The 72,089-nt window shown below is 39.2% G+C and overlaps 2 long non-coding RNA genes across 2 annotated transcripts; both read left to right on the forward strand.

Moving 5' to 3' along the window:
* The first annotated feature begins 33,742 nt into the window (after nt 1-33,742).
* On the forward strand, nt 33,743-34,867 carry LOC110937983. Its single transcript, XR_002591143.2, has 3 exons — nt 33,743-33,878; nt 34,410-34,463; nt 34,767-34,867. It is a non-coding gene; the product is annotated as an uncharacterized LOC110937983 (long non-coding RNA).
* A 5,549-nt stretch (nt 34,868-40,416) lies between these two features.
* LOC110937975 lies at nt 40,417-41,507 on the forward strand. The gene is made up of 3 exons (XR_002591140.2): nt 40,417-40,552; nt 41,084-41,137; nt 41,441-41,507. It is a non-coding gene; the product is annotated as an uncharacterized LOC110937975 (long non-coding RNA).
* The last annotated feature ends 30,582 nt before the right edge of the window (nt 41,508-72,089 follow it).

Here is a 72,089-nt window from a genome sequence, read left to right on the forward strand (position 1 = left end):
CCTCATCTCGTTCCTCTCTCTCTCTTCGCCGTGAAACCACGCCGGATAAAGACGCCGACCGCCGGTCAATGGTGCCGACCGTCGGTCCGCCGCTCACCACCACCACCTCCGGTCCTCTCTCTTTGTCTCGCTTCCCTCTCTCGTCTTTCTCCCTGAGTTGCACCGTCGCACCACCACCGGACGGTGGTGGTGGCGGTTCGACCCGTCAGACAAGAAAGAAAACGGGGGAGTCATGGGGGCCTCACCGGCACCTCCTGACCAACCGGAGCTCCGCCGGTGGTCTCGCAGGTCGGGTGCTTGTTTTCACCGAGAAAGATCGAGAGGGAGGGGAGGGGTGTGGCTGGGTTGGGTTTTGTTTTGTGAGGAAATGATTTTTTTGGATATGTGTTATATTTGTGTGTGTGTGTAGAAAGAAATGAGAGGTGTGTGGTTTGTCTGATACATAACCGAGAGAGAAGGGAAGGATATGATAGGGAGGTGTTTTGTGAGAAAGTGAAGGGCAGGTGTGTGTATAAATAGAGCTCTAAGTTCTTTATTGCCTTTCATGTATATAATTTATATTCAGGTCACGTGTTATATCCATTAAAACAAAATTTTTTGTAGATTTTATGAATATTTTGTCAAGATTTTCAAGGGATTTTGTAAAGATTTCCTAAGATTTAGATGAGATCTTGTATAGATTATCAAGAAATAGATCTAGTATAATATGCGCAGGTTTAGGCTTGTGGGTTTTGGGCTTGGGCCCAGGGCCCACAAGCCCATCTTGTGTGTAAGTGGCCCGTAATTTCTATGCGACCCGATATCGCAATCCAAAATCCATAAACATAAAAATATTCGTGTAACATCCATTTTTGTCGGTGTCATCAGTTTTTCGTACGGTTTCAGTCAGTTGTCGCGTAATATCCAGCAGATTTTCCGTAAATCACCACACGCACACTGTATAGCTGAACAAGCGTTCCAGGGCACACCAAGGGCCTAAATTAAGTTTATTTGCGCTGTAATCACTATTTATTATCGCGTTAATCACCTGTTAATCACGTAATTAAGAGCCATAAATTACCGGTTGTCACACAATGGGACAAAACGGTAGCTAAGGGAAAAGAGTGCACTACACATTATACATAATTAACAACATGATTTATGATGATGTTAAATTAGTACTTCGGGACCTATAAGATAAACTGATACTGCTGGATCAGTTATGTTGTCTCGTTAAAAACCTTACCAAGAAAACCCAATGGGAAAAACTTAGTGAAGGCAAAAAAAGTGCAACATTTGAGATTAAAACTGTAATCTTACCAATACATCTAGCAAGAACGTACTATCAGATGTCGTCTTGTTTGCAAGATACGTCAATGCTCTGATCGCAATTAAGTATGGTACTTCTTGACTAAGTAGTTCAACATCCTTTTCTTGGGGTTGATAAGAATATTTTTTCTAAGTCAAGCGATCAGACAATCGTTCATGTACTCAACGAATGAACTTTTTCTATATAACATCTTCTAGATGTAGTCAGATTGTAAAGGTCATTCAAAATTATCCTCTTTAGTTTGAAAGTCCCCTCTCGATGATGTTTACATTATCACTGTAATAGTGAAATCTTGTTAAATAGATGTAGCTCATTTTATCAATATTATACCTCTCTTTTTAGAGTATAGTCGACTGTACCACATACGTGTAGTTTCCTTTAAGATTCATATATATAACACATATGGGGTTATTGTTTCATAATGCTTTGAGCATTTTTAATCCATCAGGGATTTTTATGCAGATGTCATTTGCAATTGTCTCGTACATGTATACGATGATGACATCCACAAGTTGTTTTATCTGAAGTCATCCTGAGTTGCGAGGCCGCTTAAACATCTAAAGATTATCGCGTCCACTACAGGGGTATACGTTTCCTCGTAATCAACTGCTGGGATTTGGGAAAAATTTTTATGTTAAAATGCGTGCCTTACATCGCAAAAACTCATTATTTACGTTTCCTTTTATTTAAAGACAACCATTTATAACCTACTGTTTTGACGTCTATGGGTGTTCGAACTGCTGGTTCGAAAATGTTTAGTTTGTCGAGCAAATTTAGTTCAACCTTAAGTCATGTAGCCATTTTGGCTATTTGTGCGCGTACACTCTTTCACACTTTCTATATACGTAATCTTTTTTTCGTCGATTACATCTATTGCTATAGTATAATTCATTACGGTTCCATATTGTACTTATTTTGTACATAATTCATCGCGATCTCATATGTTTGGTACTAGAGTTTCTTTTAGAACTCCATTAGCCTCTTTTGGGGTTTTGACAACAACCTTCTTTAAGGTTTAGTATGCAACCACTTCTGGGGTTTTGTATGCAACCACTTATGGTGTTTTATGTGCCACCTCTTTTGGGGTTACACCAACTGCGTTACTCTACTCTTTTTGTGTTTGTGGGTTTTATATTTTTGGAACCGATTTATCTTTCACAATTTATTAATATGATAATCATTTTGTGAGTACTTCCATTCGAGCAGATAAGTTTAAGCTGGTATATGTGACTTTGTCATCTTATTTGTGTTAGTGAATGCATCTTGTATTTCATTTGTTATTATTTGCAAATACGCGCTCTTTCTTTTAGACTTCAGATTTGTATTGACCACTTCAGGGGTCGACATATAATATGATGCATTTTTTTATGTTACCAGTCTTTCATTTTCTTGTCTCCCTCTAAGATTGGGAATACGATGTACATATCTCATTTTATATGTTATGGTGGTGCTATTAGTACATAGGCTACACAATAAAATATATAAAAAAATGGAAAGTTGGTTCTCTTCAGGAGACCAGTTGTAATGGGGCGTATTTGTGAAAATCAGTTGGTTTTGAATTGATATAATTAATCGACGAATTCCGTCTATACTATGTATGCCTCTCACTATATTTCACATTGTGCCCAATAATGGTCCCTACAATTGGGTTGTCAAAGAACAGTGTTAAACCATGTCAAAAAACAATGTTCCATAGTGTTGGGCATATGCTACATACGGGTAGCTAAAAACTCACATGTAACCATGTATGAATGCCACAATCCAAACAACTGTACATTTCAATGGTCCCATATAAGAGGGATTGTTTGTAGGAGTTTATTGTTTGGAAGGGCATAAAAATTTATTTGCCACAAAAAAAAATTAACTAGACATATGATAAGACATTTTGGGAGCAATGTTTTTAGATTACTTAGAGGTGCTAAGGTGCCGGTTAGCATGTTTGATTATTTAGCATATCATGATGCTATCTTGATGACCTATTTGGTCATGCCATGTGATGAACGTATAAATATTCTAGTAACTTCTGGTTACTCACCATATTTGATTTAATGGAATATTGTGGAAAATTAGTATCATTTCTAGTAACTTCTAATATAGTCTTCTGGCCATATTTTCTATATGATATATTTTAAATATTTAGTACATTTTCTTTTACACCATTCCAAGGTGATAACTTTTCATTCAAACATAGTGGAAACTTAATATATTTCTTTGGTATACATTAGAATATGATGCATTATGAATTACAAAATTCGATATCAGCGGGTAAACTATCGATACTCTTCTGGAGCATTTAATATGCTATCAACACGTGAAATAGTATCAATAACGTCTCTTCCAAGACAACTAAAAATTATATTACTTATGCTTGTGACAATGTTAGTTGTGATGTGTATCAGACATTTGCCACCTCAATTTGTGATCGCTCTACTGGAGCTTCTAGATTTTCATATGTTTGGGCCATAGATGTCAGTTTTTTTTCATGATCATCCACACGTAAGGCCTATACTGCGGCCGATAATCCATTGCTCCTCTGGTGACATCAACAAATTATAACATTTACATCCGAGCGTTTTGTGAAATCACATTCTCGGTATTGCTGCATCAGGAGCATGTCGAGAAGATTTTATAGCAAGCTTTTCAAAAGATGACTAACTTCTGGTGGTCAAACATGTCGATCGGGTATCTTCACACGTCTAGAATACGTCATGGAGGAGAAATATTATAGTTTTAGCCTTTGTTTAGAGGGAAAACATGTACTATTCATAAGGTTTTCCATCACTAGGCTATATGTTAGTCAAAAACGCCAAGTGCGATGAACTAAAGTTTGGGTTGAACTTGAAAAATCATTATTAAAACAAACGGGACTTTGTATACATTTGGGAGAACTTCGGGTTCTCAACATTGATTTAGGATTCATGTGAAATTCAGTATAAATGAGCATCAACACTAACTCAAATGAATTATTATCTATCAATTTAAGTAACTCACATCAGAGTAGTTTACTTAAACTAAAGTCCACTGATTATTTTCATAGCTATTTTTCATCATTTTCATGTGAGGGCACATTTCTAATGACTATATTAATGTCTATTAATATTTGTTTAGCAACAATGTCACACCCCCAAAATCCACCCGCGGATAACACCCGCTTCGAGGGCGTGACTGACCAGGATCCAGCCACCAATTATACTGACTAATTAAGTTGATAACAAAAGTAATACTTACTAACCATACGATTAGCAAGTGTTAAGTTTAGAGTTCAAAGTCTTAAGTTCAGAGTAAAATGTAGCGGAAGCATAATTAACAGTTTTAAACATTGATCATAAGGTAAACATGATAAATGCCCAACACACGGGCAGACGACCACTACACATCCCAAGCAGCTGCTCCAGTCACTGGCCACCTGCAAAGCATGCAGTAAGGGGTCAACAATAATGCTGAGTGAGTTCACTAGTTGTCCAGTTTTAATTACCAAAAACTTGTTTCACCAGTTAACTTATCCGTTTATACATGCCATGGGGAGCTACCCCAAAAGTTAGCGACTAAACTGTTTTTCCAATACCGAACACTAGGTAACCGAATGCGTTTCCGCAGGATGCCCCGATGTCAATGTTCTATCATCATTGACGGATGCCTGAGTACATTAGTTCACGACCGATCCCATACCATGGCACGGTGTGAGGCTGGTAAGACCTAAATAGCGCTATCAACTAATAACCCGTTCGCCTGGCACCGGCGACTAATCGGTATTATGTAGTAGGGACTTGAGTGATAGAGTTGCGTTTAGTGCCGTTAGTTGCAATCCGTATAAACAGTAATTAACCAAAGGTTTCCCAATGACAAGGGAAGGAAAAGTAAGTTTGTTCCCAGTAACTAGGGAAGGAATGTGAATGGTATCCCCTTTTACAAGGGGATAGGGTTGTTTTAGTCTCGTGTCCCAAACCACAGGGACGCATGCTTTTAAGTTGTGAACTCACCTTGGGTTGCTCGGTATGATACGTTACTTGGTTAAGTATGTTAGTCACCACGTCCTAGCATGGTTACCAAGTATGGGTCAAGTTGGGTACAAGTAAACACGTATAAAACACACTTAACTTAAATGCAAACAACCACAGTAGCAGGTATATATATGCAGCCCAGTCAACAGAAAGTCCAACATACAACAGTGGGGTTATTGGGCCTAAACAGTAACAGATACACAAGCAGTCCAGTTAGCGGATAATCCAACAAGCTCTTTGGCCCAATAACAGCCCAGTCGAGACAAGGGTGACTCGCAACCAAGGTTGCGACTCGCAACCGAGGTCTCGGTTCGTCATGCTTTGGTTACGACTCGCAATCAGAGATTCCGACTCGCAACCGGCGGTTCCGACAAAGCAGCTGTGGTTACGACTCGCAACCGGATCGATACGCGTTGATTACGACTCGCAACCGGGAGGTCTCGACAAATCCTGCTGTGGTTTCGAGTAGCAACCAAAGGTTGCGACTCGCAACCGTGATTACGTGCACATGAAACAGTTTCTAGAACCTGCAAAACAGTACTAGCCAATAGGATTTCATTTTCATGAGAATTATGTACTATACCCACTAAACATGTTTGTTTGTCTATAATGTGCACAAAACAGATCAAAAACCATAATATTTGAATGTTCATAACATCTTCATACATGTTCTTCATTTATTCAAACAATGTTCAAACAATATTCAAAACCACATTCATCATTTATAACCCAAAATCATGCCTAAAGTCCCCGACCCGAGCCCTTAATATCAATCGGACAATAAACAAAGGAGACCATTTAACCTAAACAATATAACATATCCTCTTATTAGTAACATGAATCACATAGCTAGCACTTAGTCCAAAACATATAACCAATCTAACCAAACATCATAACAACCGGAAAAGAAAAAAAAACACTCTATTTTGTCTAGCAAGAACAACAACAACAATAATCAAGCATCATTTAGTAACAAGCAATTATAAACAACATCATCATCACTAACCGGTTCAAGAGTGACACAAAGGTGTTCAAGTTGGTGATGTATTGAAGCCTTCGAGTGATGATTCCAAGCTAATCCAAAGGGTGCTCTTGTTGGTCGGATCCGAGAAGGAGAAGGAAAGGAGAGGAAGGTGATTCTTTGAGGGTTTTAGGGTTTTAGTGAGAGAGGTGAGAGGAGAGTGTTAGAGTGTAGTGAAATGAGTGTTGTAAAAATGGTTAAGGGAGGGGTGGGTTGGTTTATATAAGGTTCCGAATTGGGCTAGTGGGGATTCCGGCTTGGGTTTCTCGGTCACAAGGCCCAAACCGGCCCATTGCTACTGTTCACTCGAGACCGTGGTCTCGAGTCGGGTTCTCGGGTTTGGTTGTGGTTTCGGGTTCCGGTTCATCTCACATACACACCCACTCTCTTATATCTATTTATATATACATACGTATGACACACTAGCACAAAGATCACATAGAACATCAAAACAATACACAACTTTTTCATTTAATAGTATACGTACACGCATGTTACATCGAAAGATTGTCCGGGAAATTCCGAAGTGTCACATTATCCCCAAGTTTTAGGAACTTTCGTCCCGAAAGTTAAGGCAGCCACTGTCAAGCTAGTGTAAGTGAAAGCGTTTCAACGGGGTGTCACATCATCCCCCCGTTAGTTTGGAATTTCGTCCCGAAATTCGTTTGTAGCTTCAGTGCTGGGATTTTCGTTAGGGAACAGCTGGGGATACTTGTGCTTCATCTGATCTTCCCGCTCCCAAGTATACTCTGGGCCACGTCGCGAGTTCCAACGAACTCGTACAAGAGGTATCTGGCTACGTTTGAGGATTTTGATCTCTCGATCCGTGATCTCAATCGGTTCCTCAGTAAAGTGTAGCTGTTCATCAATCGTTAGTTCCTTAAAAGGAATCACAAGTGTTTCATCCGACAAACACTTCTTCAGGTTAGACACGTGAAAAACGTTGTGTACCGCACTCAGTTCTTCAGGCAGGTTCAATCTATAAGCGACCTTACCGATCTTCTCGGTAATTTCGAATGGTCCGATATATCGTGGATTAAGCTTGCCCCGTTTACCAAAGCGAACCACACCCTTCCAGGGTGAGACTTTAAGTAGAACCCGGTCACCGACCTGGAATTCCAATGGTTTCCTACGCTTATCAGCGTAGCTCTTCTGACGGTCACGAGCTGCCGCCATGCGTTGTCTGATCTGGGCAATCTTTTCCGTTGTGTCTACCACCATCTCTGGGCCCGTGATTTGACTATCACCGATTTCTGCCCAGCAGAGAGGTGACCGGCATTTACGACCGTACAATGCCTCAAAAGGTGCTGCCTGAATACTAGTGTGGTAGCTGTTGTTGTATGAGAACTCTACTAACGGTAGATGCTTCTCCCAGTTCTTGCCAAAATCGATCACACACGCTCTAAGCATGTCTTCTAGAGTCTGGATGGTACGTTCGGACTGTCCATCCGTTTGCGGGTGATAAGCAGTGCTCATGTCCAAACGTGAGCCAAAGCATTTGTGCATAGCTTGCCACAATTCCGAAGTAAATCGAGCGTCTCGGTCGGAAATAATTGAGGTTGGCACTCCGTGCCTCGAAACTACTTCCTTTAAGTAAATCTCCGCCAGGGTAGAAAACTTGTCTGTTTCCTTAATAGCCAGAAAGTGCGCGGACTTGGTCAGTCGATCCACTATTACCCAAATAGTATCATTTCCGCGTTGAGACCTAGGTAGCCCTGTAACAAAATCCATGGAAATTTGTTCCCATTTCCATTTCGGGATTTCTGGTTGTTGGAGTAGACCTGCTGGCTTCTGGTATTCTGTCTTGACTCTCGCGCAAGTCAAGCATTTGCTGACGTATGTTGCTATGTGGGCCTTCATACCAGGCCACCAATACGTAGTCTTCAAGTCGTGGTACATCTTGTCCGAACCAGGATGTACTGAGTAGCGGGACTTGTGGGCTTCGTCCATCACAAGTTCACGTAAATCTCTATAGAGTGGAACCCAGATATGCCCTGTTACATAGTAAGCACCGTCTTCTTTCTGTTCTAGTTGCGGTCTCGATCCTCGCAGAGACTCAGCCCTGATGTTTTCCGGCTTCAATGCTTCAACTTGAGCATTTCGAATCTGGGTAGGGAGGTTAGACTGGATGGTAAGTTGTAGTGCTCGCACGCGCTTTGGTATAGTGCCCTTTCGGCTGAGGGCGTCTGCCACGACATTGGCCTTGCCCGGATGGTATTTGATGGCGTATTCGTAGTCATTCAAGAGTTCGACCCATCGGCGTTGTCGCATGTTCAATTCCTTTTGCCTAAAGATATGCTCGAGACTTCTGTGATCGGTGTAAATAGTGCACTTGGTACCGTACAAGTAATGTCTCCATATCTTAAGAGCAAAGATCACTGCTCCCAGTTCCAAGTCATGCGTCGTGTAGTTCTTTTCATGCGTCTTGAGTTGTCGAGAGGCGTAGGCAATAACTTTCTCGCGTTGCATTAGCACGCAACCGAGCCCATGAATAGACGCATCGCAGTAAACCACAAAGTCGTCAGTGCCTTCAGGTAACGAGAGAATAGGAGCGCTACAGAGGTTATCCTTAAGTCTCTGAAAAGCAGATTCCTGCGCTTCATTCCACTTGTAGGCGACGCCTTTCTGAGTGAGTGTCGTGAGGGGTTGTGCAATCTTCGAGAATCCCTGAATGAATCTGCGGTAGTAGCCTGCCAAACCCAAAAATTGGCGAACTTCAGTGGGAGTCTTAGGCGTAGGCCAGTTCTTTATCGATTCGATCTTAGCGGGGTCGACGTGAATTCCGTTCTTATTAACTACATGGCCGAGGAAATGGACTTCTCGAAGCCAGAAGTCACATTTAGAGAATTTGGCGTACAGTTGCTCGTTGCGAAGGAGTTCCAGAATAAGGCGTAGGTGCTGTTCATGCTCTTCTTGACTTTTCGAATAAATCAGGATGTCGTCGATAAACACAATCACAAATTTGTCGAGGTAAGGCTTACATACGCGGTTCATAAGATCCATGAACACTGCCGGCGCGTTGGTCATTCCAAAAGGCATGACGAGGAACTCGTAATGACCGTAACGGGTCCTGAACGCAGTCTTGGAGATGTCTTCATTACGAACTCTCAGCTGATGATAGCCTGATCGCAGGTCAATCTTAGAATAGTAACTCGATCCTTGCAGTTGATCAAACAAATCGTCGATGCGCGGGAGAGGGTAACGATTCTTGATGGCAACCTTGTTCAACTCACGGTAGTCGATGCACATTCGGAATGTGCCATCCTTCTTCTTGACAAAGAGCACTGGTGCTCCCCAGGGTGATGAACTAGGACGGATAAATCCTTTATCCAATAACTCCTGCAGTTGCGTAGAGAGTTCTTTCAGTTCTGCAGGGGCTAAACGGTACGGTGCACGAGCTATGGGTGCTGCTCCGGGAGCTAGCTCGATTTGGAATTCGACCTGACGGTGAGGAGGAAGTCCAGGTAGTTCCTCAGGGAATACCTCGGGATAATCGCGTACTACAGGAAAATCTTCGATCCTCTTTTCCTTTTCGTGAGTATTGGTGACGAGTGCTAGGATGGCGGTGTGCCCTTTTTGCAGACACTTCTGAGCTTTTAGAAGCGAAATAATGCCTGTGACTTCTCCACCTTTGTTGCCTTGAACGATGAGGGGCTGACCAGAACGGCGAGGTATACGAACTGCTTTCTCTTGACAGAGGATTTCAGCGCGATGCTTGGATAACCAATCCATGCCAATGACGACGTCGAAGCTTCCAAGTTTGACAGGGAAAAGATCGATACTAAACGTGTGACCAGACAATTCTAGTGTGCAGTCGTGGATCATGTGCGTGGCCTCGATGTTCTTACCATTAGCTATCTCGACGATGTGCTTAGAACTTAATAATGCGGGCGAGTGCTTAAGTTTCTTACTAATGCGAAGGGATACATAACTGGCATCGGCACCGGAATCAAATAACACAGAAACATAACGATCATCAAGTAGGAACTTACCCGCCACGACGTTGGGATCGTTCCTTGCTTCGCCAGCTCCAATCACGAAAGCTCTTCCCCTTGCGCCATTCCCAGCATTGTTGTTTTGCTCATTGTTCCCAGCTCCCTGGTTGTTGTTGCGGTTCTGATTCAGTTCAGGGCAATCCTTACGCATGTGTCCTGTTGCCCCACATTTAAAACATGCTCTGTTGTTTCCCTGTTGCTGTTGCTGTTGGGGTTGCTGCTGATTCTGTCTTGCCGGGAACTGACTTCTACAATCCTTTGCTTCGTGCCCCATCTTGTGGCATCGCTGACACTGACCCTTGTTGCATGCCCCATTGTGGTGCCTGTTACACTTGTTGCACTTAGGGTAGTTTCCCCGGTAGCCACCCTGTTGCTGAGCGCCTTTGTTGTTGTCAGTTTTCCTTTGCTGTGTTGGGGCTTGAGTAGGGTTAGCATCTTTGCCCTGATTTCCTTCCCACTTTCGTTTGCCATCACTAGAACTTCCTTCCGCGGCACTGATCCTTTTGGGCAACCTGCCCTCTTCCACAGCCTGATCAGTGAGTTTGTGAGCAAGTCGAACGATCGGCTGAATGGTAGTGTGGTTGGCTGAAGTTACATGGCTTCGAATTTCTGGAGCCAGACCCTTGATGTACAGTTCGATTCTTCGATACATAGGTCGAGACATGTTTGGACAAAGAGCAGCATAGTCGTTGGACAGCTTGGTGTAGGTCTCAATCTCTGACCCAACCATCTTGAGTTCATAGTACTCATTTTCCAGCTTGTGGATGTGATCCCTGTGACAGTACTCTTCTTTGATCATATCCTTGAAATCTTCCCACGCAGTAGCATTTGCAGTCTCCAAACCAAGCATTTGAATTTGCGCCTTCCACCATGAAAGTGCGCTTCCCTCAAGAGTACCAGTAGCAAACTTCAGACATTTGCCACCTCAATTTGTGATCGCTCTACTGGAGCTTCTAGATTTTCATATGTTTGGGCCATAGATGTCAGTTTTTTTTCATGATCATCCACACGTAAGGCCTATACTGCGGCCGATAATCCATTGCTCCTCTGGTGACATCAACAAATTATAACATTTACATCCGAGCGTTTTGTGAAATCACATTCTCGGTATTGCTGCATCAGGAGCATGTCGAGAAGATTTTATAGCAAGCTTTTCAAAAGATGACTAACTTCTGGTGGTCAAACATGTCGATCGGGTATCTTCACACGTCTAGAATACGTCATGGAGGAGAAATATTATAGTTTTAGCCTTTGTTTAGAGGGAAAACATGTACTATTCATAAGGTTTTCCATCACTAGGCTATATGTTAGTCAAAAACGCCAAGTGCGATGAACTAAAGTTTGGGTTGAACTTGAAAAATCATTATTAAAACAAACGGGACTTTGTATACATTTGGGAGAACTTCGGGTTCTCAACATTGATTTAGGATTCATGTGAAATTCAGTATAAATGAGCATCAACACTAACTCAAATGAATTATTATCTATCAATTTAAGTAACTCACATCAGAGTAGTTTACTTAAACTAAAGTCCACTGATTATTTTCATAGCTATTTTTCATCATTTTCATGTGAGGGCACATTTCTAATGACTATATTAATGTCTATTAATATTTGTTTAGCAACAATGTCACACCCCCAAAATCCACCCGCGGATAACACCCGCTTCGAGGGCGTGACTGACCAGGATCCAGCCACCAATTATACTGACTAATTAAGTTGATAACAAAAGTAATACTTACTAACCATACGATTAGCAAGTGTTAAGTTTAGAGTTCAAAGTCTTAAGTTCAGAGTAAAATGTAGCGGAAGCATAATTAACAGTTTTAAACATTGATCATAAGGTAAACATGATAAATGCCCAACACACGGGCAGACGACCACTACACATCCCAAGCAGCTGCTCCAGTCACTGGCCACCTGCAAAGCATGCAGTAAGGGGTCAACAATAATGCTGAGTGAGTTCACTAGTTGTCCAGTTTTAATTACCAAAAACTTGTTTCACCAGTTAACTTATCCGTTTATACATGCCATGGGGAGCTACCCCAAAAGTTAGCGACTAAACTGTTTTTCCAATACCGAACACTAGGTAACCGAATGCGTTTCCGCAGGATGCCCCGATGTCAATGTTCTATCATCATTGACGGATGCCTGAGTACATTAGTTCACGACCGATCCCATACCATGGCACGGTGTGAGGCTGGTAAGACCTAAATAGCGCTATCAACTAATAACCCGTTCGCCTGGCACCGGCGACTAATCGGTATTATGTAGTAGGGACTTGAGTGATAGAGTTGCGTTTAGTGCCGTTAGTTGCAATCCGTATAAACAGTAATTAACCAAAGGTTTCCCAATGACAAGGGAAGGAAAAGTAAGTTTGTTCCCAGTAACTAGGGAAGGAATGTGAATGGTATCCCCTTTTACAAGGGGATAGGGTTGTTTTAGTCTCGTGTCCCAAACCACCGGGACGCATGCTTTTAAGTTGTGAACTTACCTTGGGTTGCTCGGTATGATACGTTACTTGGTTAAGTATGTTAGTCACCACGTCCTAGCATGGTTACCAAGTATGGGTCAAGTTGGGTACAAGTAAACACGTATAAAACACACTTAACTTAAATGCAAACAACCACAGTAGCAGGTATATATATGCAGCCCAGTCAACAGAAAGTCCAACATACAACAGTGGGGTTATTGGGCCTAAACAGTAACAGATATACAAGCAGTCCAGTTAGCGGATAATCCAACAAGCTCTTTGGCCCAATAACAGCCCAGTCGAGACAAGGGTGACTCGCAACCAAGGTTGCGACTCGCAACCGAGGTCTCGGTTCGTCATGCTTTGGTTACGACTCGCAATCAGAGATTCCGACTCGCAACCGGCGGTTCCGACAAAGCAGCTGTGGTTACGACTCGCAACCGGATCGATACGCGTTGATTACGACTCGCAACCGGGAGGTCTCGACAAATCCTGCTGTGGTTTCGAGTAGCAACCAAAGGTTGCGACTCGCAACCGTGATTACGTGCACATGAAACAGTTTCTAGAACCTGCAAAACAGTACTAGCCAATAGGATTTCATTTTCATGAGAATTATGTACTATACCCACTAAACATGTTTGTTTGTCTATAATGTGCACAAAACAGATCAAAAACCATAATATTTGAATGTTCATAACATCTTCATACATGTTCTTCATTTATTCAAACAATGTTCAAACAATATTCAAAACCACATTCATCATTTATAACCCAAAATCATGCCTAAAGTCCCCGACCCGAGCCCTTAATATCAATCGGACAATAAACAAAGGAGACCATTTAACCTAAACAATATAACATATCCTCTTATTAGTAACATGAATCACATAGCTAGCACTTAGTCCAAAACATATAACCAATCTAACCAAACATCATAACAACCGGAAAAGAAAAAAAAAACACTCTATTTTGTCTAGCAAGAACAACAACAACAATAATCAAGCATCATTTAGTAACAAGCAATTATAAACAACATCATCATCACTAACCGGTTCAAGAGTGACACAAAGGTGTTCAAGTTGGTGATGTATTGAAGCCTTCGAGTGATGATTCCAAGCTAATCCAAAGGGTGCTCTTGTTGGTCGGATCCGAGAAAGAGAAGGAAAGGAGAGGAAGGTGATTCTTTGAGGGTTTTAGGGTTTTAGTGAGAGAGGTGAGAGGAGAGTGTTAGAGTGTAGTGAAATGAGTGTTGTAAAAATGGTTAAGGGAGGGGTGGGTTGGTTTATATAAGGTTCCGAATTGGGCTAGTGGGGATTCCGGCTTGGGTTTCTCGGTCACAAGGCCCAAACCGGCCCATTGCTACTGTTCACTCGAGACCGTGGTCTCGAGTCGGGTTCTCGGGTTTGGTTGTGGTTTCGGGTTCCGGTTCATCTCACATACACACCCACTCTCTTATATCTATTTATATATACATACGTATGACACACTAGCACAAAGATCACATAGAACATCAAAACAATACACAACTTTTTCATTTAATAGTATACGTACACGCATGTTACATCGAAAGATTGTCCGGGAAATTCCGAAGTGTCACAAACAACAAGCAATTAGAAGAATAACCATACAATTAATTATGTTGACTATGCATAGTATTGTAACAAGCTGAAATATCAAATCACTAAAGCATAACAATGTTTATCTCAGCGTAGTTGTTGGTAACCAACTACCAATGAAATTTGTATTAATTTGTTTAGCACATTTAACTTGTCAAAAGGCAGTACATATAACATATATGCAATCTAAAACAATGAGACCAATAGAAATATTGCTAAACAAATGAAATCCGTAGTATCTACCCATAAGCAAGTTATATGCATGTTAATTATTCACAATTTATATTCATATCAATTACATATATAAATCACACACAATCCTAGGACATTATACGTATACATATATGTGTGTGTGGGTGTTAAAGAGATTAAGCTCATATTAATTTGCTTGTCATGTCAAGAAAAAAAAACAATTGAATTTCCGAGGATTGAAGAAAGTGTTGGTAATTTTAGTGATTATCAACATTTGGATTAACTTGTTGAATAGGTATTCTCGTTATATATTAACCAAGTTAGGTGATGCAGGAAAGGCGGACTTGGTTGTTATAACGGGCTGGTGTGTTATCGGTTTTGGGTCAACTACCTTTATTAAATGGATTAATAAATTAATTGATTAATTAATTAATTAATTGTGTATAGTTACATTGTTTTATGAAATTAACTTATTAACAAAGGTGTCATTTAATTGATTAATTAATTAATTAATTAATTAATTAATTAATTGTGTATAGTTACATTGTTTTATGAAATTAACTTATTAATAAAGGTGTCATTTAATTAATTAATTAATTGTGTATAGTTACATTGTTGGTCTCATCAAATCCAACCAAAAGAAAGTAACGTTTGTAAAAAAAACCGTCATGAATATCATTGGGTTTTATATCATTTTTAGTTAAGTTACGTGAGAGAATTAATTTATTCAACTCCCCATGTTAATGTATAACTCATGTAATGAAAAAAAATATAATGTATTAAGTTTAAAGTAATAGTCTCAGTTGCTAAAAAGTTGCGCCAACAGTTATTTCATTTTTTTTCATTATCATCAGGGAAAAATTAAAGAAAAACCGTTCGAAGGAAAATCAAGAAAAGATGAAAAATTTGCCGGCTGTTACGGTTACAGGCCACTCCATTTTCTTGAGCCCTCACGAACAACCGACCGTATTACCGTAAAAAAAATTTGGATGTTACATCACATGATCGAATTCACAATGGAAGGTAACATACCAATTGATTGAGTAGGTTTTAATCGAGATCTATAACAGATCTCCGACCACCATTGAAATTTACGGTCAGAAACCCAACATTATATTTTCATTTAAAACTTAGCTACTACCTAGCTTGTGCTATGATCAGAATATATATTATTAAAAGAGAATTAGTTGTTACCTGGTTGTCGACTAAAAAGGAAAAAATGGAAGAATTCGGTGTCTATCACTGTAGGCACATGCCATAGTTTCTGGAGATTGTGAGTTGTGACTGCAACGTAGCCATTACAACCATCACCTATCCTAGTAACTCTCCTTCGGTTTTTATCTACGGTGCTCGCTTGATTTTTTTCAAAATGCTAGCAATAACCAAAAAGGATCTTCGAAAGATTGTCAAGGATCTCCCATGATAATTTTGTGAAAAAGAATGAGATAAAAAAACTGATGTAAGAGAGCAATCGTGCTGATAACGTGTTATAAACAGGAGAGCAAACATAAGAAAAAGATTTGATTTGGTAGTATTTCATGTACATATATCATATATATAGATCAATACAACAACAACCCTAAAGCCCATCAACATTAGGTCAGGCTTGGCCTATGGGCACGAATGTCTGCATTCATAACAGATTTGAATTTGATGAGATTTTAATAAAATAGAAACAATTTAGGTTTCCTGATTGAATTCTTTTGATTGTATAATTACACATATACCCTTTTGTATTTAATTAAATGGAAAAATTAACCAAATAATTACCGTCCTGCCACTCATTTAAATCTCAAGATCATATAAATCAAAGATCTAGATCAGTTCACACAGTGCACAAACAAAGATGCTGTTCACTCATGAACCCTATCATATATATATATATATAGGGGACTGCTAAAATGAGAACCACCTCGAGTTGTAAGAACTGTGAGAACTACACCGTACGGGGCGAGGTGGACCAAATTTTCTTTACAAACGTAGATGCGTGAATTATAAACACATTTGTAAAAAAAAATTCAAAAAAAAAAGTTTTTGAGCACCACAAATGTGTGTTTACGGGTATCGTAAATTTTCCGGTACCCGTAAACACAAACTTGTGGTGCTCAAAACTACACACACGACATTTTTTTTTGAATTTTTTTTTTTACAAATGTGTTTATAATACACGCATCTACGTTTATGAAAAAAATTGGTCTACCTTGCCCCGTACGGTGTAGTTCTCACGGTTCTTACAACTCGAGGTGGTTCTCATTTTAGTGGTCCCCTATATATATATATATATATATATATATATATATATATATATATATATATATATCTGTGTGTGTGTATGTGTGTTTGTGTGTGGAGGGTTCAAATGACAAGAAATTTTCTGTAAGAAGAAAAAAGAAAAACATTTAACCAATAAGAATGTTTCATTTTACCTCATTTAATATTTGCATTTAATTTTAATATAAAGGTATATTTGTAAACTTATAGATCATTAATTTCTAGTCTTCCTCTTTAATAGCTAACTACATTAAATTTGTAACTTATTTTCAAAATATATATTTTTTCAAAAAATAAAATAAAAATAATTTAGAGTGTAGGACAACTTACTAGGTATGTAAGATAAAATATGAGTTGTGTATGATAAATTTAAATATTTGTAGGACAAAGTTCTAAAGGTGTAGGGTAACTGTTTATGTGTATAGACAAAAAAAATTAAAGTAAAGAATGATAGTTTTTATTAGTAATTAATTACTTAAAGATAATAATAAATGAGATTAAATAAAAACTACTTAACATTTTACAATTGTACCCTTTGTTTTTTTCTTCTCAATTAAATTTTCTTCTCAAATGAACTTCCCGTTATATATATATATATATATATATATATATATAGAGAGAGAGAGAGAGAGAGAGAAAGGTTAACATACTTCACGGCTTATCATATTTCACGTAGGAGATAATGGTAACCGTTGGATCAGGGGTATAATCACGCATGGAACATATAATCACGCATGGGACCACATAATCACGCATGGGACCACATAATCACGCATGGGATCCAAAATCACGCACGTTATTTTGGTCAAAAAAATAATTACGCATGTTATATATTTCGTGAAGTACGTTAATGTACGTTAAGGCGTGAAGTACATTATACTTTCTATATATATATATATATATATATGTGGAGCCGCTAAAATAGAAGGTATGTATTCTTCCAACAAAAAAGGTAGTTTAGTCATTTACCCCAAATGTCAAATCTATCTCTCTCTTCATTTGAAACTCATATCTTTAAAAGCCATCTTTGTTTCTCTTTCTTCATTTTTGAAACTTATCTCTCCTGATGAAGATTTTTGATGAAGCTTTCTCCCTCTTTTTCATTTCAACAAAATCTGAGCTTTTGAAGGTTCCCCATCTTCTCTCTGTTATTCATCTGTGATGAAGATGAAGATGAAAATTTCCCCTCTCCATCGCACACCCGCTGATATCTCCTCCTTCTTCACCCCCATGTACTCGCCGCCGCCATCACCCACCCCTGTTTCTCTCTCTCATAATTGTTCACCACAGGCATCACCCACCCCTGTTGCAGCGGCGGCGGTGGCGTTGCAGCGGTGGCGGTGGCGTTGCAGCGGCGGCGTGGCGGTGGCGTTGCAGCGACGGCGGTGGCGTTGCAGCTCCAGCTGAGAAAGAGGACGATGGTGGTGGGATGCCAGCGGTGGGATGTCTTTGAAGATTGTTTCTCTCTCTAGTAAGATATGCTCTCTCTCTCATCTCTCTCTTACTGAGGAGAAAGAAAGACTATCTTGGATGTTTTTATTAGAGATGCTTTTTGGTAGATATGCTTGATGGATCTGAAGATTATGTTTGTTTGATTTTGTTTGCTTGATGGGTTTGAAGATTATGTTTGTTTGATTTTGTTTGCTGGGTTTTCCTTTGATTTTGGTATTCTATATGAAATGGGTGTTGGGTATTTTTATCAGAGATGCTTTTTGTGTGCTTCTGTTGCCCGGTTTCGATGTCGACTGTTTTTACAGGTGGCCATTTTTGCAAGCGGTGCCGATGGTGCCCGCTGGTGCCGGTGGTGCCCTGTTGTGCCGACTGAAACTTTTTTTGCCGACTATTGATATTGACGATGGCGTTCTTGGCAGTGATGATGCAAAAAAAAAAAAACCACATATTTTGATGACGATGGCGTGACAAGGATGGTGGAGGGTAGGTTTTTGAACGTGCAACCCCACTTTGCAGCCTCTGATTATCGGAAAATCTGAGCCAAACCCCGTTTTTTTTCGAGATACACATTATTTTGATGTTGTTGGTTTTTTATATTTTTTCCACCCAGTCGATGATGATAACAATCTATCTGAGACACCTACCGAGTTTGCGATTTATGGGTGCGTTTGATTTAACGTAAAACGTAAAAAACGTAAAACCTAAAACGTTTTACGTAAAACGTAAAGAGTTTTTTTGTAAAACGTAAAAAACCGGCGCGTAAAATGTAAAAACGTAAAAAATGTTAACGTAAAACACCGGCGCGTAAAACGTCAAAAAACGTTAACTTAAAAAACTGGTGCGTAAAACGTATTTAAACGTTAATGTAAAAAATCGGCGCGTAAAAACGTAAAAAAAAAACCGTGCGCGTAAAACGTAAAAAAACGTTAACGTAAAAAACGTCAACGTAAAAAAAACCGGGCGCGTAAAAAACCTGTGCGTAAAAAGTAAAAAAAGTTAACGTAAAAAACAGGCGTGTAAAACGTAAAAAAACGGCGCGTAAAACGTAAAAAAACGGCGCGTAAAACGTAAATAACGTTAACGTAAAAACCGGGCGTAAAAAAAACGGCTCTTCAAAACGTTTTTTTAAACAAATCTTAAAAAAAATTATCGTAAAAATCTGATTTTAAAAAATTATTTAACAAAAAAATCTGTTTCTTAATAAAAAATAAATTAAGACAAAAGGTAATTAATGAATAGAACAAAAAAAGACAATTAAAAATAATATATATAAAAAGACAAAAAAAAAACAATTTTACTTATATACCTTTTGGATTAAAATATTAAAGACATAATAAGACAAAATCTATTTAATATTAATTTTAACTACTTTTAATCTTGTTCATCCATCTTCTTGATCTAATGGCTAGAAAGTGGTTCTCGTGGTTCTTACAACTGGAGGTGGTTTTCATTTTAGTAGTCACCTATATATATATATATATATATATATATATATATATATATATATATATATATATATATATAGGGGAAGGTTCATTTGAGAAGAAATTTAATGTGAGAAGAAAAAGAAGAAAGGACATATTAGTAAAATGTTATTTCATTTATAACTCATATCATTAATTTTTTTCTCTTTAATTAATTAGTCAACTAATAATTAATTATCCTACATATAATCTACAAAACCTACACATATCAAAATTTTCCTACATATACCCTACACATTATAGAATTTTATCTTACACAGTCGAAATTTATCCTACACACCTCAAAATATATCCTACACAACTCATAATTTATCATACACAACTAGTAATTTATTCTACACTTTAAATTAAGTTGTTTTTTTAATTTGGAAAAAGTATATATTTTGAAACGGAGTTATAAATTTAATTTAGCTAGTTATTAAAGGGGAAGAATAGAAATTAATGATTTATGTAAGTTTACCAATATATCCTTACATTAAAATTAAACACAAATATTAAATGAAGTAAAATAAAGCATTCTTATTGGTTGAAACTTCTTTTTTTTCTTCTTAGAAAAAAATTCTTCTCATTTGAACCCTCCACTATATATATATATATAGGATGGTTCAATTAAAAACCAATAGTTATTGTGAAAACTTGAAAACTAACTAAAAAAGCCTAAAAACCATGCCATTTTTTTACAAATTTTCGCAACTTTTTATATGTAAAAAAAACTTTTAAAAAAAGAACTTGTACTACACATGTGCATTATATGTGTACGATACATGTGCATTATTGCACATGTGCGCTATAAATTTTTAAAATTTTTTTATATATAAAAAGTAGCGAAAATTTATAAACAAATTGTAAAAAAAAATTGGTATGTTTCATCCTTTTTCATTTAGTTTTCAAGTTTTCAAAATAAAGGGAGTTTTCGCTTAAACCTTCCTCTCTCTCTTTCTATATATATATATATATATATATATATATATATATATGGTAGGGTTCATGAGCGAACAATGATTTATTTATGAATAAAATGAACTTAGCATGACCATTGATTTTGTAGATCTAGATTTTTTTAGTGGCAAAATTGTAATTATCTTTTGTAACGTACATGTATTTAATAGACACAAGGGTATAATTGTATTTTTTATCTTCATTTAATTAATTGATTTTTTTTCTCTCTCACGATTTCTCTTTCCAATTAAAAGAATATTTAAATACATTCTCTATATTTTTTTTCTCTCACATATTACCTAACTTAATATTTGATAATTAAAAAAAAATACAAACATTATCAAATATTGTTCCATCTAGAACACGATTAAAAATATTTAATTACATTCTCTACACATATATGTATTAGATCAATGTTTGATGAAAAGATGTATAGTGGAAACAATATGTAGTAATACACAAGTGTATAAGTCTGGTATATATTGACATGTATACACTATGTACTTGACTAATACACAGGTGTATACGTCTGGTATATACCGACCTGTATACACATATTGTAACACCCTGAATGCGGGTTTGGTAATTAAACCCAGTTAATACTAAAGACGGGGAAAGTACCGTTAGTGGTAAAAGTAAACCGCAAATATTAGGAATTAAGTGAATAATCCTAATATTAATTAAAAGTGAATAAGAGCTTCCAAGAAAATAGAATGGATAAAAGGCCCGAGTTAACGGGACTTAAAGTAAAACGGGTTATGACTTCCCGAACCCATTAAATTAACTAGGAATAATTAAGCTAGTTAATAATATGTAATTAAGTGATAAATAATGAGTTATGGTTTCAATTGATCAAAATAAAACAAGAAGGGGTATTAGGGCCAAGTGGGCAAACTTGTTTTAATAAAACAAGATATAAAATACCTCACACACACTAAGTGTGTGTGTGTTCGTACGACCATGAAGGGAAAACAAGGGTTCCACCCTTTTTCAAGCTAAAAACCCCAAATTGAGGATCAATTCAAGACCAAATCAATGCATGAACGCGTATAAACAATCACCAAGTCAAGAGGATCGAAAGGTATGTCAAATTTTGTAATTTGGTGATACTTTGAGATTATGATGAACAATCATAATCGAAATTCTGGAATGAATGTTGATGTATATAAGTGTTATTATGATGAAATCTTGGTTTAGAAACAAACCCTAGTTGAAAGCTTGATGAATTGAGGCCAAAACTAGGGATTTGATAATTACCCAATCATGTGTTAAATGGGGTTTGTAGAAATATGATGAACACTTGAATTAAGGTGTGAAATAGATGAACATTGATGTTGTGATGCTAGTTCTAGGTGTAGTTCATGTGCACTAGACATAGAGGCATGATTTTGATACTAAAACTTGGTTAAAATGATGACCATAATTAGAGAAAATATGTGTACAAAATCTCGCCTACAAGATGTTTGTTAAAATGCCTGAATGAATATTAAAAAGAAGATTTTATGAGAGAAATGCGTAATTGGCTAGTTTGACTAATTACGTGAAATATGGGTTAAAACGGATTCTAATCATAACGATGATTTAACTTAATTATGCCTGCGGTATGATTAAAGGGAGTTGACTTCTAAAAGTCAAACTAACCAATGATGAAGTCGAATAGTAGTTTCGACATAAAACCCGTAAGATGGAAAAGTCGTAAATGATTATGACTAATCTAACCATCTCGTGAATTATAATGATAGTTTGAAGTTTGACGAGCTAGGTGAAAGCTTGGGAAGAAAACGGGTCAAACGAATCAAGAATGAAGAAAAAGCATGATCTGGGTGCAAGGTAAGTATATCTTACACTACTCTTGAATTATAGAATATTCTCTCATCGTATTAACTACGAATAAGATAAGTTAACAATCATGATATAATGTTCCGACGTGTAGTCGTACAGAACAAGATAACCAAAGATGATAATAAACCATGTTTAATGGTTAAAAGGGCTAATATGGTTACTTAGTCAATCAATGACTAATAAACATAGAATTCTTGATGGATACCTTATATGGTAAACCAAAACAAACGATAAGGGTAAAACGGAAATTTTGGTCATACGTTGACCGTAACCGTTAGTTACTGAAAGACACTTATGATGTAAGCCATAATAGGCCAAAAGTGTTAAGAAATGAGTTATAAGTAAAATGACCGCATGGTGTAAACCAGAGTGAGTCATATAGACGAGAAGGTAATAAATGTCATCTCATGATTATAATCGATCATTTAGACCATACGTGTCAAAGGGTGAAAATATCACTCATTGACAAAATCGACTAATGGCTTGTCGAGTGGTGTGATTTCACGGATAATTATCGAGTGAATATCTACATCGGTATTACTTAGAAACTGTTGAGGCAAGGTATTTAAATGGGTCAATATAATGATCCGAGCCAGGTACGCATGATAGAATAACTCTAATTTAAATGTAAGGTTTGATGAGAGTTAAACGGAGTCAAAAATAGATTTCTTGTTACTTTAATAGGTAAACCAAATGTTACGGACGATGGTCATTACATTTGAAAGGCATAATGACTTTTAAAAAAAAACCATAGTTAAAAAGAGGGCTTATGGGTCAACATGTTTACAATAATCTCTCATAGTTAATGAAGGGCCAAAATGGACCAAAACACCCTTATAAGTTAAACTGAGCAAACAACAGGGTTGTTTGGAAACAAGTTTCATGATTAGATAAATACTTAGAATAAGTATAGAAGCTGAAAGAGGTAATATGTTAGTCAAATGGCACTATTTGAGTCTTTGCCGTAAAATAATGATTCGAGAGGTAAAATTTGGTTTATATAGATCAACACATTAAACCCACCATAAATATAGTTGTGGTTGAAGATTATATGATGAGAAATGTGGTGATGGGATGCTAGAAGCAGTCGAAAGCGATTTTAGGCTTGAAAGTGCTTAAATACCCTTAACGGGTCAAAATAAGCACTTAAGCGTAAACGGGTTTTTATTATGTAAGAAACTAGTGATTTGAGATTAATATGACAGGAGATATTGAAGTTATGAGTTTCATGAGTTTAAAGATCAAATAAACATGTTTGTGTGATAAAATCATGAACGGGTCAAAATTTAGTAAAAAGGGTCGTAAGCCGAAGACTTATAAGTCTGAAATTTTGTTAATCCGGATGTCGGATTTTAACTTCATGAGATGGAGAATTAAATTACGGTCACGTAGGAAAAAGAATCGCATAAAACGGACTTGTATAGTGAAAGTTATGCAAGTTCTAAGTTAATATTTGGTGAATTTTCGTAGCTGGGCAAAGTGCAGCAACAATAAAGGAACTTGCTGTAAAAAAAGGGGCTAGGTGGGGCGTCTAGCCCCCCTACATCCCAAAATTGTTTAATTTTGTTTGTTTGACCCACATAACTTGTTTAAACTTGTTATTTAACTATCAAAACTAACTTTTAAGTTGGTTTTGATCATAGGTGGATGTCAAGAGTGCCCGGATGAAGATCAAACTCGATGAGGAACCGAACATGATAAAATACAAGCTTCCACGCGGCGTTTCATCATATCTTTTAAACGATGAATTCAATTACATTAAGTTGTATATTCTTTAAATTGTAAAAGTTTTAACTAACCTTATTTATCAAAATTACATGTTTGTTTTCGTAAACTATACGAAAACCCTAAAATAATAACAAGGGTGTAACAAGTTGGTAATCAGAGCCCAAGGTTAAAAGAATAAAGTGTTCAGTTCGAGGCTTGATAGCAAATCCGGTAAGTACATGTATGTTAATGATTTAGCATGCTAAAGTGTTGTAAACAACACATATGGTTATCGTGTAATACACGTTACACCAATAAAAACGATATAGAGTAGATATAGTCAACAAAATTACACGCGTTGATGCGTATATTAGAAAAGCCTTGTATTATAATACGGGCATCCATTAATGTCTAAGTTTCTAACTATTGTAAATGTTTTAGTTGAAGGACACTCGCATATGAAGATAGCGATAGTCTAACAAATTGCGGATTTGACAGAGGAACGGTCCAAAGAGTATGCTCATCAAGGACCTAAATCGCGTAGCGACCGCGAACAAGGCTAATGGCAAGAGAAGCCCGTTAGGGCAAGCATTACCTGGTGCACATTTTAAATTTAGTTGCACAAATATTAATATGCAACAAATACGTAGAGATTGAAAGTTGCATATGTAGATTAAAAACTTGGAAAAACCCGGATAGAAAATCTATCCGGGATATTGTTTCCAAGAGAAATAAACAGAGGTGTTACTTACATGGGCGTGATGTGAAAGTTATAAAAGGGTCATGTATGTCATGTGTTGATCGCCTACTCTGGCCAAGTAGGTAGTGAACACATGATACCATGAACTTTTTGTGATGGACACGCTTACACCCGATGTAGGAAGGGTGAGTGGGACAAATTAAAAAGTACCCAAATGAATCAGATAAGCAAAATATTTGATCATAATGTAAATGCACAGCCGAGTGACGGAAGCGTATTATATTAGGATAATGAGCCCGAGAGAAGGGACAAAGAAACATGTAAAATGATTAAGGTACGCATTGGGAGGGGGTGTACTTACACTCGAACCCAGAGAATGTGAACATGTAAAACGATTAAGGTACACATTGGGAGGGGGTGTACTTACACTCGAGCCCGGAGAATGCAAACATGTAAAACAATTAAGATATGCATTGGGAGGGGGTGTACTTACACTCGAACCCGGAAAATGCAAACATGTAAAATTAGGTAGACATGTATTGGGAGGGGGTGTACTTACACTCTAACCCAAAGAATATAAACATGTAGAATGATCAAGATATGCATTGGGAGGGAGTGTACTTACACTCGAACCCGGAAAATGCGAATATGTCTCTAAACGGGTCGTTTTTGTAAAACGTCAAACTCGAGGACAAAGTTGGAATATAAAAATGAAACGAGGTCTTAATGCATACCGGGAGTGTTGCAATAATAACGACTTCGGTAAAACACCCGGTTGATGGGTAAGAATTAAACACATGCGTAGACCGAGAAACGGGAACTCGGATGGAAAGTTAAAAGACTCGGGTTTTGGGTCATAACTAAAAGATGACAAGATCATGTAAATAGAAATTGTGAATAAATTATGTTCAACTATTTTAAAGTTGAACGGGTCGAATATAATATCATGCTGGACGGCATGAGTAAACACAAGCGGGATAATATTAGCGTTAAAAGCAAAAGAATAATGAGCCTGGTAATGGGACATAATCAAATACGAATGTATGTAAACTGGATAATGGTGAGCATAAGATAAACCGACGCATAAATGACGTGAGAAGTCATAAAGTCGGAAAAAATTTGTCCAAAAGGAAATGAATGTAGCCTTAGACTACGGTCAAGGTCAAAGAAAATACCAAGGCGAAAATAAATGATTTTAAACAAAAACAGGATGCCTTGACACCAAACATGTATTTTAAGGATGACATGAGTAAGGAATGATCTATAGGATCAACCTAACCTTTGGGGTTATAAACAATGGAAAGGTCTACGAGACTAAAACGACCCACGAGTCATGAATAGAAAGAAATAGATTATAAGGACCTCGCCTTAAAGAGGTGAAGGTCTAATAAAATAGCCCATAGACTAAGTGATAAAACCTATGGGTTAATAAGACAAAGCGAGGGAATAAATGGAGAATCCTCGCATAAGACAAAGACTGAAAAAGAATAAATTTTGGACTGCCAATATCCCGGTATGGATAATTGACAAATGTTAAAGAGAAGATGCTAAACTAAAACTTCAGTTTTGGTAAGAAATAACGTTTCTACAAAAAAATGAATTATGATAGATGTATAAACAGTAAACATGAAAGATATAAGTCTTGACACTGATAGGTGCAAGACGATATATTCAAAAAGTGATAATTTTGAAATAGAAAGTTGATGTAAAATTTGGCATGATGTGACATGATCACGGTCAAGAAGTGTAATGTGAAGTATAATCACATTACAGCCGAGTGACGAATATTAGAGCCAAGTGATGAATATTGCTAAGTTAATTAAACTAGTGGAAATAACGAGATTATGTTATTTCAAGATGCATTATGTCATATAAGATACGTAGATGATTAATAACTAAAAAGATATTACCATACTTTTCTGGTAATACTAACATCACTTAAAATATGAGCAATGCTCAATTGATTATCGAGAGCAAATGCATGGAGTTAAACTCGATAAATTATGTAAGAAAAGGTTTCGAGGACGAAACCTCTTTAAGGGGGGTAGATTTGTAACACCCCGAAAGCGGGTTTGGTAATTAAACCCAGTTAACAATAAAGACGGGGAAAGTACTGTTAGTGGTAAAAGTAAACCGGCAAATATTAGGAATTAAGTGAATAATCCTAATATTAATTAAAAGTGAATAAGAGCTTTCAAGAAAAAAGAATGGATAAAAGGCCTGATTTAACGGGACTTAAAGTAAAACGGGTTATGACTTCCCGAACCCATTAAATTAACTAGGAATAATTAACCTAGTTAATAATATGTAATTAAGTGATAAATAATGAGTTATGGTTTCAATTGATAAAAAATAAAACAAGAAGGGGTATTAGGGCCAAGTGGGCAAACTTGTTTTAATAAAACAAGAAATAAAATACCACACACATACTAAGTGTGTGTGTGTTCGTACGACCAGGAAGGGAAAACAAGGGTTCCACCCCTGTTCAAGCTAAAAACCCCAAATTGAGGATCAATTCAAGACCAAATCAATGCATGAACGCGTATAAACGATCACCAAGTCAAGAGGATCGAAAGGTATGTCAAATTTTGTAATTTGGTGATACTTTGAGATTATGATGAACAACCATAATCGAAATTCTGGAATGAATGTTGATGTATATAAGTGTTATTATGATGAAATCTTCGTTTAGAAACAAACCCTAGTTGAAAACTTGATGAATTGAGGCCAAAACTAGGGATTTGATAATTACCCTATCATGTGTTAAATGGGTTTTGTAGAAATATGATGAACAATTGAATTAAGCTGTTAAATGGATGAACATTAATGTTGTGATGCTAGTCCTAGGTGTAGTTCATGTGCACTAGACATAGAGGAATGATTTTGATACTAAAACTTGGTTAAAATGATGACCATAATTAAAGAAAATATGTGTACAAAATCTCGCCTACAAGATGTTTGTTAAAATGCCTAAATGAATATTAAAAAGAAGATTTTATGAGAGAAATGTGTAATTGGCTAGTTTGACTAATTACGTGAAATATGGGTTAAAATGGATTCTAATCATAACGATGATTTAACTTAATTATGCCTGCAGTATGATTAAAGGTAGTTGACTTCTAAAAGTCAAACTAACAAATGATGAAGTCGAATAGTAGTTTTGACATAAAACCCATAAGATGGAAAAGTCGAAAATGATTATGACTAATCTAACCATCTCGTGAACTATAATGATAGTTTGACGTTTAACGAGCTAGGTGAAAGCTTGGGAAGAAAACGGGTCAAACGAATCAAGAATGAAGAAAAAGCATGATCCGGGTGCAAGGTAAGTATATCTTACACTACTCTTGAATTATAGAATATTCTCTCATCGTATTAACTACGAATAAGATAAGTTAACAATCATGATATAATGTTCCGACGTGTAGTCGTACGGAACAAGATAACCGAAGATGATAATAAACCATGTTTAATGGTTAAAAAGGGCTAATATGGTTACTTAGTCAAGCAATGACTAATAAACATAGAATTCTTGATGGATACCTTATATGGTAAACCAAAACAAACGATTAGGGTAAAACGGAAATTTTGGTCATACGTTAACCGTAACCGATAGTTATTGAAAGACACTTATGATGTAAGCCATAATAGGCCAAAAGTGTTAAGAAATGAGTTATAAGTAAAATGACCGCACGGTGTAAACCGGAGCGAGTCATATAGACGAGAAGGTAATAAATGTCATCTCATGATTATAATCGGTCATTTAGACCAAACGGGTCAAAGGGTGAAAATATCACTTATTGAAAAAATCGACTAATGGCTTGTCGAGTGGTGTGATTACAGGGATAATTATCGAGTGAATATCTACATCGCTATTACTTAGCAACTGTTGAGGCAAGGTATTTAAATGGGTTAATATAATGATCCGAGCCAGGTACGCATGATAGAATAACTCTCATTTAAATGTAAGGTTTGATGAGAGTTAAACGGAGTCAAAAATAGATTTCTGGTTACTTTAATAGGTAAACCAAATGTTACGGACGATGGTCATTACATTTGAAAGGCATAATGACTTTTCAAATAAAACCGTAGTTAAAAAGAGGGCTTATGGGTCAACATGTTTTCAATAATCTCTAATAGTTAATGAAGGGCCAAAATGGACCAAAACGCCCTTATAAGTTAAACTGAGTAAACAACCCTTAAAGGTTGTTTGGAAACAAGTTTAATGATTAGATAAATACTTAGAATAAGTATAGAAGGTGAAAAAGGTAATAAGTTAGTCAAATGGCACTATTTGAGTCTTTGCTGTAAAATAATGATTCGAGAGTTAAAATTTGGTTTATATAGATCAACACATTAAACCCACCATAAATATAGTTGTGGTGGAAGATTATATGATGAGAAATGTGGTGATGGGATGCTAGAAGCAATCGAAATCGATTTTAGGCTTGAAAGTGCTTAAATACCCTTAACGTGTCAAAATAAGCACTTAAGCGTAAACGGGTTTTTATTATGTAAGAAACTCGTGATTTGAGATTAATATGATAGGAGATATTGAAGTTAAGAGTTTCATGAGTTTAAAGATCAAATAAACGTGTTTGTGTGATAAAATCATGAACATGTCAAAATTTAGTAAAAAGGGTCGTAAGTCGAAGACTTATAAGTCTGAAATTTTGTTAATCCGGATGTCAGATTTTAACTCCATGAGATGGAGAATTAAATTAGGGTCACGTAGGAAAAAGAATCGCGTAAAACGGACTTGTATAGTGAAAGTTATGCAAGTTCTAAGTTAATATTTGGTGAATTTTCGTAGCTGGGCAAAGTGCAGCAACAATAAAGGAACTTGCTGTCAAAAAAGGGGCTAGGTGGGGCGTCTAGCCCCCCCTGAATCCCAAAATTGTTTAATTTTGTTTGTTTGACCCACATAACTTGTTTAAACTTGTTATTTAACTATCAAAACTAACTTTTAAGTTGGTTTTGATCATAGGTGAATGTCAAGAGTGCCCGGATGAAGATCAAGCTCGATGAGGAACCGAACACGATAAAATACAAGCTTCCATGCGGCGTTTCGTCGTATCTTTTAAACGACGAGTTCAATTACATTAAGTTGTATATTCTTTTAAATTGTAAAACTTTTAACTAACCTTATTTATCAAAATTACATGTTTGTTTTCATAAACTATACGAAAACCCTAAAATAATAAGAGCCCAAGGTTAAAAGAATAAAGTGTTCGGTTCGAGGCTTGATCGCAAATCCGGTAAGTACATGTATGTTAATGATTTAGCATGCTAAAGTGTTGTAAACAACACATATGGTTATAGTGTAATACACGTTACACCAATAAAAACGATATAGAGTAGATATAGTCAACGAAATTACATGCGTTGATGCGTATAGTAGAAAAGCCTTGTATTATAATACGGGCATCCATTAATGTCGAAATTACTAACTGTTGTAAATGTTTTAGATGAAGGACACTCGCATATGAAGATAGCGAGAGTCTAACAAATTGCGGATTTGACAGAGGAACGGTCCAAAGAGTATGCTCATCAAGGACCTAAATCGTGTAGCGACCGCGAACAAGGCTAATGGCAAGAGAAGCCCGTTAGGGCAAGCATTACCAGGTGCATATTTTAAATTTAATTGCACAAATAGTAATATGCAACAAATACGTAGAGATTGAAAGTTGCATATGTAGATTAAAAACTTGGAAAAACCCGGATAGAAAATCTATCCGGGATATTGTTTCCAAGAGAAATAAACAGAGGTGTTACTTACATGGGCGTGATGTGAAATTTATAAAAGGGTCATGTATGTCATGTGTTGATCGCCTACTCTGGCCAAGTAGGTAGTGAACACATGATACCATGAACTTTTTGTGATGGACAAGCTTACACCCGATGTAGGAAGGACGGGGTGAGTGGGACAAATTAAAAAGTACCCAAATTAATCAGATAAGCAAAATATTTGATCATAATGTACATGCACAGCCGAGTGACGGAAGCGTATTATATTAGGATAATGAGCCCGAGAGAAGGGACAAAGAAACATGTAAAATGATTAAGGTACGCATTGGGAGGGGGTGTACTTACACTCGAACCCGGAGAATGTAAACATGTAAAACGATTAAGGTACGCATTGGGAGAGGGTGTACTTACACTCGAACCCGGAGAATGCAAACATGTAAAACGATTAAGATATGCACTGGGAGGGGGTGTACTTACACTCGAACCCGGAAAATGCAAACATGTAAAATGATGTAGGCATGTATTGGGAGGGGGTGTACTTACACTCGAACCCGAAGAATATAAACATGTAGAATGATCAAGATATGCATTGGGAGGGAGTGTACTTACACTCGAACCCGAAAAATGCGAATATGTCTCTAAACGGGTCGTTTTTGTAAAACGTCAAACTCGAGTAAAAAGTCGGAATATAAAAATGAAATGAGGTCTTAATGCATACCGGGAAGGTTGCAATAATAACGACTTCGGTAAAACACCCGGTTGGTGGGTAAGAATTAAACACATGCGTAGACCGAGAAACGGGAACTCGGATGGAAAGTTAAAAGACTCGGGATTTGGGTCATAACTAAAAGATGACAAGATAATGTAAATAGAAATTGTGAATAAATTAGGTTCAACTATTATATCATGCCGGACGACATGAGTAAACACAAGCAGGATAATAGTAGCGTTAAAAGCAAAAGAATAATGAGCCCGGTAATGGGACATAATCAAATACGAATGTATGTAAACTGGATAATGGTGAGCATAAGATAAACTGACGCATAAATGACGTCAGAAGTCATAAAGTCGGAAAAAACTTGTCCAAAAGGAAATGAATGTAGCCTTAGCCAAAAGGAAATGAAGGCGGAATTCAACAACTTACAACTTCCAGTTATGGATCTTATAAATGTGGCGCTGCAACCTGACGATCACGTGGCACAACTAAAGGAAATCTTTCCAGATGAGTGTGAAGATTTAGGATGGTTTTTCTTTTGAAATTGTTTTGAACAATTTTCTATAGTTTTTGGGATGTGCATCCCTTTTTGTTGATGCGCTGCTGCGCAAGTAACTAAAATACTGCCGTGTTTGATAGTTTTTGGGGCGTATTCGTACGCTGATAATAGTATGTCATGTTTTTTAGTTTACAATATATTGCATGAGTACAATTACTTTTATTGAGTAAGGCGAATGAAGTTGGTATTAAGCTCATGTGTGAACTTATGGTCGTTCGTGACGTAATCACTGACCGTTCATGAGACTTTGTTTTGTAATTACCATAATATTTTTGCGCTTACTAAAAGAAATTGCATGCACTTTGTAAGAAAAGACACAATGATGATAGCGAAACTTTGCTTTTTATTTCTGGATAGGGCACAGAGGCCATTACAAAGTTTGCTAATATAAATAGACGAAACTTAACTTACACTTTATTTTTCCCGCTGTATCTTGATAACCGTGCTCTCCCGCGGAGAAGTCATAGAGTTGCCTCTTAATTTTTCGCCCTCTTGCTTGGGCCCTCCTCACCCCGAGTTATTTGCTTTATTTCTTTGCGCACATTTTGAAATAAATGTGTGAGTTCACCGCTCTTAAGGGCTTTTTCGATTTCTGTGCGTAAAGAAATGCAATTGTTAGGGGTATAACCACTGTCCTTGTGATACTCACAATGTTGGGCAGGGTCTTGTCCACGCTTGTTTTTCATGGGGATCGGGGGTTTGAACTGATAATCTTCAGTACTCAAAACTTCTGCCGGGGTCTTAGTTAAGGGATTCCATTGTCTCTCCCTATTCTCCTGCTTGGTCTCCCTCTGTGTGACACTCTAGGTTTTTCCCGAGTAACCCTCTTGTATTAGTAGTGTGTACGTATGAATTATTAAATGAAAGTTGTGATTACCTTGTTATGCTATGTGTTGTATGTATGTATAAAATATGTATGCGTGTATATGCGTGAGCCGAGACACAAGGACCCGACTCGAGACCGCTTGGTCTCGAGTGGACAGTTGGGCCGCACTTCCTTTGAGCCCACTGGAAACCGTGAAAAACCCAATAGGGTGCACCAACCCAAAGCCAAGTATAAAAACCATGCCATCATCCACATTTCCACCCAAAGCTCTCTCACACACACTTCTACCTTCTCTCTCACTAAAACCCTAACAATCAAGCATCATCCTCTTCCCTTCTACTCGGGACCAACCGAAAAAAAGGGCCTTCGGATCGGCTTGTAATCATCACTCGAAGACTCCACTCTATCACCTTCTTGCACACCTTTGTGTCACACAACAATCGGTTAGTTGTTTCTTTTGAACAAGATAATATTCTATGTAAAAAGTGCTCATTTGTGTGAATAGTTTGATGGGTGATAATAATAATAGATGACAAAGGTGTGTGCTTGATGAACAATGTACATGCTTGGTTCCAAATGTCTAAGATGAACAATATTCTCTTTGGTGAAAAGTGTGAAATGTGGTAGGATAATATCTTGTTAAGATATTTTGAATGATAGTTAAGATTGTTCATCCGTGTAACACCCCAAAATATGCAATTTATTTATGTTATTTGTAATATCTAGATATGTTATATTTAACCTAGTATGTTAGTAACTTGTTAGAAGGAAAGTTAAATGGCAAAATAACTAATCTAAGGATTAGAGGGACTAGACTTGTTAAAAAGGGATGGAAGTTTTAGTAAAAAGAAATAAATAAAAACAAAAATTAAAAACACACACATCTCTGTGATGTGTGGATCGACCAGAGCAAAGAAGCAAGGGGACAAACCCTAACTTCATGAACTTCTCAAAATCAAAAGGGAATTAGGAGCCTAAATGGATGCATGAACTCAAATTTCGAATGATCTGAGCTTGTTTAACGATTGGTAAGTAATAATTTCTGTTTTGGATGGTTTGTAGAAAGTGGGTTTTAACCCAATCATGAAATTATGTGGAAATCTTGTGTAATCGTGAGTTAGGAGTTCACAATAGATGGAGGAATTGGTTTAATTTCGATTGTTTGAGTGATTAGGGTTCATACCCACTTGTTGTAGGAATAGGTTGAGCAAGGTGAATTATGATATCATGTTTAAGGAGGTAAATTGATACCTAATCTGAATGTGATAGGGAGAATTAGATAGGATGAAAGAAAAGATGTGAATTTGATTTCTTCTTGTTAGATTAGAAAGGGAACACGTAGAATTATGCTATGAACACTTGTACCTTGTGCTTTGTTGATATTGTGCACACCAAGTGTTTGACAAATTGCCTCAATGAAAATGTTAGTCTTGCAAGCCATAACTTTAAGTAAATTGAATGTGTTTATGAATGCGTGAAGTAAATTGCATGATGTTAATCGATTGTTATGCGAAACTTAGTATGAGACATAAACTAAAAGAATGGATGGCTACGTGTAGGAGTTAAGGAAGAAAGTTCGAGTCAAGTGAAGCAACAAGGGAATCAAGACCGAGGTACGCTACTTGTACAATTTTAGCTTTCACTATAGATATGTGTTGGTCAAATAATGTATTAATTCGAATCAAGTAGTGAGAAAATGTATGTTTGGACCCTTCTTTTGAATGGGTCGAATAATGTTATTGTAAATCTAGAAGGAATGGTAAGAAGTTCCGTTGGAATACATTACCGTGCAAGAATGAAAGAATGAGGTAAAGTGTATGTTGTAAATGTCACATTTGTTACAAGTCCGTAAGTTAGATTCTTGAGTTAAAGAAGGAAATTTTGTTCTAACAAGTTTTGATGTTGTGGTCATGTAGGTAAATCTCATGTCTAGCTATCAAGCTTCGCCCGGTTCGAACACGCCTCAAGCCCGTCAAGCGTTCCGCATTTTGTAAAAGTCAATGTTTAATACTTTGTCACTTATTCTTTCGTCTAGTACACAAACTTAGTTTTCATCATGTTGTCTTTTGGAAAACTTGTCGTAAGCGTGTACATAAACTAAATGGTTTTGTAAGTAAAACATGGTATGTTTTGACGTGTATGTTGTAATTTCGAATGATTTTGGATTATATAAAACAGGGGACCACTCGTTTTTCAAACGGGTCATGCCCAAATTTTGTTAGAAAAGTACATTGCTATTTAATAAATATTCAAAGGAAATTATGGACGCTACAAGTTGGTATCAGAGCGTAGGTTTGAGGGATTCAAGCATTAAATGCTTGAACTCAAACCGGAAGCTCATGTGAAGCGTGTGTTCGATCCGCGGCGCGAAGCAAGTAAGTACCTTTAAAGTTGATTTTGCATTATGAATGAATTAGCTAAGGAATGATAGGAAAAAATCATTATGGGGTGATGTGTAAAAGTTTGGGATGAAACGGACTGGTTCGGGATAAAACGGGTTGGAAAAATGGCTGCAAAATAGGAAATTTGTCATAGTATGCTGGGCGTCACCGTAAGCTACGGTGGCTACCGTAGCTTACGGTAGACACTGGGATGAAATTCCTCTGCCGTAAGGCAGTAGCTTTACATCGTAAGAGAAATAATGCCACCGTAAATTACGGTGACACCGTGATTTACGGTGGAGACTGTTTTCAGCCTATATCAATTGCGATGATTTGTTTAATGTTTTCTATCATACGTGAAGTATTGTGAGCGTTATAAGAAGACTCTAAAGAATGATAGTATGCATGAACATTAACTTTCAAAGGAAGTTATGTACTATTAGAATGATTATATGATGGAAAGGATGATTGAATGCTTGAAATAAAGAATGATGTTATGTATAGATGGCGGACACGAATGACAATGAAGTGACACAACAAGAGCAACTGAAAACTATGATCTCGGAAGAGGTCGGAAGGGCAATACAAGCAAGCGTCCCTCATTTAGCCCAAGAAGTGGAAGGTCATGTACTGGAAGTGGTGGAAACGATGATGGCAAGCAAGATAGATGAGTTGAAGGGAATGATTGTAGAAATGCAAGGAAAGAAAGGGGCTCGCAAATGTACTTATAAGGAATTCATGGCATGCAATCCATTACCCTTCAAGGGAGAGATTGATCCTATAGCATGTCAAAGATGGATTGCAAGTACAGAGGCGGTGTTTGTGAGAAGTCATTGTGAAAAAGAGGATCAAGTAATGTTTGCCACCGGGTTGTTACAATTCCAAGCTAAAGACTGGTGGGATGCCTATAGTAAAGAGATCGGGGAAGACAAGGTTCAAGCTTTAATGTGGCAAGAATTCAAGGAACCTTTCCAAAAATACCACAGCCCGCAGTCTGCCATTGACAGAATCCAAGAAGATTTCTTACATCTTCGTCAGAAAGATGAAACCATTGATGAAATCACCAACATCTTTCTCGATAAGCTGAAATTCTGTAAAGACATAGCGGGGACGGAAAGAATGAAGATAAACCGCTATTATGGTGTATTGAAGGCTGAGTATCGGGAATTCATCATTCCTGCTAAATGTGAAACCTTGAATGAACTCATCAATTTGGCCCGAGACAGGGAGATTGAATTAAGAAGGCAGGCAGAAAGAGGCGAAAAGAGAGTATCTGAGAATGTTTCCAGCTCGAGCCCTTCAAAGAAACCAAAATTTCAAGATCAAAACAAGAAAGATAAGACAAAGGGTAGTATTCCGAAATGCAAAACGTGCGGAAAGTTACACACAGGGGAGTGTTTGAAAGGGAAGAAGGGCTGTTACAATTGTGGTCAAGAGGGACACCCATACTATAGGTGTCCAAATCCTTCCAGAACATGTTACAACTGTTTCCAACCGGGTCATATTAAGGTTGAGTGTCCCAAGCTTCAACAGAAAACCGATAAGGAAGCAAGAAAGGAGGAAGCCCCAAGAGCTAAGGGGAGGATGTTTCAGATCACAACCGAAGAAGCGAAGGACCACCCGAATGTTGTATCAGGTATATTCTCGTTGAACTCGATGCCTACGTATGTGTTATTTGATACTGGAGCTAGTAGATCGTTTGTATCCAGTGAACTAGTGTCACACCCCTCTTTTAGAATCGAAAGAATGCATGTACCATTAGAAGTAGAGATAGCCGATAGTAAGAGTTATTTGTTGCACGAAGTTTGTAGAAATTGTGAAATAATCATTGAAGACGAGAAGTTTGCCATTGACCTTATTCCCATGATATTGGGGGAATTTAAGGTTATAGTTGGCATGGATTGGCTAGCTAAACATCAGGCCGAAATTCAATGTGAGAAGAAGGTGATTCATGTGTTAACATCGGGAGGAAAACGAGTAAGCATACAAGGGGAAAGGATTTGAAGCTTTGTTCTATAGTCCAAGTATACAAGTACGTACGAAATGGAAGCAAGGCATTTCTAACTTATGTGGTGGATACTAAGCAGAATACCCCTAAGATAGAAGAGGTTGAAGTCGTGAACGAGTTTCTCGATGTTTTTCCGGAAGATTTGCCGGGGCTTCCGCCGGAACGTGAAGTAGATTTTAAGATTGAATTGTATCCCGATGCCAAACCGGTAGCCAAGGCTCCTTATAGGTTGGCCCCAACTGAAATGCGGGAGTTAATGGTACAAATACAAGAATTGCTTGACAAGGGATTTATACGCCCGAGTGTGTCGCCATGGGGAGCGCCTGTACTTTTTGTCAAAAAGAAAGATGGTTCGATGCGCATGTGCATCGATTACCGCGAGTTGAACAAGCTGACTGTGAAAAACCGATACCCATTGCCCCGAATCGATGATCTCTTCGATCAGTTACAAGGGGCAAGTTGGTTTTCAAAAATAGATTTGCGGTCCGGGTACCATCAGTTAAGAGTGCGAGATGAGGATGTGGCGAAAACGGCTTTTAGAACGCGATACGGGCATTACGAGTTCTTAGTAATGTCCTTTGGATTAACGAACGCGCCTGCCGCGTTCATGGATCTTATGAATCGAGTTTGTCGGCCCATGTTAGACAGATTCGTTATAGTTTTTTTCGATGACATCCTGGTTTATTCCCGAAGTAAAGCCGATCATGCATGCCATTTACGTGAGGTTCTTGAAGTACTTCGCAAGGAGAAATTGTACGCGAAATTCTCCAAGTGTGCTTTTTGGCTTAGAGAGGTACAATTTCTCGGTCATGTGATTAATGCGGATGGTATCTTAGTAGACCCGTCAAAGGTGGAAGCCGTTATGAAATGGGTACCTCCCAAGAACCCAAGTGAAGTAAGAAGCTTTTTGGGTTTAGCAGGCTATTATAGGAGGTTTATCCAAGACTTTTCTAAATTGGCCTTGCCGTTGACCAAGTTAACCAAGAAGGATGAGAAGTTTTCATGGGGTGCAGATCAAGAGAGGGCGTTTCAAACCTTGAAAGAAAAGCTGTCGAGTTCCCCGGTACTAACTTACCTGATGGAACAGAAGACTTGGTGGTGTTTACGGATGCGTCACACCAAGGGTTGGGATGTGTTTTGATGCAAAAGGATAGAGTCATTGCCTATGCTTCTAGGCAATTGAAGACACACGAAAGTAATTATATAACCCATGATTTGGAGTTAGCTGCAGTAGTGTTTGCTTTGAAGATATGGAGGCACTATCTTTACGGTACGAAAAGCGTTATTTATTCTGACCACAAAAGCCTTAAATACTTTTTCGAGCAAAGGGAATTAAATATGAGGCAACGAAGGTGGTTAGAACTTCTTAAAGATTATGATTGTGAGATCCTTTATCATCCGGGTAAAGCTAACGTAGTAGCCGATGCCCCCGAAAGGATTACCCGCCTCCAATTCAAGTAAAGTCCATGAAGATGGTAATTACACCTCGATTTCTCGAAATGGTTAAAGAAGCCCAAATCAAGTCACTAAGCGGAATGGATTCTAAAAAGGAATGAACAAAGGGGTTTGTGGATAAATTCGAAGAAAGATCCGATGGAATTAAAACCATGTATGGTCGTATTTGGATACCTCGGTTTAGCGAAGCAAAGGGTGCATTACTCGGAGAAGCTCACAAATCCCGATTTTCGGTTCATCCAGGAGCTACAAAAATGTATTTAGACTTGAAGAAAGGTTATTGGTGGCCCGGTATGAAGCGTGATATCGTCAAGTATGTTGCAAAATGTTTGACATGTTTGCAGGTAAAGGCAGAACATCAGAAACCATATGGGAAGTTGCAACCGTTAGAGATTCCGGTATGGAAATGGGAAGAATTAATGATGGACCTAGTGACCAAGCTTCCTAAGACAAGGAAAGGTCACGATGCTATATGGGTGATCGTAGATCGCCTCACCAAGAGCGCGCACTTCTTACCCATTCGGGAAGCTTTCTCTTCCGAAAAGATGGCGGAGATCTATGTTAACGAGATAATATCACGACACGGAGTTCCTGTATCTATCGTGTCGGATCGAGATACCCGATTCACTTCTCGATATTGGCAAGGTTTTCATGAAAGTATGGGTACAAAATTACATTTCAGTACCGCCTACCACCCCCAAACGGATGGTCAGTCCGAGCGGACCATTCAAACACTTATCGACATGCTGCGAGCATGTGTGATAGACTTCGGGGGAAGCTGGGATGACCACTTGCCGTTGGTGGAATTTTCATACAACAATAGCTACCACAACGGCATTCGAATGGCACCGTATGAATTGTTGTATGGAAGAAAGTGTAGAACTCCAATTTGTTGGGGAGAGGTGGGGCAGAGAGAAATTGCACCCAATGAGGTAGTGGCTAAAACTAACGAGAAAATCGATCTTGTGCGAGCCCGTTTAAAAGCGGCTCAAGATCGACAAAAGGCCTATGCAGATCAAAGGAGGCGACCCATCGAATTTCAAATAGGCGATTATGTGTTATTAAAGGTTTCCCCATGGAAAGGTATAATCCGTTTCCGTAAGCAAGGAAAGTTAGGTCCACGCTACATAGGACCTTTCAAGATTGTAGCACGGGTTGGGGAGGTAGCTTATCGGTTGGAATTACCGCCAACTTTGGATGGAATACATGACACATTTCATGTGTCACAACTGAGAAGGTGTTTAGCGGATGAGACGGCATATGTGCCCCTTGACGATATTGAGCTGGATGAAAAATTGAATTATATCGAGAGACCGATAGCTATCAAGGATTCCAAGGTAACGCACCTACGGAACAAAACTATAAAGCAAGTCTTGGTGCAATGGCAACATCGGAAAGGATCAGACCTTACATGGGAGTTAGAAGATGAAATCAGGAAGCTCTACCCGACATTATTTGGTACGTATTAAGGTTTCGGGGACGAAACCTCTTTTAAGGGGGGTAGACTTGTAACACCCCAAAATATGCAATTTATTTATGTTATTTGTAATATCTAGATATGTTATATTTAACCTAGTATGTTAGTAACTTGTTAGAAGGAAAGTTAAATGGCAAAATAACCAATCTAAGGATTAGAGGGACTAGACTTGTTAAAAAGGGATGGAAGTTTTAGTAAAAAGAAATAAATAAAAACAAAAATTAAAAACACACACATCTCTGTGATGTGTGGATCGACCAGAGCAAAGAAGCAAGGGGACAAACCCTAACTTCATGAACTTCTCAAAATCAAAAGGGAATTAGGAGCCTAAATGGATGCATGAACTCAAATTTCGAATGATCTGAGCTTGTTTAACGATTGGTAAGCAATAATTTCTGTTTTGGATGGTTTGTAGAAAGTGGGTTTTAACCCAATCATGAAATTATGTGGAAATCTTGTGTAATCGTGAGTTAGGAGTTCACAATAGATGGAGGAATTGGTTTAATTTCGATTGTTTGAGTGATTAGGGTTCATATCCACTTGTTGTAGGAATAGGTTGAGCAAGGTGAATTATGATATCATGTTTAGGGAGGTAAATTGATACCTAATCTGAATGTGATAGGGAGAATTAGATAGGATGAAAGAAAAGATGTGAAATTGATTTCTTCTTGTTAGATTAGAAAGGGAACAAGTAGAATTATGCTATGAACACTTGTACCTTGTGCTTTGTTGATATTGTGCACACCAAGTGTTTGACAAATTGCCTCAATGAAAATGTTAGTCTTGCAAGCCATAACTTTAAGTAAATTGAATGTGTTTATGAATGCGTGAAGTAAATTGCATGATGTTAATCGATTGTTATGCGAAACTTAGTATGAGACATAAACTAAAAGAATGGATGGCTACGTGTAGGAGTTAAGGAAGAAAGTTCGAGTCAAGTGAAGCAACAAGGGAATCAAGACCGAGGTACGCTACTTGTACAATTTTAGCTTTCACTATAGATATGTGTTGGTCAAATAATGTATTAATTCGAATCAAGTAGTGAGAAAATGTATGTTTGGACCCTTCTTTTGAATGGGTCGAATAATGTTATTGTAAATCTAGAAGGAATGGTAAGAAGTTCCGTTGGAATACATTACCGTGCAAGAATGAAAGAATGAGGTAAAGTGTATGTTGTAAATGTCACATTTGTTACAAGTCCGTAAGTTAGATTCTTGAGTTAAAGAAGGAAATTTTGTTCTAACGAGTTTTGATGTTGTGGTCATGTAGGTAAATCTCATGTCTAGCTATCAAGCTTCGCCCGGTTCGAACACGCCTCAAGCCCGTCAAGCGTTCCACATTTTGTAAAAGTCAATGTTTAATACTTTGTCACTTATGTTTTCGTCTAGTACACAAACTTAGTTTTCATCATGTTGTCTTTTGGAAAACTTGTCGTAAGCGTGTACATAAACTAAATGGTTTTGTAAGTAAAACATGGTATGTTTTGACGTGTATGTTGTAATTTCGAATGATTTTGGATTATATAAAACAGGGGACCACTCATTTTTCAAACGGGTCATGCCCAAATTTTGTTAGAAAAGTACATTGCTATTTAATAAATATTCAAAGGAAATTATGGACGTTACAAGTTGGTATCAGAGCGTAGGTTTGAGGGATTCAAGCATTAAATGCTTGAACTCAAACCGGAAGCTCATGTGAAGCGTGTGTTCGATCCGCGGCGCGAAGCAAGTAAGTACCTTTAAAGTTGATTTTGCATTATGAATGAATTAGCTAAGGAATGATAGGAAAAAATCATTATGGGGTGATGTGTAAAAGTTTGGGATGAAACGGACTGGTTCGAGATAAAACGGGTTGGAAAAATGGCTGCAAAATAGGAAATTTATCATAGTATGCTGGGCGTCACCTGTCACACCCCAACCAATGGCGGAAACATCGGGATGAGACGAAGTGTGAAGATTGCTAGAGACATCATAACGCTATTTGTGACAATATTTAGAAAATCCAAATTTCATTTCATTTCATAACTTCAAATAGTCAACATTACAAGAAATTCAAATACGACAAGTTTAACAAAACAACATGATAACATAACAAAATTTTGATACAACATTTTAAACCCTAACGTCTATATGTGTATCTAGGCATCAACGCTACTTCATTTCATAGCATCATCGTCCTCAACCTGTAACATGTTTAAAATAAAGTTCAATGCAAAAGCAAAGGCGAGTATACAAGTTTGATACGTACATAGCAAAAGATAAGTTTGAACAATTCCTCATAGCATGCATGTGATTCAAGATAAACATTTAAACATGGCATGTGTCTAACATATCAAACCAAGAAAACGCAACTTGCTCATGACATAACCAAAGTTTCAGTGGAGGCGGGTCGTTAATCCTATAGCGCTACATATGTCAAGGTTTGGATCGTACGAAGTTAATGATAAGTTCAACACATAAGAATCACCCAAATTTAAAGTATCAAGCCATCACATATACAAGCATTGTTATAGGAATGTTCGTGTGTTTAGACAAAAGTTCATGTGTAAGTTTCAATAGGTAAACATGTTACACCCCAAAAGTGGTAAAAGTAAAAGGGGAAAAGTACAAGTATACTCACAAAGTTTGCATATGTTTTCCGATTATCCAATTGTTGACGAGTAGAGATTTAGAGTCCGAATGTATAAGGGTTAAGGTTCAAGTATGTTTATAGTCGAGATTCGGTGTTTAAAGCAACATAAAAATAAGACATGAGAATAACATGGAAAATAATCATTTAGTACATATGATGCTTGTTCTTGACACTAGGAAACTCAAAGGAGTTTAGGTGTTTTCATGGAACAAGGTTCCATTAGAATCGTGACAAGTTATCATAGTCTAGGATGATGTAATCTAGTACCCCGACATATGAACACTAGTTCATCATCAAAGATTCGATTATTCGAATAATATATTTAGGTTATATAATATATGTCCAATAGTTCAAGCATGAGGTAGAAGATTAAAATCTTCATTTTGGTACCTCTAAATGTCATAGAAGTCATGTAGGAGGTAGGAAGATCAAGTCTTCCATTTAGGCACCTCTATGTGTTCACCACTACACTTGATGTAAAAAAAACAACCAAGGAGGGTCATGAACATACAATAAAGAATAAGAAATATACACACTAACTAAGAGAAATCATCAAATCATGTGAGGATTGTATTTTTGGACAACCCAAGTTGTTCCATAATCACTCATGTATCAAAGACAAAGTTTGACATGACTTGTGGGTTAAAAACCCTAAACAAAACACCAAGTTTATGAGGTTTAATCCTCTGATTTTAAATGTCTCAACCTTGTTTTTAAGCTTAACCAACCATGGGATAAGTTGTAAGCATTAGGACATAGGTATGAGATGTGTTAGACACAAGTTGCATAGGTTTAAACAAGTTTTTGATGAACATAAAAACAAACAGAAAGTTTATGGACTATTTCGGGGCATTTCCAGGTCTGATTTCTCCAAGGAGAAGTCTAGGAATCGAACCCCATGATTATACAAGCAAGTAGGAAAAAGAATCGAGTGAATCGGATAAGAATTGAGTGAGTTATGCTCATTTTCGTGAAGGGGTGTCAATCTACTCGAACCCTTGCTTTCAGCTACGGTTTGGTGGATGTTTTGTGAGTTTTTAGGGTTGCAAAAGTGGTAGGGAGGCTGGTTATAAGTGGTATTTATAGGGGGAAGGATTAGGGTTTCAATGGGTTGGGCTTTGGAAGTGTTTAGAAGGGGTTACACCTTGAAACTAGCCCACAAAACCCAACTATATGGGGCTGAATTTTGCTGAATTGGGCTGCCATATTTCTTTATTTTTTTATTTTTTAAAACATTATAATGAGTAATTTTGTTAATTAAGTTGTGTAATAATATGCAACAATGTTTCCCCTAACTTGTAACAAGGTGAAATATGAAATAAAACATGATTTAACTAGGTAAAAAGTGTAATGTACAAGTTTTATTTACGAAGCAAGTTCCGTATTTTACAACGATTACAATGAAAGAATGGTTATAAGAACACAAGATTTCCAAAGTTAGAATTTCACGTAAGGTTTCTAAATGTAGGAAGTTTGAAAACGCAGGGCGTTACAGTCTCCCCTCCTTTAGGAAATTTCGTCCCGAAATTTATTCAAGAGGAAGGCTTGAAAGAGTTTTTGGCATAAAGGTGATCATTAAGAATTGAAACTTGGGAAGTTTGAAAGTTTTGAAAAGTACCAAATTTTGGAGAACGTCAAGGTAGATTTGCAAGGGGAAGTTTTTAAGGATAGTATAAAAAAAATCATACTTTCGTAAAACCTGTTTATTGAGAGGAACGAAAAGGTTTGTTACTTTAAATAAAGCAATAGAGGTATACTAAGTATAGTTTCACAAGAATCAAGAATAGGGAGGCTATTTTATAGGTAACGAGGTAAGTTAGGACTCAAATGTTTAAACAAGCCGGATTGCGAATGAGTTTTGTATAAAATAATACGAGTATAGAATGAACGAATGACTCTTAAAGAGTACAAGTATGTGAATAGCATAAGTGTTGGATAGATGAACGTAGTGTGTTAAGGATGAAGTCTCGTCATGAATAATCGGATATAATGCGTTTGTGAGTTGCGTGAAGTTGTATTAGGTCCAAAAGGTCTGCAACACACTGAATTTCTCATGGCACGTTTTACGAAAGTTTGGTAACATGGTGAAAACACTTATATATAGGAAGTACCAGCGGCGTATCCACCATGTTTTAACCACATTACGTCCGTTTCGTTACTTGGGGTCATGTTACGTTCCGTGTCTTACCATACACAGTAGTACACTCTATGGTTCTCATACGCCTATCACTATAATCCCGTGTGCACCCACGATTATACTGATTGTCGCATGATCCACATAGCTTGTACTAGTTATGTATGAATCAAGGTATACATGAATTTGAAAATAAGAATGTGTACGTAGAAGAATGTCGTATGTAAGCATGTTTATGTTTAAGCATGTATGGGACCCACGTAAGCGAATCCCTCGGATTACGCTCGCGTATAGGTACGAATGTACGAATCATGAGTAAGGATGAAAGTATGAGCATAAGTTTAAGTATGAATACACATGTATGTATGAGCATAAACATAAAACGTGTAAGTAGTATGTGTACAAGCAGAAGCGTAAAACGTATAAGTAGTATGTGTATGAGTACAAGCATAAAACGTATGAACATAGGTGTAGGTATGAAAAATAAATATTGCGTATATGGTGTACGTTGAGACATTGTAGAGAAAAAAAAAGGTTAAGTATGTAGGTACGAACGATATAAATGATGTTATCGCGAGATATCGACTAAAATGTGTATGATGATGTGCATGTATAGTTGTTTAAACAAAACGTTGAGTTTGTCGAATCAAAATTAGATTGAGCTTGGTTTGAAAGGTAGAATATAGTTTGTATATGTAAAGGAACATAAAGTACTCATTGGTCATGCTTAACGTATTTTGTAATGATTGAAATGCTACTTTTGTTTAAAAAAAAAGGAGTTCACGTATGTTGAAAAATTGTCGGTCCCCATGAAGTCTTCTAGCCCACGTGTTTTGAAATTTGGATGACGAGTTAAGCGTTGTAAAGAAGGTTTTTTTTTTTTTTTTTTTTTTTTTTTTAAATAACGGGTTTGTTTCATTTGCATCAATACATGAAAATTTTGGACTTTGAAAGTTCTTGTGAAAACGTCGACCCTTAGAAAAGAAATTTAGTAAAAGGGACTTAGTGATTGTTTAAAAAAATAAATTTAACAAATGATTTATTGATGTTGAAAAGAGTATTTGGTAAAACGATCATATAACATCCATGAGATCTTATAAGTAATTGAGAAAGGTTAGGTTGATTTCGATTAAGAATGGAAGTCTCTAGTATGATGATATAATGTGAGCGTATTTTAGTTAATAAGTCGGATATGAAGTTCATGGGCAAGAGATTCATTAGACCGATTAATTGATAGGTAGCATTTCATAAGGTTTTGAAATTCGTGAAATAAAATGTTTTAAGACCTGATTAAGAATCTCGTGTATATGATTTGAGTGAAAATGGATGGTAGAATAAGAAGTACGTTTGATAAACAATGTATTTTGAAATCGGTATAAGTAGGTATTTTGAATAATGATAAATGATTTAGGTATAAAACATGATCGGGTTTGCATAATAAAATATTTTGAAAGAGGAGTTTTGGTAACGGTCACCTAAGTAAGGGAATCACCCCTAACTCGTTGGTGAGGTCGTTTTAGGGGAAGAGGGGTGGAGTCAATCGTCAAGGTAAGGAAGTCACTCCAATCTCGATGATACATCTCCACTAGTTGTTACAAGGAATATGAATTTAAATTATATGAAAATCATGCATATATAAGTGTATCGAAAAGGTTCGATATGTTGTGCGTGTGAAAAGAGAAATCAAAGGTAAACTCGAGGTTGAAAGATTGCATCGTATAAAATAAACAATAGAAACACATGTTTGACCAAAGTTTGGAGTGTTCCAAACGGAACTTTGACTAACCAAAGTGGTCGAAAAGTCTTCTAAATTTGAGGAGCATGCTTTGGCCTAATAGGTAAAATACTCTCGCCGACAAGTCGGTTAACGGTATTTACCCTTCCGGTTACTACATGTCCCAAATCAATCGAAATTTCGAGACTTGGCGGGATTTATGAAAAAAATGCCAAGGAGTGGAACTAGTCGACGAGGTGCGGGTTTCACCCCTAGCTTGACGACTTCGTACCCTAAGTGTGGTTGGTACTCGTTGGGTCAAAATTTAATTTCGACACGTTAACGAGGGTCCACTAGAAATTGAATTTGAAATTTCCATTAAGATATGGATTTCACTCCTAACTAAATGGTGAATTTCGTGCAAAAATAGAATCGCGTGGGATAAGAGTCGTTTACCAAATTGTGGGTTTCACGCCTATTTTGGTAAACTCGTCTCGTTCGTATAACATGAGTGTTTTCGAGTTTAAGAAAAATCGAGTAAAATGCTTTAGTAAAGGGGAGTATGTTAAAGGAATACGAAAACAAGTGTGAACACATAAGAATGCACATCAAGAACGGTACATAAAGAATAGGACAATAAAACAAGTACCAACACATAGAGAAATATGCTAAGAATACACATAAAGAATCGAACAACGGAACAAGTATTAACACATAATAAAACAAGTATAGCATGTGATGTGTTAACACATAAGTGACATATATGTTTGAAAGATGAAAAGAGAATAAATAAAGGCAAATAAGATAGCATGCAAGTAGTTTCAAGCAAAACATGAGAATAAAGCTCTAAAACTATAGACTAGGTTAAAGCATTCCTACTTTTCCTAATTCCCTATAGTTATGGCTCTGATACCAATCTGTCACACCCCAACCAATGGCGGAAACATCGGGATGAGACGAAGTGTGAAGATTGCTAGAGACATCATAACGCTATTTGTGACAATATTTAGAAAATCCAAATTTCATTTCATTTCATAACTTCAAATAGTCAACATTACAAGAAATTCAAATACGACAAGTTTAACAAAACAACATGATAACATAACAAAATTTTGATACAACATTTTAAACCCTAACGTCTATATGTGTATCTAGGCATCAACGCTACTTCATTTCATAGCATCATCGTCCTCAACCTGTAACATGTTTAAAATAAAGTTCAATGCAAAAGCAAAGGCGAGTATACAAGTTTGATACGTACATAGCAAAAGATAAGTTTGAACAATTCCTCATAGCATGCATGTGATTCAAGATAAACATTTAAACATGGCATGTGTCTAACATATCAAACCAAGAAAACGCAACTTGCTCATGACATAACCAAAGTTTCAGTGGAGGCGGGTCGTTAATCCTATAGCGCTACATATGTCAAGGTTTGGCTCGTACGAAGTTAATGATAAGTTCAACACATAAGAATCACCCAAATTTAAAGTATCAAGCCATCACATATACAAGCATTGTTATAGGAATGTTCGTGTGTTTAGACAAAAGTTCATGTGTAAGTTTCAATAGGTAAACATGTTACACCCCAAAAGTGGTAAAAGTAAAAGGGGAAAAGTACGAGTATACTCACAAAGTTTGCATATGTTTTCCGATTATCCAATTGTTGACGAGTAGAGATTTAGAGTCCGAATGTATAAGGGTTAAGGTTCAAGTATGTTTAGAGTCGAGATTCGGTGTTTAAAGCAACATAAAAATAAGACATGAGAATAACATGGAAAATAATCATTTAGTACATATGATGCTTGTTCTTGACACTAGGAAACTCAAAGGAGTTTAGGTGTTTTCATGGAACAAGGTTCCATTAGAATCGTGACAAGTTATCATAGTCTAGGATGATGTAATCTAGTACCCCGACATATGAACACTAGTTCATCATCAAAGATTCGATTATTCGAATAATATATTTAGGTTATATAATATATGTCCAATAGTTCAAGCATGAGGTAGAAGATTAAAATCTTCACTTTGGTACCTCTAAATGTCATAGAAGTCATGTAGGAGGTAGGAAGATCAAGTCTTCCATTTAGGCACCTCTATGTGTTCACCACTACACTTGATGTAAAAAAAACAACCAAGGAGGGTCATGAACATACAATAAAGAATAAGAAATATACACACTAACTAAGAGAAATCATCAAATCATGTGAGGATTGTATTTTTGGACAACCCAAGTTGTTCCATAATCACTCATGTATCAAAGACAAAGTTTGACATGACTTGTGGGTTAAAAACCCTAAACAAAACACCAAGTTTATGAGGTTTAATCCTCTGATTTTAAATGTCTCAACCTTGTTTTTAAGCTTAACCAACCATGGGATAAGTTGTAAGCATTAGGACATAGGTATGAGATGTGTTAGACACAAGTTGCATAGGTTTAAACAAGTTTTTGATGAACATAAAAACAAACAGAAAGTTTATGGACTATTTCGGGGCATTTCCAGGTCTGATTTCTCCAAGGAGAAGTCTAGGAATCGAACCCCATGATTATACAAGCAAGTAGGAAAAAGAATCGAGTGAATCGGATAAGAATTGAGTGAGTTATGCTCATTTTCGTGAAGGGGTGTCAATCTACTCGAACCCTTGCTTTCAGCTACGGTTTGGTGGATGTTTTGTGAGTTTTTAGGGTTGCAAAAGTGGTAGGGAGGCTGGTTATAAGTGGTATTTATAGGGGGAAGGATTAGGGTTTCAATGGGTTGGGCTTTGGAAGTGTTTAGAAGGGGTTACACCTTGAAACTAGCCCACAAAACCCAACTATATGGGGCTGAATTTTGCTGAATTGGGCTGCCATATTTCTTTATTTTTTTATTTTTTAAAACATTATAATGAGTAATTTTGTTAATTAAGTTGTGTAATAATATGCAACAATGTTTCCCCTAACTTGTAACAAGGTGAAATATGAAATAAAACATGATTTAACTAGGTAAAAAGTGTAATGTACAAGTTTTATTTACGAAGCAAGTTCCGTATTTTACAACGATTACAATGAAAGAATGGTTATAAGAACACAAGATTTCCAAAGTTAGAATTTCACGTAAGGTTTCTAAATGGTATCAGAGCGTAGGTTTGAGGGATTCAAGCATTAAATGCTTGAACTCAAACCGGAAGCTCATGTGAAGCGTGTGTTCGATCCGCGGCGCGAAGCAAGTAAGTATCTTTAAAGTTGATTTTGCATTATGAATGAATTAGCTAAGGAATGATAGGAAAAAATCATTATGGGGTGATGTGTAAAAGTTTGGGATGAAACGGACTGGTTCGAGATAAAACGGGTTGGAAAAATGGCTGCAAAATAGGAAATTTATCATAGTAGCTGGGCGTCACCGTAAGCTACGGTGGCTACCGTAGCTTAAGGTAGACACTGGGATGAAATTCCTCTGCCGTAAGGCACTAGCTTTACATCGTAAGAGAAATAATGCCACCGTAAATTACGGTGACACCGTGATTTACGGTGGAGACTGTTTTCAGCCTATATCAATTGCGATGATTTGTTTAATGTTTTCTATCATACGTGAAGTATTGTGAGCGTTATAAGAAGACTCTAAAGAATGATAGTATGCATGAACGTTAACTTTCAAAGGAAGTTATGTACTATTAGAATGATTATATGATGGAAAGGATGATTGAATGCTTGAAATAAAAAATGATGTTATGTGTAGATGGCGGATACGAATGACAATGAAGTGACACAACAGGAGCAACTGAAAACTATGATCTCGGAAGAGGTCGGAAGGGCAATACAAGCAAGCGTCCCTCATTTAGCCCAAGAAGTGGAAGGTCATGTACTGGAAGTGGTGGAAACGATGATGGCAAGCAAGATAGATGAGTTGAAGGGAATGATTGTAGAAATGCAAGGAAAGAAAGGGGCTCGCAAATGTACTTATAAGGAATTCATGGCATGCAATCCATTACCCTTCAAGGGAGAGATTGATCCTATAGCATGTCAAAGATGGATTGCAAGTACAGAGGCGGTGTTTGTGAGAAGTCATTGTGAAAAAGAGGATCAAGTAATGTTTGCCACCGGGTTGTTACAATTCCAAGCTAAAGACTGGTGGGATGCCTATAGTAAAGAGATTGGGGAAGACAAGGTTCAAGCTTTAACGTGGCAAGAATTCAAGGAACCTTTCCAAAAATACCACAGCCCGCAGTCTGCCATTGACAGAATCCAAGAAGATTTCTTACATCTTCGTCAGAAAGATGAAACCATTGATGAAATCACCAACATCTTTCTCGATAAGCTGAAATTCTGTAAAGACATAGCGGGGACGGAAAGAATGAAGATAAACCGCTATTATGGTGTATTGAAGGCTGAGTATCGGGAATTCATCATTCCTGCTAAATGTGAAACCTTGAATGAACTCATCAATTTGGCCCGAGACAGGGAGATTGAATTAAGAAGGCAGGCAGAAAGAGGCGAAAAGAGAGTATCTGAGAATGTTTCCAGCTCGAGCCCTTCAAAGAAACCAAAATTTCAAGATCAAAACAAGAAAGATAAGACAAAGGGTAGTATTCCGAAATGCAAAACATGCGGAAAGTTACACACAGGGGAGTGTTTGAAAGGGAAGAAGGGCTGTTACAATTGTGGTCAAGAGGGACACCCATACTATAGGTGTCCAAATCCTTCCAGAACGTGTTACAACTGTTTCCAACCGGGTCATATTAAGGCTGAGTGTCCCAAGCTTCAACAGAAAACCGATAAGGAAGCAAGAAAGGAGGAAGCCCCAAGAGCTAAGGGGAGGATGTTTCAGATCACAACCGAAGAAGCGAAGAACCACCCGAATGTTGTATCAGGTATATTCTCGTTGAACTCGATGCCTACGTACGTGTTATTTGATACTGGAGCTAGTAGAACGTTTGTATCCAGTGAACTAGTGTCACACCCCTCTTTTAGAATCGAAAGAATGCATGTACCATTAGAAGTAGAGATAGCCGATAGTAAGAGTTATTTGTTGCACGAAGTTTGTAGAAATTGTGAAATAATCATTGAAGACGAGAAGTTTGCCATTGACCTTATTCCCATGATATTGGGGGAATTTAAGGTTATAGTTGGCATGGATTGGCTAGCTAAACATCAAGCCGAAATTCAATGTGAGAAGAAGGTGATTCATGTGTTAACATCGGGAGGAAAACGAGTAAGCATACAAGGGGAAAGGAATATCAATTTGAAGCTTTGTTCTATAGTCCAAGTATACAAGTACGTACGAAATGGAAGCAAGGCATTTCTAACTTATGTGGTGGATACTAAGCAGAATACCCCTAAGATAGAAGAGGTTGAAGTCGTGAACGAGTTTCTCGATGTTTTTCCGGAAGATTTGCCGGGGCTTCCGCCGGAACGTGAAGTAGATTTTAAGATTGAATTGTATCCCGATGCCAAACCGGTAGCCAAGGCTCCTTATAGGTTGGCCCCAACTGAAATGCGGGAGTTAATGGTACAAATACAAGAATTGCTTGACAAGGGATTTATACGCCCGAGTGTGTCGCCATGGGGAGCGCCTGTACTTTTTGTCAAAAAGAAAGATGGTTCGATGCGCATGTGCATCGATTACCGCGAGTTGAACAAGCTGACTGTGAAAAACCGATACCCATTGCCCCGAATCGATGATCTCTTCAATCAGTTACAAGGGGCAAGTTGGTTTTCAAAAATAGATTTGCGGTCCGGGTACCATCAGTTAAGAGTGCGAGATGAGGATGTGGCGAAAACGGCTTTTAGAACGCGATACGGGCATTACGAGTTCTTAGTAATGTCCTTTGGATTAACGAACGTGCCTGCCGCGTTCATGGATCTTATGAATCGAGTTAGTCGGCCCATGTTAGACAGATTCGTTATAGTTTTTATCGATGACATCCTGGTTGAAAATGAAAACCCTAATGATGAACTGTTTGAATGTGACTTAAGTATTTGAAAAGTTGCATGTTTGATCTGTTTTGAATCAATGTTAGACAAGAAAACATGTTTGAGCATTGTGGTTGGATAGTACATAATATCATGAAATCGTAATTCTATTGGTTAGTATAATTTTGCAGATGTTCAAAAATCAGCAGGTGATGGGAGTCGAGACCCCTGGTCTCGACTCGAGACCATCGAACTACAACTCGAGACAGACTTCAGGGACTCGAGACTATCAATGTCTCGACTTGGGATCTCATGGTCTTGACTCGAGACTGGACTCGAGACCTCTGAGGTTGCGACTCATGCCTGCACCACTCGAGACCAGCCATTTACAACTCGAGATCTCCTGGATGCGACTCGAGACCGCATATTCTCGAGTCAAGACCGCCTGGTCTCGACTGGGCTGCTTGTCTCCGTTATTGGGCCGAATTATATGGAATGTTCATGCTTGCTACTGTTTAACTAGACTATGTGCTACTATTAACTGACCAGGTGATAGGACTGGCCCAATAACCGTATATGTTATGTGTACTGTGTGATAGATACGTGTAGAATATACGTGACTTCTCTGTACCCAACCCTGACCTATACTGGTAACCATGCTAGGACATGGTGACCAGCGTGCTTGACCAAGTAACCTAATCTGCCGAGCAACCCAAGGTGAGTTCACACACTAAAAGCATGCGTCCTAGGGAGGGACACGGACAAACTTACATCTTTGGGAAGAATGCTTCCAAACTAATACTTCCGGGGGAAATTACGAATGGGTATTTTTAATTCACTATCTCCGGGGGAGATACGTTTGGATATTATTTATAAATCACAACTAGCAAAACTAAACGAAACTCTATCACATTAAGTCCCTGCTTACAGTACCGATTAAGCGCAGGGGGCGAACGGGTTATTAGTTGATAGCGCTATTAGGTTTGACAACCTCACACCGTGACCGGGGGGATCGGGCGTGAACTAGTAGACCTTGCATCTTGGTCAATGACGATAGACATTGACTCGGGGCACAACAACTTTACGTCAACATTTTCGGTATCGACAGTTTAGTGAGCTTACAGATGGGGTAGCTCCCCATAACGTGATTATAAATGCTTTATCTAAACAACCTACGTTTTCGAAAACTAAAACTTGACACCTCGTGAATTCGCCAACATTTTGTTGATACCCTACTGCATGCTTTGCAGGTACCCAGTGACTCAGGAGCTTGCAGCTTGGGGATGTGTAGTGGTTGTCTAACCCATGTGTTGGGTTCTAAATAAACTTGAACTATGAACTTTGTTTTAAACTATTTTGTCTATGCTTCCGCTACATACCTAAACTACTATTTGAACCTAAAACTTTAAAACTTGGGTTATGATATTTGCTAACCCTGTGGTTGGTGAATGCTACTTATGTTATTTATTAAATTGCTCAGTATAATTGGTGGCTGGATCCTGGTCAGTCACGCCCCCAGGCGGTGGAACTCCGCATGTGGATTTTGGGGGTGTGACAGATTGGTATCAGAGCCACTAGTTATAGTGAACTTGGTTTTAAAAAAAGGAATCTTTTTGAGAAAAACCAGACTATAACCCGTGACTCGCGACGACACTACACTCCAAGTGCAAGACTCAACACATTAGACCTCATAGCTCGGACTAGTGTTTACTTGCTTGCTTACTTTATGCTTTTTGTCCTGCTATACGTACTAGTGTGCCTAGTTAGATAGATACACCTCCCTCTTCTATCTCATTTTCGCTACATTACGACATCACACTCATGCTATGTTTTCTGGTTGTGAAGACAATGAGTGGACGCGGAAGGGGAAACATTAACATGACTCAGGCTCAATTCACTAACCTGCTTAACACGGTGGCTGCAGCTTTCGCAGCTCACCCTGGAGGTAAACTCGTTACTTTAGGATGTTTAGATCCTACCGCCGCATCGTCTTATCACCCCTAAACCTATTCGCTTCACTTCTCACAACAGGTCAGCATGCGCCTGCGCAACCACATGTTTGTACTTTCAAAACCTTCATGGATTGCAAACCTCTCCCTTTCAATGGCACAGAGGGTGCCATAGGTCTTCTACACTTGATTGAGAAAGTCGAAGCTGTCTTTGCTGTCTGCGAGTGTCCCCCTGCAAATTGGGTGAAGTTTGCTACTGGTACACTTGAAGGAAACGCACTTTCCTGGTGGAAGGCGCAAATTCAGATGTTTGGTTTGGAAACTGCTAATGCTAACGCGTGGGAAGATTTCAAGGACATGATTAAAGAAGAGTATTGTCACACGGATGACATCCACAAGCTCGAAAACGAGTACTTTGAGCTCAAGATGGTTGGATCAGAGATCGAAACATACACCAAACAGTCCAACGACTATGCTGCTCTTTGTCCAAACATGTCTTGACCTATGTATCGAAGGATCGAATTGTACATCAAGGGGTTGGCCCCAGAAATCCGAAGCCATGTGACCGCAGCCAACCTCAATACCATTCAGCCAGTCGTCTGTCTTGCTCACAAACTCACTGATCAGGCTGTGGAACAGGGCAAGCTGCCCAAGAGGATCAGTGTTACTGCTGGAACTTCTAGTGATAACAAGCGTAAGTGGGAAGGAAACCAAAGCAAGGATGCTAACCCCACTCAGGTCCCAACTCAGCAGAGGAAAACTGAAAACAACAAGGGCCCTCAACAACAGGGTGGCTATCGCGGGAACCACCCCAAGTGCAACCGACACCACAGCGGGCCTTATGGGAAAGGTCAGTGTCAGCGATGTAACAAGATGGGGCATGAGGCCAAGGACTGTAGGACTCCACGTCCCGCAGGGCAGAACCAACAACAGCAGCAGCAGCAACATCATGGGAATGTCAAGGGTTGTTTCCAGTGTGGAGCTGAGGGACACATTAAGAGGAATTGCCCTAAACTGAACCAGAACCGCAACAACAATCAGGGAGCTGGAAACAACGATCAAAACAACAACAATGCTGGGAATGGTGCAAGAGGAAGGGCTTTTGTGATTGGAGCTGGAGAAGCAAGGAATGACCCCAACGTCGTGGCGGGTAAGTTCCTACTCGATGATTGTTATGTTTCCATATTATTTGATTCTGGAGCCGATGCTAGTTATGTATCCCTACATATTAGTAAGAAGCTTAAGCACCCACCTACGTTACTAAGTTCTAAGCATATCGTCGAGTTAGCTAATGGTAGAAACATTGAGGCCTCACATGTTATCAGCAACTGCAAACTAGTATTGTCTGGTCAGACCTTTAGCATCGATCTTCTCCCTATCGATCTTGGAAGCTTCGACGTCGTCATCGGTATGGATTGGTTATCCAAACATCGCGCTGAAATCCTCTGTCAAGAGAAAATGGTTTGCATCCCCCGCCGTTCTGGCAGACCCCTCATCGTTCAAGGTGACAAAGGCGGAGAAGTCACAGGCATCATCTCGTTCTTAAAGGCCCAGAAGTGTTTACGAAAAGGGCACACCGCCATCTTAGCACTTGTCACCGACACACAGGAAAAGGAGAAGAGGATTGAAGATTTTCCAGTGGTACGTGAATACCCGAGGTATTTTCTGAAGAACTACCTGGACTCCCTCCCCACCGTCAGGTCGAATTCCAAATCGAGCTAGCTCCCGGAGCAGCACCTATAGCTCGTGCGCTTTATCGACTAGCCCCCATAGAACTTAAGGAACTCTCTACGCAACTACAGGAACTATTGGATAAAGGATTTATCTGTCCTAGTTCGTCACCCTGGGGAGCACCAGTACTCTTTGTTAAGAAGAAGGATGGCACATTCCGAATGTGCATCGACTATCGTCAGCTGAACAAGGTTACCATCAAGAATCGTTACCCTCTCCCATGTATCGATGATCTATTCGATCAGTTGCAAGGGTCGAGCTACTACTCTAAGATTGACCTGCGATCAGGCTATCATCAGCTGAGAGTCCGTGACGAAGACATCTCCAAAACTGCATTCAGAACTCGTTATGGTCGTTACGAATTCCTCGTCATGCCCTTTGGAATGACTAACGCGCCTGCGGTTTTCATGGATCTCATGAACCAAGTGTGCAAGCCTTACCTCGATAAATTCGTAATTGTGTTTATCGACGACATCCTGATCTACTCAAAAAGTCAAGAGGAGCATGAACAACACCTGCGTCTTATCCTCGAACTCCTTCGCAATGAACAACTGTACGCCAAGTTCTCGAAATGTGACTTCTGGCTTCGAGAAGTCCATTTCCTTGGGCACGTGGTCATTAAGGACGGAATTCACGTCGACCCAGCTAAGATCGACTCTGTAAAGAACTGGCCGACATCTAAAACTCGGACCGAAGTTCGCCAATTCTTGGGATTGGCAGGATACTATCGTAGATTTATCAAGGGATTTTCGAAGATTGCTCAGCCCCTCACGACTCTCACTCAGAAGGGTATAGCTTACAAATGGAATGAAGCTTAAGAGTCCGCATTTCAGAAACTGAAGGATAACCTCTGTAGTGCTCCTATTCTCTCGTTACCTGAAGGTACCGACGACTTGGTGGTTTACTGCGATGCGTCTATTCATGGGCTCGGTTGCGTGTTAATGCAACGTGAGAAAGTTATTGTCTACGCTTCTCGACAACTTATGACTCACGAAAGGAACTACACTACGCACGACTTGAAACTGGGAGCAGTGGTTTTTGCTCTTAAGATATGGAGACATTACCTGTACGGTACCAAGTGCACCATTTACACCGATCACAGGAGTCTCGAGCATATCTTCAAGCAAAAGGAATTAAACATGCGACAACGTCGTTGGGTCAAACTCTTGAATGATTACGAATGCGCAATCAAGTACCATCCGGGCAAGGCCAATGTTGTGGCAGACGCCCTCAGCCGAAAAGACACTACACCCAAGCGCGTGCGAGCGCTACAACTTACCATCCAGTCTAACCTCCCTACTCAGATTCGAAATGCTCAGGTTGAAGCACTGAAACCAGAAAACATCAGGGCTGAGTCCCTACAAGGATCGAGGCAGCGGTTAGAACAAAAAGAAGACGGCGCTTACTATGTAACCGGGCGCATATGGGTTCCCCTTTATGGAAAGTTACGCGAGCTCGTCATGGACGAAGCCCACTAGTCCCGTTACTCAGTACATCCTGGTTCGGATAAGATGTACCACGACTTAAAGACTACATATTGGTGGCCGGGCATGAAAGCCCACATAGCAGCATATGTCAGCAAAAGTTTGACTTGCGCGAGAGTCAAGACCGAGTATCAGAAACCCGTAGGCCTACTCCAACAACCAGAGATCCCGAAATGGAAATGGGAGCAAATTTCCATGGATTTCGTTACTGGCCTGCCTAGATCTCAAAGCGGAAATGACACTATCTGGGTGATAGTGGATCGATTAACTAAGTCTGCACACTTTTTGGCTATTAAAGAAACAGACATGTTCTCTACCTTGGCAGACATTTACTTAAAGGAAGTGGTTTCGAGGCACGGAGTGCCAACCTCCATTATTTCCGATCGAGACGCACGTTTTACTTCTGAGTTGTGGCAAGCTATGCACAAATCCATTGGCTCACGTTTGGACATGAGCACCGCTTATCATCCACAAACGGATGGGCAGTCTGAACGCACCATCCAAACCCTGGAAGACATGCTTAGGGCATGTGTGATCAATTTTGGCAAGAGTTGGGAGAAGCATCTACCTCTAGTGGAATTTTCGTATAATAACAGCTACCACACCAACATTCAGGCAGCACCCTTTGAGGCATTGTATGGTCGTAAATACCGATCACCTCTTTGTTGGGCGGAAGTTGGTGATAGCCAGATCACAGGCCCAGAACTGGTGGTAGACACAACGGAAAGGATTGCCCAGATCAGACAACGCATGGCGGCAACTCGTGACCGTCAGAAAAGTTACGCTGATAAGCGTAGGAAACCGCTAGAATTCCAGGTCGGTGACCGGGTTCTACTTAAAGTCTCACCCTGGAAGGGTGTGGTTCGTTTTGGTAAACGGGGCAAGCTTAATCCGCGATATGTCGGACCATTCGAAATTACCGAGAGGATTGGTAAGGTGGCTTATAGACTGAATCTGCCTGAAGAACTGAGTGCGGTACACAACGTCTTTCACGTGTCTAATCTGAAGAAGTGTCTGTCAGATGAGACACTCATAATTCCCTTCAAGGAACTCATTATTGACGAACAGCTACACTTTACTGAGGAACCGATCGTGATCACGGATCGAGAGATCAAAACCCTCAAACGTAGCCAGATACCTCTTGTGCGAGTTCGTTGGAACTCGCGACGTGGCCCAGAGTTTACCTGGGAGTGGGAAGACCAGATGAAGCGCAAGTATCCCCAGTTGTTCCCAAATGAACCCCCAACACTGAAGCTACAACCGAATTTCGGGACGAAATTCCACACTAACGGGGGGGTGATGTGACACCCGGTTGAAATGTTCTCACTCATACTAGCTTGACAGTGGCTACCTTAACTTTCGGAGTGAAAGTTCTTAAAACTTGGGGATAATGTGACACTCTAGGTTTTTCCCGAGTAACCCTCTTGTATTAGCAGTGTGTACGTATGAATTATTAAATGAAAGTTGTGATTACCTTGTTATGCTATGTGTTGTATGTATGCATGTATAAAATATGTATGCGTGTATATGCGTGAGCCGAGACACAAGGACCCGACTCGAGACCGCTTGGTCTCGAGTGGACAGTTGGGCCGCACTTCCTTTGAGCCCACTGGAAACCGTGAAAAACCCAATAGGGTGCACCAACCCAATGCCAAGTATAAAACCCATGCCATCATCCACATTTCCACCCAAAGCTCTCACACACACACTTCTACCTTCTCTCTCACTAAAACCCTAACAATCAAGCATCATCCTCTTCCCTTCTACTCGGGACCAACCGACAACAAAAGCACCTTCGGATCGGCTTGTAATCATCACTCAAAGACTCCACTCTATCACCTTCTTGCACACCTTTGTGTCACACAACAATCGGTTAGTTGTTTCTTTTGAACAAGATAATATTCTATGTAAAAAGTGCTCATTTGTGTGAATAGTTTGATGGCTGATAATAATAATAGATGACAAAGGTGTGTGCTTGATGAACAATGTACATGCTTGGTTCCAAATGTCTAAGATGAACAATATTCTCTTTGGTGAAAAGTGTGAAATGTGGTAGGATAATATCTTGTTAAGATATTTTGAATGATAGTTAAGATTGTTCATCTGATTTATGCTAGATAATTATAGAACAAATGTTTTGTTTGCCTTGGTATCTAAATTATGTGTTCACGAAATGCATGAGTATGGGTAACATGTTGGTTGAATATGAAAACCCTAATGATGAACTATTTGAATGTGACTTAAATATTTGAAAAGTTGCATGTTTGATCCGTTTTGAATCAATGTTAGACAAGAAAACATGTTTAAGCATTGTGGTTGGATAGTACATAATATCATGAAATCGTAATTCTATTGGTTAGTACAATTTTGTAGATGTTCAAAAATCAGCAGGTGATGGGAGTCGAGACCCCTGGTCTCGACTCGAGACCATCGAATTACAGCTCGAGACAGACTTCAGGGACTCGAGACTATTAATGTCTCGACTTGGGATCTCATGGTCTCGACTCGAGACTGGACTCGAGACCTCTGAGGTTGCGACTCATGCCTGCACCACTCGAGACCAACCATTTACTACTCGAGATCTCCTGGATACGACTCGAGACCGCATGTTCTCGAGTCAAGACCGTCTGGTCTCGTCTGGGCTGCTTGTCTCCGTTATTGGGCCGAATTATATGGACTGTTCATGCTTGCTACTGTTTAACTGGACTATGTGCTACTATTAACTGATCAGGTGATAGGACTGGCCCAATAAACGTATATGTTATGTGTACTGTGTGATAGATACGTGTAGAATATACGTGACTTCTCTGTACCCAACCCTGACCTATACTGGTAACCATGCTAGGACATGGTGACCAGCGTGCTTGACCAAGTAATCTAATCTGCCGAGCAACCCAAGGTGAGTTCACACACTAAAAGCATGCGTCCTAGGGAGGGACACGGACAAACTGACATCTTTGGGAAGAATGCTTCCAAACTAATACTTCCGGGGGAAATTACGAATGGGTATTTTTAATTCACTATCTCCGGGGGAGATACGTTTGGATATTATTTATAAATCACAACTAGCAAAACTAAACGAAACTCTATCACATTAAGTCCCTGCTTACAGTACCGATTAAGCGCAGGGGGCGAACGGGTTATTAGTTGATAGCGCTATTAGGTTTGACAACCTCACACCGTGACCGGGGGGATCGGGCGTGAACTAGTAGACCTTGCATCTTGGTCAATGACGATAGACATTGACTCGGGGCACAACAACTTTACGCCAACAGTTTCGGTATCGACAGTTTAGTGAGCTTACAGATGGGGTAGCTCCCCATAACGTGATTATAAATACTTTATCTAAACAACCTACGTTTTCGAAAACTAAAACTTGACACCTCGTGAACTCGCCAACATTTTGTTGATACCCTACTGCATGCTTTGCAGGTACCCAGTGACTAAGGAGCTTGCAGCTTGGGGATGTGTAGTGGTCGTCTAACCCATGTGTTGGGTTCTAAATAAACTTGAACTATGAACTTTGTTTTAAAATATTTTGTCTATGCTTCCGCTACATACCTAAACTACTATTTGAACCTAAAACTTTAAAACTTGGGTTATGATATTTGCTAACCCTGTGGTTGGTGAATGCTACTTATGTTATTTATTAAATTGCTCAGTATAATTGGTGGCTGGATCCTGGTTAGTCACGACCCAAGGCGGTGGAACTCCGCATGTGGCTTTTGGGGGTGTGACACTCTGCGCGGTAAGTTTGTTGATCGTTGCTCGAGCATCTTCAGACGAATGATTTCCCGAGCCAGAATTACGCCATGATATCATAAACTTCCTTCCGCCAGTGGAGCTTAAATCCGCGGGTATATTATGTGGTGGCGGCGACCTATTTGTGGTAAGGTTCTTTTCAGTTTGAGCGTAAACTTTTGCCGCTGCCATCACTTTCTCCTAGCTTTTTGGGAGGCCTTCAGTTCCGGATAGGACCTTAATCATGTCATCGCACCTAACCGCGTATTTGAATTGAGTGCGAATTAGTTGCTCATGAACATAGCCAATCTGCAGTACCTCTTTGTTGTATCTGGTAATAAAGTCCTCCAGATTTTCGTCGTCGTGACGCCAAATGTTCATTACATCAGATGTGTCGCGAATAGAACGCTGTTGTTGGCTAACATGTGTCAGAAATTTTTCGCGCAGATCTTTCCACGATGAGATTTTTCCGATTGGTAAGTTATCGAACCAAATTCTTACTGCGCCGGTTAGGGTCTGTACGAATAGGTGACACTATAATGGTAGGGTCCAGCCCCCAACCAATCCTGTGCTTGTAAACACTCTTAAATGATCATCCGGGTCTGTCAACCCGTTGAACTTTCCCACATTAGATGGTAATTTCGCTTTCTCAAGTGGTGCGAGAGCGATTTCCATGATGAATTTCGAATTTTCCACCGCTTCCGCAAGGCGGTAAATCAGATCGTAATTATGCTCGGCCTCAGGGTTGTAAACCGCACGAGGTCTGCATTTGTTGTAATTGGGCTGCAAGCGACTAAACACACTGGTATTCTCACTCACACGATAGGTTGGATCGGATTCATCGGTGTGTGTGTTTCGTTAAGGACCCATCCTAGTATGACCTGATTGTCTTCGGTGGGGGTGTAGTTCACCACGATACTCTCTCTGATGACTTCCTGACTGAGTGTACTCATTCCTTGCTGTAGATCTGGAGTAAACTTGTGTATTCTCGTAAGATGATTCTTCCTGTTGGGAAGCATGAGCACGAGATCTCGGCCTTCGTGATTGGGTTAAGGTTGCAGTTTGTGCACACAGCTTTGTGTATACTGCATTTAGTGCCCCTTGAGACCTGACGTACTAGGAGATTGGAGTTTCTCCTGGTGGTAAAATTGAGTGAACAGGGTCTGCTGGTAGCATTCCTGGAGTGACAGGATCGTTTACTCGATTGGATTGAACCTCATTATCATCGGAAACGTCTTCCGGAATTCCTTCTAGTTGGACGTTGTTACCAAAATTCGGCCGAGGGCCGGTTTGTCGATGAGCTGATGTTTCTTCCATATGCAAATGGAATCAACGAAGTGAGTCGAAAAAACGAGAGAAAGATGGATGAAACAGAGAAAAAACGGTGGGCGCCAATGAAGAAACACTAGATAAACGACCGGGATCGAAATATATAGGGGGTTTGGATCTGCATAAAGAGGTCTGTTCTCTCTCGATTGATTCGACGTTACTGGCCTTCCTCTCCAATAAACTCTGCAAAACAAAGCACCGTTAGCCTCGTCAAGGGGAGAAGAGGGTTCTCTCCTTGACCCGACTCCGGCGTGAGAATAAGTATGTGTTTATGAAGAAGAAGAAGAAGTATTGAAGAAGTGCGTGTAACTTGGTTTTCATACCCGAATTGTTCTCATATTTATAGCCGAGAGTTTTGGGCGGGAAAACCCGTTGGTGAAAAGTTAACGGAAGATGCTAACCCTGTAAGCGGTTACATTTCTTTCCGTTAAGTTTCTTGATCCGACGTAAGTGCACACGGATCGTGATTTAGATCTATGGCTAGGGGTTTGCCACGTGAAAAGTGATCAAGTGGAGGTTTTTCTCCAATTGCATGCTATCATTGTGACTTCAGGGGAGCCTGGGATGGTGACACGTGGCCAGATGGTTATGACCGTCTGGTGGTGCATGATTGGGTCCTTCTAGAAGATTACTGCTATCCGGTGTGACTCCTTATCGTGTGGATTCAGCTAAATAAATCCCAAGTCTGGGTATTTATCCAACGGGAGATGCTTATCTCAGGAATTTCATCCTTTGCTTATGGAGGAAAACGCAAGACTTTATGATGTGCAAGTATTACTTGCTATCTGACTTTTTAAACCTTCTTGGTAGAACCAATGTGCGGCCGCGCGAGGTAGGAAGGGCTGGAAGACGAGGTTGTGGCATGGTTCCAAGTACCTACTATGGGGTTTTTTTGGGACCTTACCCCTTCAAGTCCCCCCAGTCTAGTGTTGCGCTTATGCAAATAAGTGGAGCACTGGACTTATGAGAGAGGAAAGTTTGTTTTGGCGCGAAAGTAGGGAATCTTCTGAGAGAAGATTCACTTTGCTTATTGTGGTGATTTTGAAAAATTTTGACTTTGGGTGAGAAAGTTACAATAAGGACTGTGTGACAGGCTGTCACTGTCAGGTGCATATTACTGACCGTGCTTTGCACGCGCGCGTGGGCTCGCATTTGTGCTGTTTCCCACTCGCCCGTATCGCTTGGGTAACTGTGCTATCCCGAAAAAGGTGTTTGGCAGTTACCGATGCTATTTATGGCGGTGAGTATATAAGTTTGTCAGAGTTGTCTTTTTTTTTTTGTTAATCATTGCTTTGAAAACTTTTCCCCTTCCTTCCTTCATTATCCGTTAAGAAAAAATTCGTTATTTCTTCTTCTTATGTCAACCGGAGAGTACCAAGAAGACCAATCTGAAAAAATGTCTACTGAACTTCCATCGTTAAAGTGGCCCAGAGCAACTTTTGATGGCTTGGTTCGGAATTTTAGATTCCCAGAGAACTGGGGTGCCCTGTATCCTGAGGAAGGGCAAACAGCAACAGATGCTCCGGCTGGGTATATTACTCTGTTTTCGGATTTTTTCTGTGAAGGTAACTTTCGTTTGCCTGTAACAAAATTTTTTCTTGAAATCCTCGAGTATTACAAGTTGCATATTTCCCAACTGCACCCTATTGGCACGGTTAGGGTTCGACATTTTGAGTTTGTGTGTTGGACAATGCACATTGAACCGACTGTTCCTCGATTTAGGGTTTTTCACCAAATACACTGTACCCAAGGGTTTTATTCATTTGTTCAGAGAGCGTCTGCAAAAAATATTTTGCAGCACCCTCCCAAATCCTTCCATGATTGGAAGCAAAACTTTTTCTTTATCAAGGCCGGGGTGATTCGGGTGAGGATGGTTTTACGTGGAAAGAAAGATGTTCCTATTGAAACAATCCAGACCCCTGTTGACGAGAACTGGTATCAAGATCTTAAGGATGTTCCCAACATCGCCCTACCAGAGAAAGCCCTTGTTGGTGCCAGTGTGAGCTTGAATTGGAAAATGGACCGTGATGACCAGCCGGTGTATACGGAGGATGGTCATGGTAAGATTGGGGTTTTTCCTTCCTTTTTTTTGAACTTGCCCTTCTTCCCTTGTAGTTGCTTCACTGTATGTTGTCGCGTTCAAGAGAGAAGGCGGAAAGATGGGTACCATTAAGAAGAAACCTGATGAAGAGCTTTGGTACCATAAAATTGTGAAAAATTTTGTTCTTCCGCGGGATGCGGATCTGCCTGCTCAGCCTGCTACTGGTGCTGGTAAGCTATGTGCATATTGGTTTACTGTTCGCTATCTTCCTATTGCGCTTATGAGTAAATTGTTCTTTTGCGTTTTCATAGGTGAGTTGTCGAACCTGGGCGTAGGCCCTGAGAAGAAGAATCGCGCGACGACCGGTAATGTTGCGCCTAAAAAGAGTGACGCTGAAAGGAGTCAGCCTTCCAAAGTCAAAAATGTTGGAGGAGAGAAGAAAGGTATGCGCCGTTCCTCTGACTCCTGGTGTGATTATGTGGTGGTTTCTGACTCTTTGGAGGGTCTTGCACCTGCAGTTACTGTTAGGAGGCCGAAACCTGAACCGAGAGATACTACTGATATCCCTCCATCCAACCCAGATGATCCCATTGACTTGGAGTCCAGTACTGAACACTTGGTGCTAAAGAAGGCGGGTAAAAGGAAACAGGCTGATGCTGAAGCTGAGGGTCAGCCTTCGAAGAAGATCCAGAGAAAGAAAATTACCAGGAAAGGCAATCTGGATGCTTTTGTTTCTGAGTCCGCTCCTGGTAAGTGTTACCCTTGCTTCTTTTCCTGACATAAATTAGATATTTATAGGCTTTATTGTTTTTTAGAAACCCCTGTTTCCCCTGTTCCCACGGAGTCGCAACCTGTGGTTAATGAAGAGCTCCCACCTTCCCCTCTGCGTGCTCCTGTTGCTGAGAAGTTAGAGCCTACGAAGGTTGTTGATGGTGGTGTGAAGAAGACTGTTGAGGTTGACAAGCCTGTTGATGTTGCTGTGGAAGCTGAAAAGGTTGTTAATCCAGAAGTTGTGGATGATGTTGATAATCCACAAACTTCTGAAACTGTTGCTCAAGACTTGGAGAAAGAACAAAATTGTTGAGGAGACTCCTGCTTCAAATTTTTCTCCCGAACCTTCTAATGTTTTACCTGAGCGTGTTGAGAAGGTTAATGTTGAGGAGCAAGGCTCGTTTTCTGGTGCTGGCGAACATTCTCCAATCCGCCCAGAGGAAACCTTGGGGGATTACTATTACAGAACTTATTCGGAGAAAGACTGTTCCGAGCTTCATGTCCCGGTTTGGAATTTGAAGAAGGGTGACACCTTCTCGGATTGGCGCGTGTGCCAGGATTGGTTGCAGGGGATATTTCCTCCTGGGGAGATCAAATTTCAAGAAAGTCGGTCCCACGAGCAAACTTATCATGCTTACCTTGAGGAACCCGCCTCTCATGCATCGACCACGCATCGTATAGTACGCGAATGGCACAGTATGCACAAGGAGTGGGATGCTTTCCAGGTATCGAAGAAGAAATTTGCTGTGGATGAAAATTGGATTGCTCAGTTGAAAGCTAAATTGGAAGCTAATCGAGCCAAGTTTGAAGCTGATCGGAAGACCGAGGAATGGTCTGTTGCAGGCTGGAAAAGGAAAGCGGAAGCTGAAGCTGCCCTCCTTTTCGAAGAACGCAAGAACTGGAAGAAGATATGTGAAAAAGATAACTCTGAGAAGATGAATCTCCACTGCTATTAATAATCTCAAGACTGAGGTTGAGAAGTTGAAAAAGCAGGATGCGGAAATTGAAAGGTTGAAAAGGGAGAAGGCTGATGTAGAGGCTGCACTAGCAGAGGCGTATTCCCATAGGGAGCGTAGTGAGCAATGAGAGGTACAGACTTGCGCCACTCTTGCTCTTAGAGATAAAGAGTTGGAAGAACTTACTGCTTTGCTTTCTGATCAGGAACAACTCAAGAAAGATCTGGAACTTGCGCGTTCCGAGAAAACTGAGATCTCGCGCTGTTTTGAAGAAAAATTGGAAGCTTCTGAAACGGCACGGACCACAATAGAGAGTGAGTTGGAGCCCCTGAAGAACGATATGTTGTGGTTGAAAGAGCGTGGGATTGCTTGTGTAAGTTACTTTTCTCTTTTTACGGTTCTGCTTTGCGCCTTTCTTTTATTTACCTTTTGTTTTGCAGGTTGCTGAGTCAGTGTTGAATTCGGAAGAGCTGGATAAGACTGTAGCGCATCTGGTAGTTGCCGCGCGGAAGGATGGGTATTCCCAAGGTTATACTGAGTGTTCTCAGCACGTAAATAGCGCTTTGAAGGTTGATTGAGATACTAGCAAATTCGTGACTTATGGTGTTAACACCGATGCTGCGCTTACAGCTTTGAAGGCGGAATTCAACAACTTACAACTTCCAGTTATGGATCTTATAAATGTGGCGCTGCAATCTGACGATCACGTGGCACAACTAAAGGAAATCTTTCCAGATGAGGGTGAAGATTTAGCATAGTTTTTCTTTTGAAATTGTTTTGAACAATTTTCTATAGTTTTTGGGATGTGCATCCCTTTTTTGTTGATGCGCTGCTGCGCAAGTAACTAAAACATTGCCGTGTTTGATAGTTTTTGGGGCGTATTCGTACGCTGATAATAGTATGTCATGTTTTTTAGTTTACAGTATATTGCATGAGTACAATTACTTTTATTGAGTAAGGCGAATGAAGTTGGTATTAAGCTCATGTGTGAACTTATGGTCATTCGTGACGTAATCACTGACCGTTCATGAGACTTTGTTTTGTAATTACCATAATGTTTTTGCGCTTACTAAAAGAAATTGCATGCACTTTGTAAGAAAAGACACAATGATGATAGCGAAACTATGCTTTTTATTTCTGGATAGGGCACAGAGGCCAGTACAAAGTTTGCTAATATAAATAGACGAAACTTAACTTACTCTTTATTTTTCCCGCTGTATCTTGATAACCGTGCTTTCCCGCGGAGAAGTCATAGAGTTGCCTCTTAAGTTTTCGCCCTCTTGCTTGGGCCCTCCTCACCCCGACTTATTTGCTTTATTTCCTTGCGCACATTTTGAAGCAAATGTGTGAGTTCGCCGCTTTTGAAGCAAATGACCACTGTCCTTGTGATACTCACAATATTGGGTAGGGTCTTGTCCATGCTTGTTTTTCATGGGGATTGGGGGTTTGAACTGATAATCTTCAGTACTCAAAACTTCCGCCAGGGTCTTAGTTAAGGGAGTCCATTGTCTCTCCCTATTCTCCTGCTTGGTCTCCCTCTGCGCGGTAAGTTTGTTGATCGTTGCTCGAGCATCTTCAGACGAATGATTTCCCGAGCCAGAATCACGCCATGATTTCTTAAACTTCCTTCTGCCAGTGGAGCTTAAATCCGCGGGTCTATTATGTGGTGGCGGCGACCTATTTGTGGTAAGGTTCTTTTCAGTTTGAGCGTAAACTTTTGCCGCTGCCATCACTTTCTCCCAGCTTTTTGGGAGGCCTTCTGTTCCGGATAGGACCTTAATCATGTCATCGCACCTAACCGCGTATTTGAATTGAGCGCGAATTAGTTGCTCATGAACATCGCCAATCTCCAGTACCTCTTTGTTGTATCTGGTAATAAAGTCCTCCAGATTTTTGTCGTCGTGACGCCAAATGTTCATTACAACAGATGTGTCGCGAATAGAACGCCGTTGTTGGCTAAAATGTGTCCGAAAGTTTTCACGCAGATCTTTCCACGATGAGATTTTTCCGATTAGTAAGTTATCGAACCAAATTCTTGCTGCGCCGGTTAGGGTCTGTACGAATAGGTGGCACCATAACGGTAGGGTCCACCCCCAACCAATCCTGCGCTTGTAAACACTCTTAAATGATCATCCGGGTCTGTCAACCCGTTGAACTTTCCCACATTAGATGGTAAGTTCGCTTTCTCAAGTGGCGCGAGAGAGATTTCCATGATGAATTTCGAATTTTCCGCTGCTTCCGCAGGGCGGTAAATCAGATCGTAATTATGCTCGGCCTCAGGGTTGTAAACCGCACGAGGTCCGCATTTGGGCTGCAAGCGACTAAACACACTGGTATTCTCACACACACGATAGGTTGGATCGGATTCATCGGTGTGTGTGTTTCGTTGAGGACCCAGCCTAGTATGAACTGATTGTCTTCGGTGGGGGTGTAGTTCACCACGATACTCTCTCTGATGACTTCCTGACTGAGTGTACTCATTCCTTGCTGTAGATCTGGAGTAACTTCTGTATTCTCGTAAGATGGTTCTTCCCGTTGGGAAGCATGAGCACGAGATACTGGCCTTCGTGATTGGGTTAAGGGTGCAGTTTGTGCACACAGCTGTGTGTATACTGCAATTAGTGCCCCTTGGGACCTGACGTACCAGGAGATTGGAGTTTCTCCTGGTGGTAAAATTGAGTGAAAAGGGTCTGCTGGTAGCATTCCTGGAGTGATAGGATCGGTTTACTCGATTGGATTGAACCTCATTATCATCGGAAACGTCTTCCGGAATTCCTTCAGGTTGGACGTTGTTACCAAAATTCGGCCGAGGTCCGGTTTGTCGATAAGCTGGTGTTTCTTCCATATGCAAATGGAATCAACGAAGTGAGTCGAAAAAACGAGAGAAAGATGGATGAAACAGAGAAAAAACGGTGGGCGCCAATGAAGAAACACTAGATAAACGACCGGGATCGAAATATCTAGGGGGTTTGGATCTGCATAAAGAGGTTTGTTTGCTCTTGTTTGATTCGACGTTACCGGCCTTCCTCTCCGATAAACTCTGTAAAACAAAGCACCGTTAGCCTCGTCAAGGGGAGAAGAGGGTTCTCTCCTTGACCCGACTCTGGCGTGAGAATATGTGTTTATGAAGAAGAAGAAGAAGTATTGAAGAAGTGTGTGTAACTTGGTTTTAATACCTAAATTGTTCTCATATTTATAGCCGAGAGTTTTGGGCGGGAAAACCCGTTGGTGAAAAGTTAACGGAAGATGCTAACCCCGTAAGCGGTTACATTTCCTTCCGTTAAGTTTCTTGATCTGATGAAAGTGCACACGGATCGTGATTTAGATCTATGGCTAGGGGTTTGCCACGTGGAAAGTGATCAAGTGGAGGATTTTCTCCAATTGCATGCTGTCATTGTGACTTCAGGGGAGCCTGGGATGGTGACACGTGGCCAGACGGTTATTACCGTCTGGTGGTGCACGATTGGGTCCTTCTAGAAGATTACTGCTACAATCTGGTGTGACTCCTTATCGTGTGGAGTCAGCTAAATAAATCCCAAGTCTGGGTATTTATCCAGCGGGAGATGCTTATCTCAGGAATTTCATCCTTTGCTTATGGAGGAAAACGCAAGACTTTATGATGCGCAAGTATTACTTGCTATCTGACTTTTTAAACCCTCTTGGTAGAACCAATGCGCGGCCGCGCGAGGTAGGAAGGGCTGGAAGACGAGGTTGTGGCATGGTTCCAAGTACCTACTATGGGGTTTTTTGGGACCTTACCCCTTCAGATAAAGAGAAGACGCTAAACTAAAACTTCAGTTTTGGTAAGAAATAACGTTTCTACAAAAAATGAATTATGATAGAGGCATAAACAGTAAACATGAAAGATATATGTCTTGACACTGATAGGTGCAAGACGATATATTCGAAAAGTGATAAGTCTGAAAATAGAAAGTTGATGTAAAATTTGGCATGACGTGACATGATCACGGTCAAGAAGTGTAATGTGAAGTATAATCACATTAGAGCCGAGTGACGAATATTAGAGCCAAGTGATGAATATTGCTAAGTTAATTAAACTAGTGGAAATAATGAGATTACTTTATTTCAAGATGCATTATGTCATATAAGATACGTAGATGATTAATAACCAAAAAGATATTACCATACTTTTCTGGTAATACTAACAATCAGTTAAAATATGAGCAATGCTCAATTGATTATCGAGAGCAAATGCATGGAGTTAAACTTGATAAAGTATCTTTAACGGGGTAGACTTGTAACACCCCGAAAGCGGGTTTGGTAATTAAACCCAGTTAATACTAAAGACGGGGAAAGTACCGTTAGTGGTAAAAGTAAACCAGCAAATATTAGGAATTAAGTGAATAATCCTAATATTAATTAAAAGTGAATAAGAGCTTTCAAGAAAATAGAATGGATAAAAGGCCCTAGTTAACGGGACTTAAAGTAAAATGGGTTATGACTTCCCGAACCCATTAAATTAACTAGGAATAATTAACCTAGTTAATAATATGTAATTAAGTGATAAATAATGAGTTATGGTTTCAATTGATCAAAATAAAACAAGAAGGGGTATTAGGGCCAAGTGGGCAAACTTGTTTTAATAAAACAAGAAATACAATACCTCACACGCACTAAGTGTGTGTTTGTTCGTACGACCAGGAAGGGAAAACAAGGGTTCCACCCTTGTTCAAGCTAAAAAACCCAAATTGAGGATCAATTCAAGACCAAATCAATGCATGAACGCGTATAAACGATCACCAAGTCAAGAGGATCGAAAGGTATGTCAAATTTTGTAATTTGGTGATACTTTGAGATTATGATGAACAATCATAATTGAAATTCTGGAATGAATTTGATGTATATAAGTGTTATTATGATGAAATCTTCGTTTAGAAACAAACCCTAGTCGAAAGCTTGATGAATTGAGGCCAAAACTAGGGATTTGATAATTACCCTATCATGTGTTAAATGGGTTTTGTAGAAATATCATGAACACTTGAATTAAGGTGTTAAATAGATGAACATTGATGTTGTGATGCTAGTTCTAGGTGTAGTTCATGTGCACTAGACATAGAGGCATGATTTTGATACTAAAACTTGGTTCAAATGATGACCATAATTAGAGAAAATATGTGTACAAAATCTCGCCTACAAGATGTTTGTTAAAATGCCAGAATGAATATTAAAAAGAAGATTTTATGAGAGAAATGCGTAATTGGCTAGTTTGACTAATTACGTGAAATATGGGTTAAAACGGATTCTAATCATAACGATGATTTAACTTAATTATGCCAGCGGTATGATTAAAGGTAGTTGACTTCTAAAAGTTAAACTAACCAATGATGAAGTCGAATAGTAGTTTCGACATAAAACCCGTAAGATGGAAAAGTCGTAAATGATTATGACTAATCTAACCATCTCGTGAATTATAATGATAGTTTGACGTTTGACGAGCTAGGTGAAAGCTTGGGAAGAAAACGGGTCAAACGAATCAAGAATGAAGAAAAAGCATGATCCGGGTGCAAGGTAAGTATATCTTACACT

Source organism: Helianthus annuus, chromosome 1 (genome assembly GCF_002127325.2).
Source record: "Helianthus annuus cultivar XRQ/B chromosome 1, HanXRQr2.0-SUNRISE, whole genome shotgun sequence".
Classification (NCBI taxonomy): Eukaryota; Viridiplantae; Streptophyta; class Magnoliopsida; order Asterales; family Asteraceae; genus Helianthus; species Helianthus annuus.